Source organism: Nicotiana tabacum, chromosome 11 (genome assembly GCF_000715075.1).
Source record: "Nicotiana tabacum cultivar K326 chromosome 11, ASM71507v2, whole genome shotgun sequence".
Classification (NCBI taxonomy): Eukaryota; Viridiplantae; Streptophyta; class Magnoliopsida; order Solanales; family Solanaceae; genus Nicotiana; species Nicotiana tabacum.
The window spans coordinates 119,413,557-119,485,645 of NC_134090.1; the positions used below are offsets into that span (position 1 = coordinate 119,413,557).

Genomic DNA, 72,089 nt, shown 5'->3' on the forward strand with positions numbered 1-72,089 from the left:
TGGTAAATTCTTATATATTCTAAAAAAAAGGCTTCATTATTCTAATAAATCCATTCATATTTAACAAGCTTTTCACTTGGTAAAGTACAGTATGAATTCGACTATTCTTCCAAGAAAAACAATACAAATATGATATATGATACCGTCATGCCATTTGCTTACCTCGCAGTTTTGTTATTGCAAGTTTCAGATGTATACATGTGTATTGTTTTGAATGGGTAAAGTGTTTATTCGATAAGCATACCGTGTCTAATGTGCTTGATGATTTGCTTAATGTATTGATTTTGTTACAAGGCACTCATCTTTCTCCTCAGAGGCATTTGGACTTATACTCTTTTGATCTTAGCATATATAAGATTTAAGACATTTGGAATATTGTTTCCCATAAAATTGTTGTAGAGTAGAGTTGAAGATTTGATGAGTCATGAATTTGCACTTTCACAGTCGAGGAAGGGAGTGTATGATGATAGTGTTTTGGCAGAGCCATTGGTTGTGGCACTTATTGATGGTATGAGAAAGTAAATAGTTTGTTTTAATATTTTGATCTTTAGTGCTTTATTGATCCTATATCCTATTTGAACACATCCCTGTGTTGATTAAAATAGGTGCTTGATCAAAGCTTTTCATAAGCTCTGACATTTATCTACTTCAATTTGAATTTTTTACTTATAAAAAAAAATTGATTTTTAGGTCACAGTTGAAGAGGGACGGAGCAAATTGCATGGGGCATTTACTCATATATTTTTTCGCTGGATGCTGCAGTTCAGTTGGTTCTAAAGTCTAATAAGGGTAGTAGAGTGTAACTTTCATTTTATTGTTCTGCTTCGTTTTAGTGATATTTTTCCTGATAATTTATCAAAATTTTGGACCTACTTATATCAAACTTTGTATGTACCATCTACAACAATACCATATGATAGACCCCATGGTCATGTACATTGTCTAGGAAGAGCTGAAATCAAATAACAGCGTCTCCGTGACTTCTTGGATGTTAATGAGAAAGCTGTAAGTCCTCTTCCTTTCACTTTCTTCATAATTATAAAAAATATAGCTATGGTATATTATTTTTCTTCTAAGCTATGGTTAGAGAATTCCGTCAATTCTCTAACAAATCATCAGCATTTGACTTGAGAAATATGGAAGAATGGGGATGTGCTTTTCATCTTAGAAGATAATTTATTATCAGTTAACTTACTCTTGCAAACATAAGTTGAAGTTTTTCTTTAAGAGAGATTTCCTGATGAAATATCTATTTACTGATTAATCACACGATCTCCACTATATACATGATATTGTCATTTAAGTTCCTCTTTCCCTCTACTAGATTTTCTGGTATTATGAGCTACTATTCCAATTATATGCACTGGTCACCTCTACTGGCGGCTTAAGAGAAAGGTCGAAAAGAAAAGCAAAAGGAGTGTATCGGTCCTTGGTATGATTGTGAGTATTGGTTTTGGAACATATGCTTTGCTGTTTTGCGTTGCTATAAGCAATAGGCAGCTGGTAAAAACTATTGGTTTCAGTACTCATTGGCCTTTGGCAGAACAAATCAGACGATGTTTTATGATAAAGTACCACAATAAGTATTTTGTATCATTATAATTAACAGCAAATGCACCACTTCTCAATTATTTTGCCTTATACATGAAATCTCCTTGTATGTTTTGTGCAGCTTTGGAAGTGGACATTTCATGCTAATTTAATCCAGAGTAAAATTTTTTGTTTGTGAGACCTAACGGTTTCTTCTTGCGAAGACGATCAGCCTCCTAGAATCAGTGGAGAGCTAGAAAGAAATATAATTTTATATGCAAATTCAATGAGATGTTATCTTTCAGGTTAGTCATTGCTAAATTATCTCTTATATGAAGATTTTTTTTTCCTTCTAAACTCTGCAACAACCACTTCAAAACAGAAGAAACTCTGTAGACAGTACTAAAAGGCAACTGCATTTCAGGGTTATCTCTAAAAATTCTCTGCCTTCTCTCTAGGAAGAGAAGGAATAGTATTTTCGTCACCATTTTCCGGCCATAATTTCGGCATCCGGTGGCGGATTGTCGCAAACTTGGTGTCAAAAAAAGCATCTTCTTTTTGCGCATAAACCCCAATTGTTTTCATACTCAAATTTGTAACCAATTGGTAATGATCTTAAATTTCATTTTGCGGTTACTGTAGCAACCATGCATTCTTCATTAATTTCTTCTGATTCTTCACGTTAATGGAGTGTTGAAGAGTTTCATGTCTGCTGCGTCCTCTCCCCAGCCTTTGGCTGTGGGAGAGCCATCTATTAAACCAACATATGCTGCTCAGATCCAAACCAAATCACCAACACAAATTGCAACAAAAACAGTGTTGAAATCGATTCAATATGTACATGGCGAACCAACTGTTTGTTTTACCATGGAAGAAAGACGTGAATTTGCAATGGAGGAGGGGTTACACCAATCTGTTGTTTTTAAACTATCTTCAGGTGCACCAGATCTCAAAGAGCTAAGAAATTTATTGCCCAAACATCTAGGAACAAAAGGTCGATGCCTCGTAGGTTCACTCGCACCAAGGCAAATTTTGTTAAGGTTCGATCAAAATGAAGATTATGTACAGGCCTTAGCTCGTGCAGTAAATTACCTATCATGGAATGGCAAAGAACACCAGTACAGAGTCTTTCCATGGACAAATGGATTTAATCCAAACGAAGAAACTACAATGGCAGTAGTTTGGATTTCGTTGCCGAATCTGTCGCCGGAGTTATTTGCTATGCGTTCGTTGCTATCAATTGCTTCTGCTGCTGGAAAACCTATAGCCATTGATAAAGCAACACAAATTAAATCCAAACCAAGCACAGCGAGGGTGAAGGTAATTTTGGACCTGATGAACAAGCATCCCAAGCGAGTGAGAATCCAAAGTTTGGATAAAAATTCTGGAAAAATTGTTGAAGTTTTTCAGGAAATTGTGTATGATAATCTACCTTTGTATTGTAATTGCTGTAAACATCAGGGCCACGATGAGAAAACATGTCGATATATATCGAAAAGGGCACACCAAAATGATGAGATTGAAGATGTAGAAGTTTTTCAAGAACCAATTGATCAAGGTCCTGTAGAACAATATCAAGAGGATTTAAGGCAATTGTTGAATGCAAGAAAGATGCAACTGTAGACATGTAATTTTTGACCCTCCCCAAGATTTTTTTATATATTAGAGTAAAATATTTAATTTAGGCATAATATATATATTTTAAGTAATTTTAACTCTTTTACTTTATTTTATTACAAGAAAACAAAAATCACAAAAAATAGGTTCATTAATGTTTTGTAGTCATTTTTAATCTAAAAAAAACTTTAAAAAATATATACAACGATAGTATAGTATTTTTATTTTAATATGATATTTGAAAATACCTAAAATAGATTTGTTTTAATGGTTAGTTTTATTTTAGTAATTATTTGAATAGTAGGATTAATTAATAAATGTGCCCGTATTTTTAATCTCGTTCGCAGCGAAAGAATAGAGCCTGGGCTCGAGCAACACATCTTTAGGCCTAATTTTGGACATAGCCCACTGTCACACCTCTTTTTTCCTACACCCGAAGGTATATAAGAGAGTTTTTCCAATTAAAGTGACATTATTCGAAATGAGATTCGTTTATTTAAATTCATAGTCGCCATTTGGGATAATTTATGGTGTCCTAAGTCACCGGTTCGAATCCCAAATCGAGGAAAAGATTGACTCTGTATTGTAGCCTGCGAACCAGAAATCCGGGTAAGGAATTCTGTTAACCCGGGAGAAGGTGTTAGGCACTCCCGAATTCCGTGGTTCTAGCACGGTCGCTTAACCATTTATACTTGGCTTAAATTATTTAATTATGTATTTAGAAACTACATGCATTTTTACCTTTACAGCTTTTAATTACATGATTTACTCGTACTTAAAGAATTATCGAGTTACGCATACGTATACTCGTGTGGTTTGGCGTGTCAAGAGTCATGTCACGCGTACGTGTACACAATTCACAACACTTAATTTATTTAAGAAAAAAAACTTAGTCAAAGTCGCGCGGACGCGGACCTTAATTTATTTTTGAAATTCGTAATTATGTCACGCGAACATGTCCACAATCACGATAATATTTTAAACGGCCCTAAAGGTTTCTCTAGGAATATTTATTATTTTACCTCTACATTATGAAATTAACACAAGAGCCATTTGTTACTAAGTGTCTAACTATGGCTTGCCTCAAATTTCCATTTTTTAAGACCCTAATTATTTAACACTAAAGTACTTGAGAAGTCCCTTCCAAACAACAAGGCTTTATTAAACCATTTTATTAGCGGAAGGGCCTGAATATTTTGGCAACGCTTGCTGCAAGCAAGGACTTCAGGATCGAATCCCTAAAGCCATACCTACCAGTGATCTCTCATAATCTTTTTAACCGTTGAGGAGGGGAGAAAAATGAGTCGGGGCATGAATAAGAACTTTATATATATCAATCAACAATAATCCCCTTTTAAACTAAGGCATAAACTATATGGAAACATCAATTGGTTACAGTTAAGACCAGACAATCTATACATATATAGCCAAAATTTCAGCAGAAGTTATTGTTGTATACAATCTATACATTGAGCACAGTTGGACAACTTAACACATGAATCATAACAAGAAAACAAAAGTATAAACAGTAGAAGCTAATAGAATTTAACATTCAAACAAGATTCTTATTCAAATTCCAATTCGAACATCCAAATCTGTATACAAATTCAATCTGGTTCCAACTTGTGGCACTTCATTTGTTAGCAAAGGGTATGAAGGAATACCTGAAAATGAAAGTCAAAAGGGGGTGAGATCAGAAGTAAAAACAACAGCAATCACTAGCAACAACAAAACAGTCCCAGTTTTAATCCAGCTACTAACCCCAGATAGTTCAATGAAACAGTATATGGAAGATGGTTTCAGCCAATTCGAAATTGAAAACCAGAAAATAGAAATCAATGAAACAGTAAATTCCGGTTTTTTTTCCAGTATTTTCAGAATGTTTTCTTGTCTCCTTCTCTCAGAATCTCTTCCAAGTTTTCTTAGCTCTCTGCCCCTGTATATTCAGTGTATCCAGAGTGTATATCGAGTGTATACCGCTCTCTCCGCCCCCCTCTTTTTTTCTTCTCCTTCCGAATTCCCCTCTTATAGGCACTCAATCAATGCCATCCTCATTACTAGTATCCCTTACTTTATTTTAATTATCCCCACTAACTTATTTTCTCCAAATTAATCAATTAGTGTCATTCTCATTATCATTTTCAGCTTTTTATTTCTTAATTGTCCACTTAAACTAGCTAGTGTAATTCTAACCCTACCACTATTGAGAAGCTTCTCAATTAGATGAATACCCTTTTTGTTAAACAATCCTCAATATTACCCTTAAGTTTTTGTTTTTAACAATCTCTTAAGTTCTGAATTATCACAAATAATGCAATACTAAATTAAAAGAAAATCACACAATTTGACTAAAATACAAAATATGTTATTTTTTGCGAATTTTCATTTTTGTAAAATACCTAATTATTAATTAATTCCAAAAATGTAAAAAATCAAATCTTAAATGCAAATGCTATATTTTTTGTATTTTTAATGCATTAATAAAATTAAACATGCACACAAACATATGCAAACAATCAGAAAAATCACGCAATAATTCCTAAAAATAACAAATAATCAAAACCAAAACCTAATTTTTGGGGAATTATTTTGGAGTAATTCGTATGAGGCAAAAATCACGTGCTCACACCCACAATTGCCAAACCCATAATTTCTAGGCTCATACCCCTTAACATAAAACCCTACCACTAACCTAGACCTATGTATATAAACAAGCTAACACCTAAAGAATGAGGGAAGGGAGGAGCACAAAAAAGGAACGAGAACGAAACAAAAAAAGCAAAAGGCAAAACCTGCGTGGGAACGAAAGAACTGGAGGCTAAAAAAACGAAAAGCAAGCAGCAGCTGCTAAGGCTGCGAACAAACGAGTGACCCCACCCCCTTCACGTTTTCTTCTCCAGACCCCCCTGTGAGGTCATCTTCTTCACATCCCCACTCAAACAACCCCTGAACATCTTCTTCTTCATTCTAAGAATAGAAGCAGCACTTCCACCTTCAACCAAGCCGACGAACCAGCCCCACCAGCCACGTCGCCAGTTCGCCGGAAAACAGCGACGAACCAGACCGGCCGGTTTATCACCGGAAACCAGTTCCCCCGTCGTTGTCTCTCACCTAACAACGACCTTACGCACACACACTCAAAAACGGGCAGAAACAGAGTGAGAAATTTCGAGGATAACAGTCATCCGCTTCAGTTATCGCTGAAGAGTCGAAGTTTCGGTCTGTCGAGATCCGTTCGTGAATCCTATTGGAATTTTCATTTGCCTTTGGATCTTCCCAGCTATAAACTTTCAAAGTCAGATCCTTCTTAAGGTTCATCTCTTAATTTACATCACTATTTTATCATATATGCCATGAATGAGTCTCTGTATTTCATTTTTGAACGTTCTGTGTTGTTGGCATTGAACATTGCTTGAAGAATATTAGCATATTGACTTCATTTTAGTGTGATTAATTATTCATATGATATTATTAATTAGATGGCTAATGTGATAATTGGAATTTAAGTGAGTAAGAGTGGAAGGCAGAGAATTTTTAAACTTTGGCATCTTGAATTTTAAGCATTTGCTTTATTTGTTCTTTAATGGGGGCACACGTCAATCTAGTTGGCATAAGGTGCCAAAATATGGGAGATGGAACATTGCAATTTCTGCTGCTTTTTTGTTCAAAATTGAATAAGTTAAATAATTCATGAACACCGCTAGTATACTTCTAGGTACGCTTTTAATCTATAATTGTGGTGGTGTACACGTTCGTGTGATATGATTACGATTTTTTTGTTTAAAAAAAAAATCGAAGTATGCGTTCGCGCAACTTTGACTAAACTTTCTTAATAATAATAAAGCGTTATTAATTGTGGACACATTCGCGTGACATGATTTTTGACGCGCCAAAAAAAAAAATGGGTACACGTACGCGTGACTCATTTCAAGATAATCTTCTTAATTAAAAAGCGGTGAAAAGTAAGTGCACATAGGTTCTAAGTTCAGTAATTAAACAATTTAGTTAAGCCAAGTATAATCAAAGCGACCGTGCTAGAACCAGGGAACTCGGGAATGCCTAACACCTTCTCCCGGGTTAACAGAATTCCTTACCCGAATTTCTGGTTTGCGGACTGTTAAATAGAGTCAATCTTTCCTCGATTCGGGATTCTAAACCGGTGACTTGGGACACCATAAATCTCTCAAGTGGTGACTCTGAATTTTAATAAATAAATCTCGTTTCGATTGTCCTTTAAATGGAAAAACTCCTTTATTTATACCCTTTCCCCGTGGGTGTAAGTGAAAAAGGAGGTGTGACAGCTCTAGCAACTCTGCTGGGGACAAAAGAACCCAGAACTTCTGGTTCATGGTTCAAGAATTCGAGCTTGGATGAATTGTTATATTTGGCTTTATTTATTATCTGATTTTTACATGTTTGGGCTTAATGTACTAAACGTTGCTTTTTACCGCTTTAATATTATCTGAACTGTATATATAAACTGCTACGAAACCCTTCTTCTTTTTGAGTCTTCTGAATTTATGGTGCACATGTACGCGTGACCCACTTTTTTGTTAGAAGTCATACCTAATAGAACGAGGTTGGGTCAAGTAACTAGGCCGGGTAGACTTTCGTGCTCCCGGTACGTTGCCCTCGCTTCGGCTCGAGCTGTCCGCTCGGGTAAGCCAGATCTAGAACAATAAACCCAGGTTTTGAACCCAGTATAACAAAACCTCATGTCAGATCCCTAGTAGGAACGCTTGTTTGCATCACGTACATTTGACTTTGGGGGACTCAACACAGGGGTTGGATCCGTCTAGGACAGGTGCACCCAAAATAACAGACCATCTTGATGCATCCTATGTGCTACATGTTGCATTTATTCAAGGGTAAAAAGGTCATTTGGCGGACCAATGATAGTTGAGGGTAAATGAAAAATGAAAAAAAAGAAAGAAAAGAGAGAATGAAGTGTGGAGATAAAGCGAGTGGGGCCCAATTATGTTGTTAAAAAAAGAGCTTGAAATTTTAGGGGAAAAAAGATTTTGCAATTTTTCATCGTTTTCCAAAAATCAAAAAATCAAAAAAAAAAAAAAGAGAAAAAGAAAATCCAAAAAGATTTTGCATGTTTCATCATTTTTCAAGAAAAAGCAAAAAATAAATATGTTATCTCTAAATTTATTGTTTTTTTTAATTATCGCCCGTATCCAATCTGCCCAAACTACGCATACCTGATTCTCGTCTTTCGGTGCGTGATACGTAGGAAACCCACATAGGGTCCAGTATTCCTAGTAAATCTTAGTTCTTGGCTTTGCGGGGTCATAGCCAAATTTTTCACTTCTAGCCACCTTTTGGTCAAATAAGTCATTTTGCAAAAATAGCCTCAATCATGTCTTGCATGTGTCCAGTAGGGAGTGTTATTGTCTCACATAGTGTTGGTTTAAAGTTTTCTCATACAGGTGTGGATTTATTTACCGGAGTTTGAGAATGACAGATACCCCAGGACCACCGCATTCAGGAGTTGTTTAAGGACATTTTTATATTTGTTATTTTTATTTTATTTTTATGTTTTTTATGTCGTCTTTTACTTTCTAGTTTCGTACAGTAATGTCAAGTATTTTGTTATTGTATTTTCTGCTTTATATTTGAAAAATGTGTTGTAACTCAAAAATCCAAAAAAAAAAGAGATAATGCATTTTATATTTCCGTTATAAATTTTCTTTAGAATACTAATTCTAGAAATGAAAATTTTTTGAGGTTGTTTTTTCTTTAGGCAATTAATATCTAGGACTTAAAATGAATTATTTTTATGTTCCCTTTAGTACTTTTATTTTTGTACTTCTTTAAAAGCTTTCTTTAAGGTGTTAATTCCAAAATCCAAAAAGATTTTCTTTTGAGGTATTTCTTTGGGAAATTAGTGGGAAAAAAATTCTTTTTATTTTCATTAGAACTTTAGGATACTGTACATAGAAAAAAGCATACTTTATCTTTTGTTTATCATTAGAATTTTTCCTTTAGGCAATCAAAATTGAAATCCAGAAACATTCTGTTTTATTTTTTTCATTGCTTGCTACGAAATCTTGCGTCAGGATATCAAATGAAGATTCAAAATATTTTTCTGTGGTTTATTCAGATTTTCTTCATAAAAAAAATTAAAAAAGGGGTTTTCTCTTCTAGGATTTTCCTTAATAGAGTATTTGTTTCAAAAAAAAAAAAGAAAAAAACATGCTCATTAAGCTTGAGTTTAGAATAGGTTATAGAGCATTCAGTCAAGAAGATTCAAAAAAAAGACTTGCTTCTTTTATTTCTCTTTTCTCATCGGATTAGTCACTAAGGTAAATAGAAAAAAAAAAAAGAAGAAGAAGAAAATGAAAAAAGAAAACGTTAGTTTGTTTACTTTATTCCCGATCTCCAGAACTACGCAAAGATCTGATTCATGCGGCGTCATGATACGTAGGCAACCTACATAGGGTTCGATCGAATCATTTTTTTTATTTATTAAAAGAATATGAAAAAAAAGAAAAAAAGAGAAAGAAGAAAAAGAGATGAAATTATGGGATGTGAGAAATAAGAGAAAAAAAAAGAGTGATGATTAAAAAAAAAAAGAGAAAGAAAAATGAGCAAGCCAAGAAGTGTTAAAAAGAAAATAGAAGATTCAAATGGATAAATTGGGATGACGCCAAGTGACCTTGTGACCCTCGAAGTCATTCTTGGACCGTTAATTATTGCTAGGCACATGGCACAAAATGTGATATTTTTAGCTGTTAAATGCTCTAACGCTAACATGATGACCTCATTTTGTTCCTTTTGTTCTCCTCATTATAGCAGAAGGTTGGTTGGCTTGTGGTTCTTAAGATAATTCATCCATTCAACACAAGGCCAAAGGGCAAGGTAACCATGACTAGCAAAAACTTGGGCTCAAGAGTTGTTGGCCTGTCAAGGGAGTTTGTGGAGTCGGAGTCTGAATTGAAAGAGGAGTTCCAAAGGGTGAAACAACAGATGACAGAAATGTATCAGTCTTGGATCAGGGGGCATCCTCCTCCTTCATTCCCCGCTAACTACACTGAAAACCCTGCAACTATCCCACCGCCATCCCAAATCTAGATTCTCACTGCTGCTGATATCACCCCACAACCTTTTCACACTCTACCCGCCAAAATCACCTCATATCCCGCTCCTTTGGCCAATCATGCTCTTGTAGTTCCTCCCCCAGCTACTTTTCCTCGATCTTCTAACGAGGTTGTGTTCAAAGTCCCTGATGCCCAACACTATGCACCAGAACCAACTTTCAAAGTCTCAGATTCATACTCTCCCGCTCCTCATTTTGAGCCTCCCGGTGAAACTAAAAAGCCTGCTAAGACAGTGGAGCAAGATGAGATATCCAGGAAGGTGAAAATCTTAGAGCAGTCTTTAAGAAACATGCAAGGGATAATGAGCCAGATGAGCGTGGCTTACAAAGACTTGTGCTTGTTTCCTGATGTCCAACTGTCTGATGGGTTTAAGATACCAAAGTTCGATTTATATGATGGACATGGAGATACCGTGGCCCATTTGAGAGGCTACTGCAGTAAGATGAGAGGCGTCGGTGGGAAAGACAAATTATTGATGGCGTATTTTAGTCAAAATCTGAGTGGGGCAGCTCTGGAGTGGTACACCTGCCAAGATGCTAGCAGGTGGTACACGTGGGATGATATGGCTCAGGCCTTTGCCAGGCACTTTCAGTACAATATAGAAATTGTCCCAGATTGCATGTCCCTCGCCAGGATGGAAAAGAAACCTAATGAAAGCTTTAGGGAATACGGGTTCAGATGGAGAGAGCAAGCTGCCAGAGTCCATCCTCCCATGGAAGAAAAAGAGATGGTCGAGTACTTTCTTCAAGATCAAGAACCAACTTACTTTGGGCATTTGATCACGACTGTAGGTAGGCCTTTTAATGATGTGGTAAAAATGGAAGAAATGGTAGAAGACGGGTTGAAGTCTAGCAAGATCATGAGTTATTCTACTTTAAAAGCCACAACACAAGCAATTCAGAACGACACAGGAAGTTTGCTGGGTCAGAAGGAACACGATGATGTTGCTATGGTTGTTTCAGAGTCACGACATGGACCAAAGGGCCCGCCTCCCCAATTTACCCAGCCTCAACTCCAACCCCAAACCTGTCCCCGAGCTCCACGTAATCCACCTTAGTATTATCCTCCGAACAATGTCTGGTCATATGTCCAACCACTAGGTCATTCCCTATGGCGAGCGCCAGCACCGCATAATACATTCTTGCCTTCACAACATTTTCGAGCACCCAACAACCCTAGAAAACAGGGGCAGGGAAGGGAACAAAGGCAAAGAAATAGTTTCACGCCAATTCGGGAATCCTACACAAGCTTGTTTGAAAAGTTAAAGCATGCTGGCCTGATTGAGCCACTCCTCGGCTATACTCCAGACCCATATGCAAAAGGCTTTGATCCTACTGTACGATTCATGTACCACTCTAATGTCCAAGGGCATAGCATTGAAGATTGTCGTTCTTTGAAAAGGGAAATAGAAAGAATGATTCAAGAAGAGGTAATTGTGATCAATGACAATGACAGGGAGCATGCAAATCCTCTTCGGAACTTGCGGACTGAAGTTAGTGATATTGAAGTTGTTAATGATTTTGGCAATATTGATGTGGAACCCAGTGGCTAGGATGTTGTGCTTGGTAATTGGAAAGACACTTCATCTCTTGGCTACCTGGAGAGGAGTCTTGGTGGTTTATTTTGTTGTCATTTCTGTCGTCCGGGTTATTTTCAAGGTTGTAATCCGGATATTGTCTTGTGATTCAAATCCTTCTATACTTTTATTTTGCCTAGTTTATTTTTTGTAGTAACTCGTTTAGTGTTGTCTAGGTTTGTTCCAGGGTTGTAACCCAGTTTAGTTTGCTTGTTTTGTTGTTCAAACCCTTTCATGTCTAATGCAATTTCCTGTTTTCTGTTATTTTTAGTCATTTTTGTTTAGTTCTCTTTTCCTTTTATAGTCCTTTTCCTGTTGACTCTAGTGACATGACATGCATGCGTAATTCTCAGTCTGGTCTTAAAAAGTTAGTTTAGTCATGAAGCAACGAAACAATGTTGAAGATGTAGGTATATTGGAGGGAAATAAGTGAAGGCATTTTGAGATCACTTCAAGCCCAAATTGTGTGAAACTAGGGCAGGTGGAACATAAAAACACACTATTGAAATGCATCATGCTGCATCGGGTGAAGATAATGGCAAGTTTGCCCCAAATTTGTAGGGGGTCGTTCGTGGTAATGAGAGTGAGGGTGTTGTCCAATGGTGCTTGGTAATTAACAGATGTAGAAGGCGAATGTGTGGATATGGTGTTCAAGTCTTGTACAATCAAAAGATGTTACAAATGTTTTCCTTGGTCTGCTTAATTGTGTAGTTTGCACTTGGCATGTTTTGGAGATTGGAATGATGAAGACATTTTGTTCTGCTATCTAAATACTTTATCCTTCGTTACCCCTTTGAGCCTCATTTATTTTCTTTCATACCCCTCTTTTGGAATCAGTAGCAAAGATCAGAAACGCAAGCATGAAAGATAAGTAAAGGAAAAGAGAGAAAAGAAAAGATGAAAATTGAAAAAAAAAGAGGAAAAAGGAAAAAGAAAAAAGAAAACAACAAAACAACAAGAAGAGAAAAAGAGTAAAGAAAAGAAAGGAAAAAAAAAAGAGAAAAAAAGAGAAAAAGAAGAAAGAGAGAAAGGTACAAAAATGAAGCAATTCCTATGTCATGAACTACGTTTGACCTGATCCCTTTTAAGGATACGTAGGCAGCCTCACGGTTCGGTCCCATAAAAATAAAAATCCAAAAGTCCCCAAGCAAGAAACTGGGGCAGAAGTTGTGGTCGTTGCAAGAAATCTGATTCCGGAAGTTGTAATTTTGAACCCATGTGAATTGTTTTGAGCCTTTGATATCCTTTCTTTTTAACCCTATCCAAAAGCCCACGTTACGGTCCAAAGAAAGACCTTCCGATCAGTCTTCGAGAGATGTCAAGTCAAGCAAGGAGAGGTAATTCATATCAGGGGCAACACTTTGGTCCAAGCAGAAAATAATGAAATGAGAGAGTCTTATTGGTGAAAACCTTCACGGGCACCGTAAGGCGACGAGAGCTGAGAGAAGTAAAAAATGAGAGTCTTATTGGTAAAAACCCTCGCGGGCACCGTAAGGCGACAGTAATTTGAGAGAAATCGGAGCATTGAAGCCCAGTTTCACGGTTTAGGGATATAATAGTAGTTGAACATCAGACTTGCTCAACAGAATAAGCCACAAGTGCATGTCATGGTCATTAGAGTGGGTATCCACATTTGATAGGTTTCTACTTTGTAGTTTTCTTGTTAGGAATCACCTCTTTCCTCTGTCCTTTACTCCGTTCCTTTTGTCTTGTTTACTTCCTCTTACTGAGTCTATTTGGTTAGAACAAGTGAGAAATGACTTCAAAATTTTCTACCAACTTTCCAATTGTACAAAACGGAATTTGGCTAGCATATCAAAGTGGCATAAGTTAGGAAAGAACAACGTGCGCACTGAGTTGTTAACAATCAACATGCTTTGGGATTCATGTGAAATACAAAGGTTTGGTATATATCAATTCATGAACAATGCAACAGATAGTGGATGTTGGGTGAACGGAGAAGAGGTATTTTCTGTGATAAGGGTGACAAAGAAATTGGTTAGTCAATAAGTGAGCAATGTCTTTCAAGGTGAAATCAAAGTTATCATGGCAAGTGAAGGATCAGCCGCCGCAAAGTCAAGGCTACAAACCAACCACCATGTTTAAACTCACAAGTTTTCTTTGTCTGAGATAGGGACGGAAGCTGTGTTCATATCAAAGCTTGGAAGGTTGAAATTTTCAGGTGTAATGCCCCAATTCTACTTACGCAAAGGCTATTGAGAAGATCACACATCACCACTAGGAAAAGCATTTCCTAGTCTGGGTTTTCAAGTTATATTTTGTTGTAGGAGATGCACTTCCTAAATTGAGATTTTACCACTAGGAGACGCACTTCCTAAATTGAGATTTTACCACTAGGAGGCGCACTTCCTATTTGGTTCATTTAAGTTCATTCCTAGGAGATGCACTTCCTAGCTTGAGTAATTGAGATTTCACCCCTAGGAGACGCACTTCCTAGTCTGGTATTTCAAGTTATATTTTTGTTTTAGGAGACGTACTTCCTAAATAGAAATTTCACCCTTAGGAGATGCACTTCCTAGTCTGGGTAGTTCAGGTTATATTTTTGTTTTAGGAGATGCACTTCCTAAATTGAGATTTCACCCTTAGGAAACGCACTTCCTAGTCTGGGTAGTTCAGGTTATATTTTTGTTTTAGGAGACGCGCTTCCTAAATTGAGATTTCACCCCCTAGGAGACGCACTTCCTAGGCTGGGTAGTTCAGGTTGTATTGTTGTATTAGGAGACGCGCTTCCTAAATTGAGATTTTTACCACTAGGAGACGCACTTCCTATTTGGTTCATTTAAGTTCATTCCTAGGAGATGCACTTCCTAGCTTGAGTAATTGAGATTTCACCCCTAGGAGAAGCACTTCCTAGTCTTGGTATTTCAAGTTATATTTATTTTTAAGGAGACGCACTTCCTAAGTTGAGATTTCACCCCTAGGAGACGCACTTCCTAGTCTTGGTATTTCAAGTTATATTTTATTTTAGGAGACGCACCTCCTAAATTGAGATTTCACCCGTAGGAGACGCACTTCCTAGTTTGGTTCATTCAGGTTTTATTTTTAGCAGACGCATTTGCTAGTCAAAGTTTTGGGTTTTACTCATAGGAGACGCACATCCTGGTCTAGTCATTACTTTACTCTAACCATTGCATCAATAGTATAAGTGGGTTACAATATTGCTAACAATTCACAAATCGCCCAATTACCAAATTGGGGCAGAAAATTTTCTTTGTTTTTGTCTATTTTGTTGAAATCAGGTACCCGCTTGGAGAACAGGGAGAAGACATTCAAGTTCAGCAATCAGGAGCTCGCCTGGAGAGCAGGGAATACTTTCAAGTTCAGCAATCAGGAGCCCGCCTGGAGAGTAGGGAATACTTTCAAGTTCAGCAATCAGGAGCCCGCCTGGAGAGCATGGAATATATTCAAGTTCAACAATCAGGAGCCCGCCTGGAGAGCAGGGAATACTTTCAAGTTTAGTAGTCAGGAGCCCGCCTGGAGAACAAGGGAGTACAATTTAAGTTTTAGATTTCAAATTCTTTGTTTTATCTATTTTTGAAGTCAGGAGCCCACCTGGATAGCATGGGAATACATTCAAGTTCAGCAGTCAGGAGCCCGCCTGAAGAGCAGGGAATACATTTCAAGTCAGCAGTCAGGAGCCCACCTGGAGAACAAGGGAGTACAATTCAAGTTTTAGTTTTCAAATTCTTAGTAATATTTGGTAACATGATCCATTTTACACTTACATCTATGCCCAGCCACCAAACTGGGGCAGAAAATTTTCTTTGTTTTGTCTATTTTGAAGTCAGGAGCCCGTCTGGAGAGCAGGGAATACATTTCAAGTTAGCAGTCAGGGAGCCCCGCCTGGAGAATAGGGTCAGTTTTTACTTGAGTCAAGCTTAGTTTATAGTTTTCCTAGTCTATTCTTTAGTTTAATTTCATCATTGCATCAATAGTACAAGTGGTTTACAATTTTGCTAACAACTCACAAATTTTCCTAGTGCAAACTGGGGCAGAAAATTTCTTTGTTTTGTCTATTTTGTTGTAATCAGGTGCCCACTTGGAGAACAAGGGGAGACAACTCAAGTTTCTAGGGAAAACAGTGTCGAAGGAAGACAACTCGAGTTTCAAGGGAAAGCAGTTTCGAAGGAAGACAGTTCAAGTTTCAGGGAAAAATGGTTCAAGGTGCAAGGGAAAACAGTGACAAGTAACAAGAGAAGACGGTTCAAGTTTAGCAATCAGCCGCCCACCTGGAAGAAAGGGAATTCAATTTAGAATGCAATTCAGGTCAGTAACAAAAGAAGCTCGCGTCAAGAATGCGAGTCAGCAGTCCTAGATGATCAACAGAAGTTAGTCAATAAAGGAAAAGAGAGAAAGGCAACAAGTTAATCCAAATGCAGAAATTGATGAAGGATGTGAGTTGTTCAAGACATGGCCGAGGTCACAAGCACTACATGTCCGGTCTTGGTCCGAAAATCTAAAGAAGAACAAGCTAGCACCTGCAACTGGCAAGCGTTAAGGTTCAAATCTAAAGTCTGCATGAAGAACCACTCAAGACTCAAGATCAAGCTTCAGAAGACTTATAGATAGGAATCTTGTAACTCGTAGTTAATAGGCTTGGCTAGTCTGTTTCATGATTTGATTTTGATGTAATAGCAGGACTACGGACCGGAACCTCGGCGGAACGGCACCTCGACCGGATCTCCACCTCAACATACTCCGTCATCTCACTCATTTTTGAACTACACGTGGCATGATTCCTTTATAGCCAAGGATATGTAGGCAGCCCAGATACCAGGGCTCGGTCACATTCCCCCCTCTCTTAGTATTAGTCTCTCCAAATAAGGGTCGGGTCAAAAACTTGTCTAGTCAGTCTTTGTTTGAAAACTTTATACGTTTCCAGTCAAAGAGGGGCAGCTGTAGACATGTGATTTTTGATCCTCCCCAAGATTTTTTTATATATTAGAGTAAAATATTTAACTTAGGCATAATATAGATATTTTAAGTAATTTTAACTCTTTTACTTTATTTTATTACAAGAAAACAAAAATCATAAAAAATAGGTTCATTAATGTTTAGTAGTCATTTTTAATCTAAAAAAAAACTTAAAAAATATATACAACGATAGTATTGTATTTTTATTTTAATATGATATTTGAAAATACCAAAAATAGATTTGTTTTAATGGTTAGTTTTATTTTAGTAATTATTTGAATAGTAGGATTAATTAATAAATGAGCTCGTATTTTTAATCTCGTTCGCAGTGAAAGAATAGAGCTTGGGCTCGAGCAACCCATCTTTACGCCTAATTTTGGACATAGCCCACAATTGCCAAGCCCATAATTCCTAGGCCCATACCCCTTAACCTAAAACCCTACCACTAACCTAGACCTATGTATATAAACAAGCTTTACCTAAAGAATGAGGGAAGGGAGGAGCACAAAAAAGGAACGAGAACGAAACAAAAAAAAAGCAAAAGGCAAAACCTGCGTGGGAACGAAAGAACTGGAGGAGGCTAAAAAAAACGAAAACCAAGCAGCAGCTGCTAAGGCTGCGCACAAATGAGTGACCCCCACCCCCTTCACATTTTCTTCTCCAGACCCCCCTATGAGGTCATCTTCTTCACACCCCCCACCCAAACAACCCCGGAACATCTTCTTCTTCATTTTAAGAACAGAAGCAGCGCTTTCACCTTCAACCAAGCCGACGAACCAGCCCCGCCAGCCACGTCGCCAGTCCGTCGGAAAACAGCGACGAACCAGACCGAACGGATTATCACCGAAAACCAGTTCCCCCGTCGCTGTCTCTCACCTAACAACGACCTTACGCACACACACTCAAAAACGGGCAGAAACAGAGTGAGAAATTTCGAGGATAACAGTCATCCGCTTCAGTTATCGCTGAAGAGTCGAAGTTTCGGTCTGTTGAGATCCGTTCGTGAATCCTATTCACTGCCCGGTCTTCGTTTCTTCAGTCGTGTTTGAGGATTAGTCGAGGTCCGAGTTTTGTCCGACGAGGCTTCTAGTTCATCAAGGTCTGATTTGGAATTTTCATTTGCCTTTGGATCTCCCCAGCTGTAAACTTTCAAAGTCAGATCCTTCTTAAGGTTCATCTCTTAATTTACATCACTATTTTATTATATATGCCATGAATGAGTCTTTGTATTTCATTTTTGAACATTCTGTGTTATTGGCATTGAACATTGCTTGAAGAATCTTAGCATATTGACTTTATTTTAGTGTGATTAATTATTCATATGATATTATTAATTAGATGGCTAATGTGATAATTGGAATTTAAGTGAGTAAGAGTGGAAGGCAGAGAATTTTTAAACTTTGGCATCTTGAATTTTAAGCATTTGCTTTATTTGTTCTTTAATGGGGGCACACGTCAGTCTAGTTGGCATAAGGTGACAAAATATGGGAGATGGAACATTGCAATTTCTGCTGCTTTTTTGTTCAAAATTGAATAAGTTAAATAATTCATGAACACCGCTAGTATACTTCTAGGTACGCTTTTAATCTATTATTGTGGTGGTGTACACGTTCGCGTGATATGATCACGATTTTTTTTTTTAAAACAAAACAAAATCGAAGTATGTGTTCGCGCAACTTTGACTAAACTTTCTTAATAATAATAAAGCGTTATTAATTGTGGACACGTTCGCGTGACATGATTTTTGACGCGCCAAAACAAATGGGTACACATACGCGTGACTCATTTCAAGATAATCTTCTTAATTAAAAAGCGGTGAAAAGTAAGTGCACATAGGTTCTAAGTTCAGTAATTAAAAAATTTAGTTAAGCCAAGTATAATCAAAGCGACCCTGCTAGAACCACGGAACTCGGGAATGTCTAACACCTTCTCCTAGGTTAACAGAATTTCTTACCCGGATTTCTGGTTCGCGGACTATTAAATAGAGTCAATCTTTCCTCGATTCGGGATTCTAAACCGGTGACTTGGGGCACCATAAATCTCCCAAGTGGCGACTCTGAATTTTAATAAATAAATCCCATTTCGATTGTCCTTTAAAATGATGTTGGATGCCAACCCTATGTTCAAGCAACCGTTGGTAACCTTGAACACATCAATGTATGATATTCCCTCTCAATCATGTAAGTCAATTGGTGAGCATGGGGGTGAATCTGGGCAACTATCAATCTCCACTGGCAATAACAAAGGAATAATTCAAGCAAAGGTGAGGGAGATGGTTATTAACTCGAAACTATGGAACGACCTACGAGAGTATGATAATGAGGAGGGCTGGAGTGACGGAATTGCTGGTTTTTCATCTGAAGAAGATGACCAAGAGAATGACCAGGATAGTGCAGGAGAGGACATTGATGCTCCAGTCAAGCCAAAGTTTCAGGGGAAATCGGCAGCACCCAAGAACAATTTGAATTGTCATGCACTTGCGGCACCTGCAGCAAGTCCCAACAGCAAGTTGAACCATAATGCTCCAGCTTTTGTTCCAAGAATTTCTGCAAATGCAGAAGCAAAAAATTTGGGTCAAAAGGCAACATGAGATAATGTGCAATAACAACAATGCTCAGGCGAAAATTCTGCTGGTGATCGAAAAGCAACAGTAGTGCCAAAATCTGGGCAGAATCAAATTGTAACAACTGAGCCACTCATTTCATTGGAGGAGAGGAAACTTTTGGATGCAATGGTAAGCTCTACTCCTCTAAAATCCTTAAATCCTGCTACGCTTAGCACTGGTCCTGTAAGTAAGAGCAAGAAAAAAAATGCAAAACATAGGACAACAACAAAGTAAGACAATCGTGACAACGACACAAGGAGGAGATGCCTTAGTGACACTCGATATCGTTCAAAGTTCTCCACAACCTGTTAATTTGGGGAGTGAATTTTTTGAACAAGGAGAAGAAGAAGCAATGTTACAAGAATGTCGTGCATAGGCATCAAGAAAAGGGGATCTATCACCAAGGCATAGCGGCAAAGGTAAAAAGACTCATACAAGGAAAAATAGTTGGGACGACAAGGTTAGTGATTTTTTAAATGTTAGGCGACCTCCAATGAGAAATGCCAAACAAAAGCAGGTCGCCCCAACTACATCAACAAGGTCCAATCGTTCTAAAAAGAAATCATGAATTTTGAATACTTCTTGAAGAATTGGGAGTGTGATGAAAAAGAATTACAAATTGAAGAAATTACAAGTTTGGACAAGAAGGAACAACATTTTAATTCCTTTATCATTTTATTCTACTATTATGTTAGTATTCTGATTTGTAATATCATCACAGAATATGTTATAAACTCTGTGGTGATCACTGAATATTTGATTGTAGCTAGTTCTTTCTTTTTACATGCTTGCTAGTGAGGCTATTTTATGCCTCAATAGGATTAGTAAGGTAAGGTTTAGCCCGATTTGTGTTATATGAGTAACAATACCGGTGCTATTGTCCCCCCTTATTTCTACTTTTCCTAATTGTTGTATTTTCTTTTCTGTTATTAATAAAAAAACTAGTCCTAGGTGTTTGCCTAGCGGATTGCCAAAAAAAAAAAACCACTTCAAAACTAAATAATTAATTAACTATCGGAATCACCAATAAACAAGCAACAACCGCTTCAAAATCAAAATGTTGGGCATGTGCTGGCACATGCCATCCCCCATCTAGTATAATAGTATAGGATAAAATTGTACACTCGTTTCAGCCCGAATCTTTCATTTCTAAACGGGATTGTGTGTCCAACGACCGAGACGAAATTTGGTGGCGTTTGGCTTTCTTTGTGTTCAACGACCGAGACGAAATATAGGATATAAAAGAACCAATTTCACTTTCTTTGTGTACCAATTTCACTTTCTTTGTGTTCTACTACTTCTTTCAGACTTTAATTTGTGTGTTGCTGACGAGTTTCATGTTAGGTTTTCTTACCTTTTTGAGCTATGCAACCCTTTTTGTCTTTTACCATGTACCTACATAATTCTCATACGACCATCAGTCACCTACCTTGTATACGGGTAAAACCAAAGTTAAGGAGCACTCTGATTTTTCGGCGAGAGAAACGAAGTGAGGACGTAACTACAAGGAATCAAAATCAAAGCTGGGAACCTCCTATATCAAAGCTTAAACAAAGCACCTACCCTCAGAGCCATTGAGACTAGGCTCCCGGACCCGATTTCGAATAACGATGCCAAATATCTGCATACGAATTAACAATGGGTCGTGATATTCGTACCCGACCAGATATCACGGCGTGAATCTCGACCCATATCAGCAGTTAATCAGTGATTAGCGAAAAGAAAGATTTTTACCTTTCTTAGTATTGTACTTAGGGTAAAACTCCCCTACTATATAAAGAAAAAGTTTATTATTCAATACACATGTTGTAACATGCATACCAAGGCAACTCATATGTTTTCACTATTTCTAAAGTTGAACAAAGCTTTTACCTTTGTTCATATGTATCATAAGTGTTGGCTCCGAACCGAAGGCAGGCTACTTATTAAGCTTTTAACCGAGCCAAGATTCAGTATCATCACTGGTTCGACTATTTAACCGAGCCAAGATTCAGGCTACTTATTAAGCTTTTAACCGAGCCAAGATTCAGTATCACTCTAGTTGTGGTGATGAGCCCCGTGACCGAGCCGGTCGTAGATACCATGGTGATAACGATAATGGAGAAGACAGTGAGGAGGGGCATTCTCTACATAGAAGACGACGACCTTCCTCGACTCAACAAAATGCTTAATCAATTAAACCAATTCGCTCGTATCTAGCTACAAGTTACTTAATTACATCAATAAACGCTAAATGAATCAATCCCAATGCATGAAAATGAATTTTTCAAAGTTTTACCCAAAAAATCAAAAATCGCCCCCGGGCCCACATGGTCAAAACCCGAGGTTTGAACCAAAACCCGATTACCCATTCCCCCACGAACCCAAATATATAATATGTTTTGAAATCGGACCTCAACTCGAGGTCCCAATCCCCAATTTTTGAAAAAACCTAGGTTCTATCCAAAATACCCAATTTCCTCCATGAAAATCATTGATTTTGATTTGAAATCATGTTAAAAGATGTTAATGATTGAAGGAAACAAATTTAGTGTTAATTATATCTATTATTTTTTTTGACGGTGACATCTTTAGTGTTAATTATATCTATTATTTTTTTTTACGGTGAAATAAATCTATTATTATCACCATGGTGACTTCTTTTATTTGTTTATCTAACATCAACTTGTATTGAAACTGTTCACATATCCTTAAAATCACATATAAATTCAATTGTTATTCATTTTTTTAGAGTAAATAGTTTGGCGCCCACCGTGGGGCTAAGGATAATAGTGGTAGTTTGATACAAATTTCTATAACGCACTATATTTTATACATGTTCTTGGGATTTTAATTTCAGATCTACCTAAAGATGTTCTGCTCACTTCAACGTTGATGTTGAGTCTGGCCATCATGGTGAAAACAACAATATAGCACCTAGCAACAAGGTGCCTCCTCTGATCCTAACGGGGTCCCAGTTGCAGACTCAATCGATGCCAACTCGCATGTGGCCATTGACGCCAACCTGCCGACCGACCCTAAGAACTAGGGCTGCTTAACGGGCGGATTGGGCAGATTATTTACTCTTAACGGTTTGGCTTACCGGTTATCTGCTTTTAAATGTATTAATCCACTAGCCATCCAATAAGATATCGGGCGGATTGGTATCGGTTTAGTTCTTATCGGGCAGTTTATCGGCCTAGCATACAAATTCAGAAAACGAAATTACACCGGACATACATGTCTGTTAAAAAAGCAGAACACATCATTTGAGATGAAAAGGCTGCTGCTCATTTCTCAACAAGACCAAATTGCTCCTTAAGCCTTTGAACTTTCACATGAATCCAATACCAGTTGTTGGTTTATCAGCCGTGTTGACATAACTCTGCATTCCCTAAATATACAAACTATTTTACTACTTTATGAGCAAGATAGATAACTCAACTAAAAATATGAAGGAGAAAACACTGGAGATATGACATGCTAGAGGATCAAAATATGGTACTTCAATTAAATGATAACCAAACAGAAGTTTCAGTATCAATGATGCATATAGCATATTACAACGTCCTTACTGATAACAAAACAAACATTTCAGTCAATGACACATTTAGGACATATAATGAAGTCTTTCGTAACCAAATTTCAGCATCAACTATAACTGAAGCTTTTCTGGCCAAATAAACTTAGGGAGCCTGGGTAGAAAACAACCAATAAACCCGAAATGAAACGCGAAATTGTCAAAAGAAGTGTCCAATTTCTGTACTCATATGTACTGCAGCAATTAAAGTCGCAGTCTCACTTCACAGTCTCACCTGCAACCAGTATACGTAAACAAGCAAGGATAATCACTAATCAGCATTGATAATAAATACAAAGAAAAAGCCACTCCAAAAGGCAAAAACATTTTTAATCAAATACACTGAAATAACTCAAAGCAACTTAAAACAAAGGCAAATTCTGTGTTAATCCTTACTATCAAAGAATCAAGTTGTAATGGACCGCAAAGCATCCCATGTTGTCAGAAAGATCTCCTCTTCTTTCATTTCGTGAAACAATCAATGGCACTTCTTATTTCAACAACTTTTGGAACAGAAACCCCATGAAATAATCGAACAAATGTGTCAAACTGAATCTAAAATCAACTAATCAATACTCAGATATCCAAAATTTCTGTAAACCAACAAATCGTTTGGCAACAAATTAATAACGAATACCAAGCACCTAAGACAAATCAAATTCGGGAACAAGTTAAAACACTGAATTCGATCGATCATTGAAACTTACCTTTTGTGGAAACAAATCCATTGCTAGTTCAGTATTGCGAGTGTAAAAAAAAAGTAGGACCTTTTCAAATAAACAGGAAGGACCTTTTCTGAATTCGACTATCTTTTTGCTTGCTTGTGGAAACTTTTGCAAGTAAAATCACACTCAACAAGAAAAGAAACTTACCATCTGCTGACTGTGGCAAGAGGGAGAGGCGAGACGGGGCGAGGTGGCTGGTGAAAGTCGACGAGGACTGGTGGCTGCTGGTTTAGGGCCTTAGGCGTTAGTGACGGGTTTCTGTGATTCTGTCTTTACTCTTTTTGATTATTTAGGAATTAGGTTTAGGCGTTGCGTTAGTCTTAGAGACACAGAGTACTGGAACTCTCTGGAAGTGGAAGGGTCAAGAGTTTTTGTCTTTTTTATATTTAATATATATATGGATAAAAATAAATTTATATATATATATATATATATATTCTTAATGGGTTAACGGGTTAACGGATTATCCGTTAAGAAAATTAAATAATCCTCCCCCAAAGCTATAAGCCGTTAATAAAAAAAATTCAATCTGTTCCCCGTTCGTTAAGTCGTTAACATGATACCAGTAAGCTATTAAGCTTCGGTTCGGTTTGGTTTTCGATTTCGGATCGGCTTTAAACACCCCTACTAAGAACAGTGTTCACGGAGTAGCCCGACCAATGACTCAAGGTACGCCCGAAGGTAAAGTCTACGGGATCAATCTGCGGGTGATCTTCAAAATGTTACAAGCCCAACAGGAAAACGATAGCACAGTTGCAGAACCAAAGTCGCGCCCCTAGCAGAGTTGAGCCCGAACAATCCTGGGAAAACACCTAAAGGAATTAGCAAGTCACAAAAAGGCCGGACGAAACTGATCCCGGGACTAACCCCGGACGAAATTAATAAAGATGCTTGAGGAACTGACAAAGCGGGTGGAATCGGGAGAAAAGAAGATTGTGGCCAATGACAATAAAGTGGAGATCTATAACTCCAGAGTTGATCAAATCCCGGGAGCGCCCTCGATATTGAAAGTCCTGGACTCTAAGAAAATTGTCCAAAAGCCTTTCCCTCCGAGCGCGGCACCGAAGCCAATATGACAAAACCGAGTCGGTTTTGCTGAAAAAGTTCGGAGAAACTCTGTCAAAAGGAGCAATGATGTGCTATCACAACTTGCCCCCAAATTCTATTGATTCATTAGTTATGCTTGCAGATGCCTTTGTAAAAGCACACGTCGGGGCCATCAAGGTCAAGACCAGAAAAGCAGGCCTTTTCAAAGTAAATAAAGAGATATCGAACTTCTCAGGGAATTCGTATCGAGGTTCCAAATGGATGGACCTGCCTCTGATTGAGGATGATTGGGCCGTTAAGATATTCACTCAAGGACTCAAACCCTAAAGCTCCTTAGCTTCACAACATTTGAAACAGAATTTGATAGAGTACCCAATGGTAACTTAGGTCAACGTCCATAATAGGTACCAACCGAAAATCAGAGTCAAAGATGATTAGCTCGGGTCCGCCTCCCAGTCTGTTTATCCAATCAGAACTAATTACATGTCTAAGAGAGTCGTCGATCATGAACCAAGACAGAACAGAGACCGGTATCAACCATTTAGTAGAGCAGAAGAGGTAACGGATCTAGGCGTAGCCCTGTGAGAAACGAAAAAAGGAACAATCGAAGCCATAGTGGTCGGGGACTCATGAGAAAAAACGGTTTCAACAGGCCACTCAAGGCTAGGGAGGCACCGAGGTTATCAGAATACAACTTTAGTGTCGATGCTACCAGCATCGTATCTGCCATCGGGCACATCAAAGATACCTAATTGCCTCGGCCATTGCGGTCTGACCCTACCCAAAGAGACCCTAACTTGATGTGTAAGTATCATGGCACTCACAGCCATAGAACCGAGGACTGCCGACAGTTAAGGGAAGAAGTTCCCCAGTTATTCAATAACGGGCATCTCCGGGAATTTATGAGTGATCGAGCCAAAAATCACTTCAGGAATAGGGACTCCAACAAACAGACCGAGCAAGAAGAACCTCAACACGTCATCAACATGATCATTGGAGGAGTCGATGTCCCCCAAGGACCAATGCTAAATCACACTAAGATGTCCATCAAGAGGGAAAAACGAACCCTAGATTATATCCCGAAGGGAACCATTTTATTCAACAATGAGGACGTCGAAGGTATCGTGCAACCACATAATGGTGCATTGGTAATATTTGTACTTATAAATAAATATCGAGTTAAGCGTGCGTTGATTGATCTAGGTAGCTCATCCAACATCATCAAATCGAGGGCCGTAGAGCAGTTGGGTCTACAAGACCAAATAGTGCCAGCAATCCGGGTTTTAAAGGGATTCAACATGGCATACAAAACTACCAAAGGAGAAATAACCCTGCTAGTAAATGCCACCGAGACAATTCCGGATACTAAATTCTACGTGATTGAGGGGGGCATGAGGTATAACGCCTTATTCGGAAGGCCTTGGATTCACAACATGAGGGTAGTTCCCTCAACACTACACCAGGCACTAAATTTCCCCACTCCGGGAGGAATAAAAATGGTCTATGGAGAGCATCCGGCCTCAAAAGAAATGTTCGCAGTCGATGAAGTGATCCTGATTTTGCACTCTCGACATTAAAGAACATGAAGCTGGTCATTAGGAAAGAAACCAAATAGCAATCATCGATACAGGTCCCGACCGAACTAGAGAAACAAGGAGCAAGCGAGGATGATGATTACGGAGTATCTAGGTCGTTCATCGCCCCTGATGATTCTGATGCCATCAAATCAACGGTCGAGGAGCTAGAGCAATTCACATTGATAGAACACTTTCCCGATGGGAAGCTATACCTGGGAACGGGGGCAACTCCCGAACTCAGGAAAAAAATCATTAAATTCCTAATATCTAACATAGATTGTTTCGCTTGGTCCCATCTTGATATGACCGGGATCCCGCCAGAGATAACCACTCACAAGCTAAGTTTGGACCCGAAGTTCCACCCGATTAAACAGAAGAGGAGACCTCAGTTTGAAGTCAAGCATGCATTCATCAAAGACGAGGTATCTAAACTCCTTAAAATAGGTTCCATTTGGGAAGTTAAGTACCTGGATTGGTTAGCTGACGTAGTGGTACTACCTAAAAAGAGAAATAAGTTAAGAATGTGCGTAGATTACAAAGACTTGAACAAGGCATGCCTGAAAGACTCTTTTCCTTTGCCTTACATCGATCGCATGATCGATGCGATGGCTGGGCACGAGATATACAGTTTTCTCAATGCCTATTCCGGGTACAACCAAATCTAAATGGACCCTCACGATCAAGAAAAAACTTCCTTTATAATGCCGGTGCCACCTATCAATGCCTAGTAAACCGGATATTCGGAGGATGAATAGGAAAATCAATGGAGGTTTATATTGACGACATGCTAGTTAATTCCCTGCGAGTAGAGGACCATTTGAAATATTTGCAGGAAACCTTCGACATATTGAGGAGATACAATATGAAGCTCAACCCAGAAAAATGCGTATTTGGGGTCAGATCCAGAAAATTCCTCGGGTTCATGGTATCCAACCGAGGGATCAAGATTAATCCTGATTAAATTAAATCCATAGAAAACATCACCGCGGTGGATACTGTTAAGGCCGTTCAGAGGCTAACCGGGCGTATAGCCGCCCTAGGCCGATTCATATTGAGGTCCTTAGACAAAAGCCATCGATTCTTCTCACTATTGAAGAAGAAGAATAACTTCTCTTGGACCCCAGAGTGCCAGCAAGCCTTGGGAGAACTCAAATGGTACCTTTCGAATCCACCCCTACTCCATACTTCGAAAGCGGATGGACTATTGTACCTTTATTTGGCGGTATCCGAAGTGGCGATAAGTGGAGTCCTAGTCCAAGAAGAGGAATGTACACAATTTCCTACTTATTTTGTTAGTAAAAATCCAGGCGAGGCCGAAACAGGGTATCCTCACCTGAAAAAAGTGGCGCTCGCTTTGCTAAGCACCTCTAGAAAGTTGAAACTGTACTTTCAATGCCACCCTATATGTGTCGTAACCTCTTACCCACTAAGGAACATTATGCATAAACCTGAACTCTAGGGTCGATTGGCCAAATGGGCCGTAGAAATTAGCGGGTACGATATCGAATATCGATACTGAACCGCCATCAAATCAAAAAATTTGGCAAACTTCGTGGCTGACTTTATGTCGTCCTTGATACCCGAAGTCAAAAAGGAATTTTTGTTAACCTCGGGGACTTCCTTGAGGATCTGGACCCTCTTTACAGACGGTGCTTCGAACACAAATGGGTCCGGACTCTGCATCGTATTGAAGCCGCCTATGGGAAATATAGTTAGGCTGTCTATTCGAACTGTAAAATTGACTAACAATGAGGTCAAGTACGAGGCCATGATTGTAGGTCTCGAAATTGCTAAAAGCCTTGGGGCTGAGGTGGTCGAAGCTAAGTGCGATTTCCTCCTTGTGGTAAATCAAGTTAATGGGACATTCGAAGTAAAAGAGGAACGAATGTGAAGGTATTAAGACAAATTGCTGGTAACGCTGCATCAATTCAAGGAATGGACCCTTCTACACGTGCCTCGAGATCAAAATGGCTAGGCCGATGCTCTGCTAACTTGGGGTCATCGGTTGATGACGATGAATTCAGCTTAGGAACAATCGTACAACTCATGAAATCGATAGTGGATGAAGGCCATGCCACGATAAACTCAACGAGTTTAACTTGGGATTGGAGGAACAAATACATAGATTATTTGAAAACTAGGAAGTTTCCCTCGGATCCTAAAGAATCAAGAGTTCTACGCACGAAGGCGGCCAGCTGTCCGAAAGGACTTTGTTCAGCAGAACATTCGATGTCCCGCTCACCATATGCCTGGGGCAAGGATATACCATATATGTCTTGAGAGAAGTTCATGAAGGCACATGAAGGAACCATTTGGGGGCGGAATCTTTGGTTCGAAAGATAATCAGGGCCGGCTACTACTAGATCGACATGGAGAAAGATGCAAAGGACTTTGTACGAAGATCTGACGGCTGTCAGAGACACGCACCAATGATCCATCAACCCGGAGAGCTATTACATTCGGTTTTGTCCCCATGGCCGTTCATGAAGTAGGGAATGGACATCGTCGGTCCCCTACCATGGGCACCTGGTAAGGCCCAGTTCATACAATTTATGATCGATTATTTTTCTATATGGGTCGAAGCTCAAGCATTCGAGAAAGTCTGGGAGAAAGAAGTCATTGACTTCATTTGGGACCACATAATATGCCAGTTCGGGATACCGGCCGAGATAGTGTGTGATAATGGGAAGCAATTCATCGACATCAAGGTAAACAGGCTTTTCGAATATCACAAGATCAAAAGGATCTTATCAACACCCTACCACCCTAGTGGGAACGGACAAGCGGAATCGACATAAAAGACCATACTTCAAAACCTTAAGAAAAGACTGGGTGATGCCAAATGGAAATAGAAGGAAATGCTGCTCAAAGTCTTGTGGGCATACCATACAACCTCAAAATCTAGTACCGGGGCCACTCCATTTTCATTGGTCTACGGTGCCAAAGCTTTAATACCGATCAAAGTGGGAGAATCAAGCCTCAAGTTCCAATATGCGACTGAAGAATCAAACGGTGAAGCCATGAGCACGAGCCTGGAACTACTGGATGAAAGGTACGAGGCCGCCCTAGTCCGGTTGGCCACACAGAAATAGTGGATAGAAAGGTATTACAAGCGAAGAGCCAACCTCCGACACTTCAAGATCGGGGACTAGGTGTTAAGAAAAGTAACAATACACACCCGGAACCCGAACGAGGGGAAGCTAGGGACAAATTGGGAGGGACTGTATCGAGTCATCGGGATTACCGGCAAAGGATCGTATAAACTTGAAGCAGGAAATGGTGCACAACTACCGAAATGGAACGTGACGCACTTAAAGTGGTACTACTGCTGAGCTACGATCTCATTTACCTTTTAATAATATTATGAATTGGGCTAACACTTGCAGGCAACAGTCAAAGGAGAATGTGAACATTAGGTTTGAAAGCATGCATTGCACACTTTTTTTCTTGAACTGGTTTTGTCCCAAATGGGTTTGTTGGCAAGGTTTATAACGAGGCAACGACAAATCGTGCTAACTTATATTCAAAGATCGGTTTTAAATCAGATTTAATGGTCGCATCAACAAATATCCAAGTCCTCTCAAGATTGACCTCGAGTACTGGGGGCCATTACCCTCGGGTTGGACTTCTTACCAAGGAAAGAAGGAAACTTTGTACTTGAATAGATTAGGCTTGGTGGTTAGGATTTATTGTAAGGGCCAAACAGACAAGTAAATCGTGCCCATGTAGGCCACCTTATCCATAATACAAGATTTTACACTCTTTCGATCATGTGCTTTACACACAAATATAAAAGAAAGCTTCTACCTTGCTATTACCTATTTTTGCTTCTTCAAGCATCAAGCCAAAGGGCTATCCCTATTCGGGGACAATCGACCCCAAGGGCTACCCCCGTCCCGGGACTGTCATCCCAAATAAGTTCGGAAAACTCGGGCTATCAAATCCGGGAAGCACAAAACCTATTAGGTAGTGCCTATACCCAAAAGGCTACAACCACAGTAAAAATGGCTCAGAGACGTCCAAAGCTAGTAATAAAAACATAAGTCCTTCAGAAAAATTCAAAACTTGCTAAAGGGTTACCCTCAGCAAAAGCATCGGCTAAAATACTGTAATATCTTGTAACTCTATAGGATCACTCAAGCATCTTGCGAAAACTTTCGGTCACTTTGAGTTTTTAAATCCTTGAGCAAATAAAGTTGCATCGAAGTCAGGTCCTGTTCGGACCTCCGAAAAGCAAACGACCAATTACCACACTTGATTCTATGCTAAGGCATTATAAATATTTGCAAGAACAGAAAAGATGCTAAAAAAAGTGAAGACTCGAAATTGCCAAAGAGAGTAATTTTATATATTCTGGAATGTCTTTACAAAGGCCCAACAAAAAGGGCCTCAAAATAAACAGAAAATATACACAACACAAAAAAAATTCTAAGGAATGCCTGATTTTCGTCGGGGCTCGGTTCGGCATCAAAACCGTTGGAGCCTTTGGATTCCTCAGAGCCCTCGGAGTCCTCTGCACCCTCGAGCTCAGAAAGTTTCTTTGCCTCAGCCTTAAGCGTCCTTGCCTCCTCGATCTCCACTGACATATCGAAACCTCGGGCATGGATTTCTTCGAGGGTCTCCCTCCGAGACAGCCGCCTCATATATTCGGCATTAGTATTCAGGCGGGCCTCGACTGCTTCAACATCGGCCATGTACTGGGCTACCATCTCTTCGGCATTGGAAAAGGTTGTGTCCTACTTGGACTTTATTGCTTCGTATTCCATACCGAAGGCATCCCGTACTGCTAGGGCCGAGCTTAGTTGTGCTCGGAGTTCGTCGTTAAGCTGGGATCGCTTGTCGGCTTTCTCCTTCGCCACTTGAAGTTGAACCTCTCTGATGCCAGCTGTGCCTGGGTGGTTTCCTTTTCCGAAGCCAGCCGGTCTATTCTGCTTTTCCAACCATCAGCCATAGCTTGGACCTTGTTCATTTCAATTCGGAGTTGGGCGATCAGGTCGATCTTTTCCTAGAACTACGAGGTTTGGTCGTTAGTCGCCATGACTAGTTCCTCATTTCTAACTTCAAAGGCCTTTGCCTTTTTGACCAGGTCGACATGTTCCTGACTCAGGGTCGAAGCCTTCTTCTGATCCCTATCTAGCTTGGCCTTGGTACTTCATCATGAGAGCTTTTGCCTTCAAAGGCCTTTGCCTTTTTGAGCCTGCTCCTTGAGCTCGAGCTCGAGCAGATTGACTTCGACCCAGCACCAGAGGAAGCTCTCATGATGAAGTACCAAGACCTGCGAAATAATGAAAGAAGTGAGAGACATCAAAACCTTAGTGAAATTCAAAAAGGATGCATTACCCGGTCCAATGCCTCATTGAAAAGGCACGACACATTCACCTCGTTCATTTTTGCCTGGTCCTTCTCGATCACCGGGCATCAGAGGTATCTAGTTATATCCACAGGGGCAGATAGAACCCGAGCATCATCTGGGACAGTAAGAATAATCGATCTCTTGCAACCGTGGTCCACATTCAGAGCGGGAAATTGATTAACCAATTTTGGGCTCGAACTCAGCCCCCTAGCTTCCAAATATATATCCTTCTTCGAGACTTCCAGGTCACCCAGTCCAGAAAAATCTTCCAACGTGGACGAGTTCACACCATCAAAAAAGGAATGAAGGGGATCATCTGCGCCATGGATCCCTTCATTGGACTTCCCCTTTCCTGCTTGGGCGTCCTCGAGCATGGACGCGATGTAGGAGGGCATCCTCGCGATTTCTATTACACCGGGCATTTCCTTCGGAGCGGAGTCAGCGTCCCAGGGGGTCTCGGCCCCCGTCTCCATACTAGTTTCCCGAGTTTGAGGGAGGTCGGCCTCACGAATCTCCCCCTCGGCTGACGCCTGCTCCTCGGGAGGGGTCAATCCATGGGCAACAAAAATATCGTCTTCTTTATATAAAGGGGAAATTTATTATTCAATACACACGTTGTAACATGCATACCAAGGAAACTCACATCTCTTTTCTCTGTTCTAAAGTTGAACAATGTTTTTATTTGTTCATAAGTTCTTCATAAGCGATGGCTCCGAATAGAAGGCAGGCTACTTGTTAAGGTTTTAACCGAGCCCGAATTCAGTATCATCACCGCTTCGACTGTTTATTCTAATTTTATTTTTTTATCTAACATCATTAATCACTTGTATTGAAACTGTCCACATATCCTTAAAACCGCGTATAAATTGAATTGTTATCTTTTTTTAAGGGTAAACATACCTCTTTCTTTCCAAGAAATCGTCCACAGTTAAAACATCACCATTAATTAATTCAGTTAAAGTTCTTTCCGGATATTATTTCACGTTGGGTGAACTATTGTGTTCCCAAACTAAAGCCATGATAAATGTGATTCTCGTGCATCAAACAACATTACAGAGGAGGAAACAAATTATTAGAGCAGACAATGAAAACAAGTAACACCAATTCACATAACTGTTTTTCTGTTTCTGGATATATCAAGTTTTATGCACGAGCACCACTTTATATGACTTCCATTTCAAAAAACACTCATAAATCATCTCTTTTTACCAGGACCAGCCAGAAAATTTGGTTGACTATGATTATATGCCTGCAAATGCTCAACTACTACAATAAAACTACAGCTGTTAAAGAGTTTACTGGGAACAAAGTCCGACCATCTTTATCAAGAATATGATTATATGAATATCAGCTTGAAGCACATACTTCCCTTAATGGGTAACTATTAGTGCTAACAATGCTGTTAAAGCTGCTGGTCGTTAAGTCGCTGACGAAACAACAAAAGGTACATCATATGTTCAATTTATGTGATACAAAATAATCAAGAAAAGCTTCCTCTATTAAAAGAGGTGGAAATTCGAACCATGTTATACAATGATCAATGTTTAGTAAAAATTTTACGATGTAAAATGTAGCAGTATTTGCATTACATCCAACAACGTTGACTATCTTAGATGAAGTTGTCAAGTTACTAGTAGGCATTGGGCATGTAGAGCTGGCAGTTACCGCAGCACAAATCATTTTGTACGTGCCACCCATGGCAACACAATTACAAGGGAAATAGTAGTTGTAGAATACTTGATTGTCTTAATCATTTTGTACGCGCCACCCATGGCAACACAATTACAAGGGAAATAGTAGTTGTAGAATACTTGATTGTCTTTTTACTGGTCTTGCTTGATAGTATATCTTACAAAATGGTAAAAAGGGTAATTGAATGGAATTGATATTAGAAAGAAAAAAAAAACTCTGTTTTTGTCTATTAATCAATCAATAAACTGTGCTTCAATATTAGTTGAAGCTGGTCATATGGATCCCCAGTATTCTTGACAAAGTAATGTAACTGTTTTTCCAGCAACTCCCCTAGTGCACAATATGGTAAACCAAATCTAACCAGTCAACCACGTCATCAATTTATATGTTTGACACCACATTATGGAAAAGATAAGTAAGCAAAACCAATATGGCTACCGGTTGGGATATGAGGGACCAAATTGTACACAATAGAAGTGAAGGGGAGTTGTTTAGAGTTAATGAATATTAGTTAGTTAATAGTTGTTGTTTGACAGCTGTAAATTTGATGTTAATTAGTTAGTGGAGTCCGGGGCATTAGCACTATATAGTGCAGCCTTGTATTGATCGACAAATGCAGAAGAATACAATTCTGATTTCTCCTCTTCCTCACTTCATTTCTTCTGTTCTCTAGAGCTTGAATCGAACATGGTATCAGAGCGGGCACTGTAAATCGATCAATCTTCGGTGAGATCCAAGATTTCTGAGCTTCATTTCTTAACCAGCTATGGCGGAGAGTGAAGTCAATTCCTTAGATCATAATCATCCATTATTTCTGGAAGCTTCAGATGCACCGAGTTAGTTTTAATTCCGCTCAAGCTCACAGGCCCAGAAAACTATGCATTGTGGAGTAGAGCGATGAAATTAGCACTCCAGGGAAAGAGCAAGCTGGGATTTGTGGATGGATCATGTGTGAAAGGCATGTATAAAGGTGAGTTGACAGAACGATGGAAGAAATGTAATGCAATTGTTCTTTTATGGATTGGTAGTACTGTCTCTAATGAATTGATTCCTAGCATCGTATATGCATCGAATGCAAGAAAGGTTTGGGCTGATTTTCAGGAGAGATATGATAGACCAAATCTATCTAGGATCTATCATCTATTGACTGCTATTGCAACTCTGAGTCAAGGGACTGATTCAGTTACTATCTACTATTCTAAAATGAAAGATTTGTGGGATGAATTGGATGTAATTGCACCTTTAGCATCATGTGACTGTGAAGAATCTAGGCCATCTGTAGAGTTATTGATAAACATACGATTACTGCAATTTCTCATTGGGTTGAATGAAAGCTATGGGAATATTAGGAGCAATGTTTTAGCTAAGAGGCATGTAATCACTGTGAATGAGGCTTATGCAATAGTCACATAAGAGGAAAGCCAAAGAACCATGGGGGTAATAGACATATTGAAAGATCCACTCACAATGATGGCAGGAAAGAGTCATGAGTTCAGACAAAAGAGGCCAGGATTAGTCTGTAATTACTGTGGTTATAAAGGACATCTCAAGAAAAATTATTACAAGATAGTAGGATATCTACCAGATTTCAAAAGAAAGAAGAAAGGCCAACACACAGGATGAAGGAGCTATGTAAACAATGCAACCACCAATTAGATGAAGCAGGAGGTTATGATGCCAACTCAAGGAAATTTCTTTACTGAGGAACAGTATAAACAAATAGTGAATTTATTGCAAAAAACAAACACAAGTGACTGTTCTACAAATATTGCAGGTATTATTGCTTTAATGGCAAATGTAGCTGCTAATGATCATATTTGGATAGTTGACTTAGGTGCAACACATCATATAAAATATTGCAAGAATGCTCTAAGTAATCTTAAAAGAGCAGACAATATAACAGATGGAGTTCAATTACCAACTGGCAATAAGGCAGACATAACACATACAGGAGATGCAGTAGTGTTAGGAGACAAAACTATTGAAGGAGTTCTATATGTGCCAGATTTTAAATTCAATCTATTATCAGTATCTAAACTTACCAAGCAATTGTGTTGCTCAGTAGGCTTTTTCCCTGATTTCTGCATATTTCAGGTGCTCTACAATGGCAAGGTGATGGGGATTGGTAAAGAATAAATGGATTGTACCTGATAAAAAAGAACCTACCAGTAACAACAACAAGCTTCTTAAAGGAATATGGAGATACAAAATTGTGGCATTTGAGACTAGGCCATGCATCAGCAAAATCTATGGAACATATTTTAGCATTGAGGAATAAGATACACACCGGGGTGCAGGACAATTGTGAAGTATGTCCTTTGGCAAAGCAGTGTAGATTATAATTTCCTATTAGTAGTACTAGATCAAGTGGTTATTTCCAGCTTGTTCACATGGATATTTGGGGACCTCATAAGGTACCTACATATGACAGAAAACTCTATTTTGTTACAATTGTAGATGACTATAGCATATTTACTTGGGTATGCTTAATACAATCTAAGTGTGAAGTAGTTGTTGCAATAAAGAACTTCCTAGCAATGATAAAGACTCGATTTGAAATCACTGTGAAGGTTGTTATATCAGATAATGGTACTAAATTCTTCAATTCTCAATGCAACACTTTATTTGCTTCTCTTGGAATAATACATCAGAGTAGTTGTCCATACACCCCAGAACAAAATGGAGTGGTTGAACGAAAGCACAAACATATCTTGGAGGTAGTAAGAGCCCTAAATTTCAAAGTGCAGTTCCTAGAAGATTCTGGAGTGATTGTGTAAGGACTGCAGTATATTTGATAAACAAGTTGCCTACTAGTGTGTTACAAGGTAAATCACCTTATGAGTTATTATATGAAAAACCAGTGAAGGTTGATCACTTAAGGGTATTTGGTTGTTTGTGCTATACAAGTAACCTACCTAAGAGTGATAAATTTACAGTCAGGGCAAGAAAGGTTGTTCTTATTGGATATTCAGAAACTCAAAGGGTTATAAGCTATATGATCTTGAGAATAGGAGCATATTTGTTAGCAGGGATGTGGTGTTCAAAGAGGAGATATTTCCTTTTAGCAATACTACATGCCCAGATGATGCAGATGATCTTTTTACTTCTCAAAATTTATTGGAGGCAGAAGAGATGCAACAATCACATCCAACTATGACTCCATCTACATCTCAGAACATACAACCACAAATTGAAGACACTGCTACAACAGCAGGAGAAATCACAAATGATGCAAGAGTTCTAGACAATGTCATATCAGATGGAGAACATGAGAATGCTCAAGTGAATGGCAATTTTATTGATGGCCAAGCAGCTGAGCCAACAGAAGCCCAACAACATTCTTCAGAACCAACAGAATTTGAACAAGTAGTTGAGGCAATAGAAGCTCAGGAGCACTCTTTGGAACCAACAGAGGAAACAAGTGTACATCCTTAACAAGCATCTGCAGATGTGGGAACTAGGAAGTATGGTCGACAAGGAAAGCCTTCCATTTGGCTTAAAGATTACATCACTACTATTAGAACACACACTAACAATTCCTACTCAATTTCTAATGCCATCTCCGATGATAATCTATCCCCTGCATATCAGCCCTATCTTAGTGTTTTTTTAGTCTTAACTGAGACACAGTCTTTCAAGGAAGCTGCACATGATACAAGGTGGATAGAAGCTATGAACCAAGAGATCAAAGCACTTGAAGACAATCATACCTGGGAGGTGGTGGACTTGCCAGAAGGTAAGAAGCCAATTGGTTCTAAGTGGGTATTCAAAATCAAATACAAGTCAAATGGTGAAGTTGAGAGGTTCAAGGCACAACTGGTTGCAAAAGGATACACTCAACAAGAAGGGCTAGACTATCATGAGACATTTTCCCCATTTGCAAAAATGGTAACTATGAGAACTGTCCTTAGCATAGTAACCTCAAAGAGGTGGATCCTATATCAAATGGATGTCAACAATGCATTCCTACCAGGTGATTTATATCAAGAGGTGTACATGCTCTTGCCACAAGGTTTCCAAAGCCAGGGGGAGAATAAAGTTTGCAGACTAGTGAAATCACTCTATGGCTTGAAACAGGCTTCGAGACAATGGAACATTAAGCTCATAAATGCCTTAGTAGGAGCAAGATACCAATAGAGTGCATATGATCCCTCTTTGTTTACTAAGCAGTCAGGACAATACATTGTTATCATCTTGGTGTATGTTGATGATCTTTTAATCACAAGCAGTAATATGCCCTTAATAGAAGAGGCCGTAAGTACTTTGCATACCAAATTCAAAGTCAAAGATTTGGGGGAGCTTAGATATTTCTTAGGTATAGAAGTAATGAGGTCAGATTAGGGCCTACTGCTAAACCAAAGAAAATATGCATTGGAATTGATTTCTACCATAGAATTAGCTGCAGCTAAATCTGCTTCTACTCATATTGAGACAAATCAGAAATTGACTACCACAGAGTATGACAAACATGTAAGACACAATGGAGATAGAGAATTGCAGGATATAGCAAGTTACTAGAGGTTAGCAGGAAAACTACTCTATTTGACCATCACACGTCCTGACATTTATTTTGCTGTGCAAGTGTTAAGTCAGTTCATGCAACATCCAAAGCAATCTCACATGGATGTTGCACTTAGAGTAGTCAGGTACATCAAAGGCTCACGTAGACTTGGTATATTCCTAAAGAAGGGTCCTATATCACATCTCACTGCCTACTGTGATTCTGATTGCTACCTAAATACACGAAGATCAATTACTGGATATGTTATAAAACTGGGGGAGTCTTTGCTATCATGGAAGTCCAAGAAAAAGCAGACAATAAGTCGTAGCTGTGACGACCCAAAGGGGCATCACCTGTTTCTAATTGAAATCTGTCTCTGAGGCCCTGAAAACCTCATTTAGAGTCACCTCGATTTGTGTGCGCAGTCCGAGCGCGTAGCCGGAAAGCTTAAACGTGAAATCTTGTGAAAATTTATAAGTTTTTACCTCAAAATGAATAAGTTTGACTCCGGTCAACATTTTGGGTAAACGGACCTGGACCTGTGATTTGACGGTCTCGGAGGGTCCGTAGGAAAATATGGGACATGGGCGTATGCCCGGAATCGAATTTCGAGGTCCCCAGCCCGAGCTATGAATTTTTAAGTGAAATTGTTCTCTGAAAATGTTTAAAGAAAATGGAAATGAAATCTGATTAGAAAGCAATGGTATCGGGCCCGTATTTTGGTTCCGGCGCACGGTACGAGTCTTATATATGTTTTGAATCACTTCTGTAAAGTTTGGTAAAAAAACGGACGTCGTTTAACGTGATCCGGACCCAAATTGGAAAAATTGATGTTTAAAAGGAAATTTGAGAAGTTTCACGGATCTTGAGGCTCAATTCGATGTTCATGATGTTATATTGGTGATATGATCACACAAATATGTTCGTAGGGTATTTTTTAGGTAGTGTGCATGCTTGGTTTAGAGTTTCGAGGGCTCGGGTGAGTTTCTAGTAGGTTCCGGGATGCCTTAGGCTTTAAAAGATCAGATGTTGCAGGTTCAGGAATTTTGACAGGTCTCTGAACCCTTTTGCGCGGCCCGCGAGGAAACGGATGCAGCCGCGGTCGCCTTTGTGCGGTCCGCGGTAGGTGCTGCGCGGCCGCGGTAGGTGCTGCGCGGCCGCGGTCGGCTTTGCGCGGTTCGCGGGGGGCATAGATCCGCAGGCCTTCAGGAAGCCTGTGCGGCCGCGGTCCTTCTTGCGCGGTCCGCGGTGGGAACTTCATAGGGGTATAAATACACGTGAATTTCAGTTATTTTACACTTTTCAAAACCCCAAAACATAAGAGGCGATTTTCCAAACAACTTTTCTTCTCCGAAATGATTGGTAAGTGATTTCTAACTTATTTTCTTCACTTCTTAACATTCTTTTAACATGATTTCAACTTCAAATCAAAGATTTTCATGGGGAAATTGGGTGATGTGGGTAGAACCTAGGTTTTTCTAAAATTAGGGATTTGGACCTCAATTTGAGGTTCGATTTCAAAACAAACCATATATTTAAATTTGTGGGGGAATGGGTAATCGGGTTTTGGTCTGAACCTCGGGTTGCGACTACGTGGGCCCGAGGGTGAATTTTGACTTTTGGGTAAAACTTTGGAAAACTCATTTTCATGCATTGGGGTTGATTCATTTAGCATTTATTAATGTGATTAAGTAACTTATGACTAGATTCGAGCGGATTGGTGGTGGAATCAAGAGGTAAAGCTATAATTGAGACTTGAGTGGTGTTCAAGGCATCGAGGTAAGTGTTTGGTCTAACCCTAGCTTGAGGGATTAGGAGTTGAGTCATATTTGCTACTTGCTTCTTGTTGAGTATGATGTATAGGCATGGTGACGAGTATCTATACGTTGGTGTCAAGCATGGTTGTGGGTCTTAACTTGAAAGTTGTTGTGTTTTTTGAATGACACCTTGTATACTTTAATTAATGATCCTCTATGATTAAGTATTTCCATTAATTGAACTGAGTACTAGCAAACTGAGATTTGTTATAGTTGATTCTCCCTTGCCGGGATGACTACTTCGATATCCTTGTTCCCTTGCCGGGAAGTTATTATATTACTTATGTTCCCTTGCCGGGATTTCTTGTGATTGTGTGATGAAATGGGAGCGGGTAGTACGCCTACCACAAGATATGATGAAATGGGAGCGGGTGGTATGCCTACCAAAAGATTGATGAAATGGGAGCGGGTGGTACACCTACCACAAGATTGATGAAATGGGAGCGGGTGGTACGCCTACCACAAGATTGATGAAATGGGAGCGGGTGGTATGCCTACCACAAGATATTATGAAATGGGAGCGGGTGGTATGCCTACCACAAGATATCATGAAATGGGAGCGGGTGGTACGCCTACCACGAGATATGAGGAAATTTACGGTAGTAAGTGTCACACCTACTTTTTACCTACACCCCCCGGAAGAGGAGTATAAAGGAGTTTTTCCAATTAAAGGACAATCGAAACGGGATTTATTCATTTACCAATTCAGAGTCGCCACTTGGGAGATTTATGGTGTCCCAAGTCACCGGTTGGATCCCGAATCGAGGAAAATATGACTCTATTTAACAGTCCGCAAACCAGAAATCCGAGTAAGGAATTCTGTTAACCCGGGAGAAGGTGTTAGGCATTCCCGGGTTCCGTGGTTTTAGAACGGTCGCTTAACTGTTGTAGCTTATTTATCTGATTAATTTTAATACATGATAGACCTATGTGCCGATTTTAACTTTTAACTGCTTTTATTTAATATTTAAAGAAAGTTGAACGTCATTTAAACCGTGTCTTTGGATCGCGTCACATGAAATGCACCTGCAATCCTGAACACATTTTGTTAAACGTTTTGAGATTTGATTTGGGTCAAATAAAATGCACACCCGAGTTTAAGAAGGTAATGTTAATTAATATACGTGCCTAAAGAGACTAACGCGTTATTATATTTTTGGGAAATGCTGTGAAATTCGCTAAACGGTCCGTCCCGAAATCTAAGTATTTTAATACAACCATTTACCGAGGGCCCCGCAATTTATGTATTTTGATTGGGCGAGGCTCATCTCATTTTTTTTTAAAAGGGCAAACCTGAAGCGACTGCGATTTCATATTTTATTTGTCTCTACAAAAACTATTCTAATTAATTAATAGAGGCTTAGGAGTTACTACATTTCCAGATAAAGACCGAACTTAAAAATCCATGACTTCAAAGAGGCTTCAGCATTTGGGCTTTATTAATGACCCCACGCCATTTACTTGTGATTGCATAAAAGAGGGACTATCCAGATATGGGCCGCATTCAGCGAGAAACAAGTCCACATTTAATGAACCAACAGGTTGTCCCGTTCAGCTTATCAATGAATCCAAATTATTACTAGTCTCCTAACACGATTTGCATGTACTTGTGAGTCCCGTAGATGTGTCCATGAATCAAGCAATTGCTTTGTTTGTTTATTTTATAATTATTCCACTTAACCAATCAGATCTACTCATACATTCTTAATAGTGACAATTAACAGGGGAAATCTGGCAACGAAAACTATACCTACATAGGAAATTTAGCTAACACCTTGTGCAATTGAAATTTCATGCTCACTTTTGAACCTGAATTTAACTAAAACTGAAATGACGTATATTCACACAGCCCACCAGTTGAGATTAACAATTCGAAACTCAACTAGCACACAAAGAGTGCGTATTGCAGATTTTGAATTAGTTCTTAAGCGCCGAAACTTTAAACAATAAACTACAATAAGCATAGTTCAGTCCCTCACGGATTAACAGTCCAAATTGATCCTAAGCAGTCCCAATCATGCAGTCCAATACACATAACTAACAGAACTCAAATTACATAAACCTATCATGTATTATTCAAATCCATTTGACTGTCCAGCACTTCACAGGCAGAAGCATTTTCACGTCGTGCCAATTTCAAAGCTACATCAATTAGGATTCAAGCGTGTACCTGGAATTTCGGAATTAAGAAGAAGCAGAGTCAGTTAGAAACAAACACCACGAGCAGAAATCAATCAGCCAGAACTTAGCTCAATAACCACGAAGAATTTTGAAATCAAGCCACACCCAAGCAAACCACCACAAGTTACTTAAACACACTCGAATGTAGTTGCAACTATACCAGAAGCTACAGAACCTTTCAGCAATCGAAAATAAATGACCAGCAATCACCCAGAATAACCTCAAACACCTTTGATGCTACAAACACTCAGGTACAGAACAGAAATGAAGAACACAAAAGCAGAATCTGAAAATTGACTGAAATAGGCTATGAAACAGTGAAATTTTTTTTTGTTTGTTTTCTATTTTTGATGTTTTTGTATTTTTGTATATTTGAATTCAAATGCTAATCTGAAATTTAGAGAAAGGGAGAGAGCTTTTTGGTGGGAATTTTTATCGCCGAACCCCAGAAGACCTTCTAAAGGCATGAGAATGCTAATTTATAGGCAATACAAGAGTGAATAATCAAATTTTTTGGTTTTCTTTTTAGTCCCTCTTCATTTTCAGTTTGATCCTCTTATTTCTGACTTGTTACTCAAGTAAGGGCACTTATTTGGCTGAAATCTACACTAAAGCACTATTCTAGAAGGCCCTAGGGTGTTCTTCTACCCATACAATACCTATACTACCCTTGCCTTTGTTTTGAAATTACTATTCTTAATAAAACTACCATTTTCCATGCCTAAACTACCCTTATTTTCTCCCTGAAATTACTACCCAACCAAATCCCCTTTTACCTAAGTTAAAATCTAACTAAGGTTAATTCAACTAACTACTCAGTTATACCCAAACCTCAAGCCTAATTAAACTGCCAATGAATACTGAAAATCAATTATACTAAGCTTAAACTAACAAAAGCATTAATTCAATTTAAACGAGAATCAAACTAAGATTAAACTACAAAAAATAATTCGAAGGGGGTACTGGATTTAAAACAGCCCTAAATGAAGAGTGCAATGAGTGAAAGAAATAGACAAACCAAAAGTGAAATCAGAGGACTTACCCAATTAGACCCGGACCCTACTGCCTTCTCAATTTCGACCACGACGTGATATCAATCTACCATTCCTGTTATGAATGGTTAAATAACATCAAGTCGTAGTAAAATCGTGCCCAAATCGGAGAAGAAGATGACCTTGACCGAATTTCAGATTTAAAATCTTACATTCGAGAGGTTTGGGGAACCTTTGGAGGAAATGGAATGTGGACTAGTGATGTAGGGATAGAGGAGAGTCGACAGTGTTAATTTGGTGATGTTTGGGTGGTGGCGCCGCTGTGTATGGTGGTGGCGGCCTCCAGGGTTTGGTAGACTTGAGGCGTTCCAGGGGTATTCGAGAGAAACTAACGGGAGATATGGAATGGGGAGGTGAAGGGGAGAAAGTGGTGTAACTTTGAGCGTCATTGGTCACCGGTCGCCGCTGTGAGGCAATTTCCGGCGGCGGAGCCGGCGAGGCTATAGAGATACAAGGAAGATGATAGTTTTGTCTCAAATGTTTGTAAAGAATTATTACAATTTTAAGTAATTCAAATGGACTGATTTGGACCGTTGGATGAGCTCAATTGAACGGCCCGGATTTAACTACACCAAACGGCGTCGTTTGGTCACAGAAGGGGGCAGGTCGGGTTTAGGGCATTGGGCTGGGTCGGTTTGGGTATGGATTTTAAAGGTTATTTGTTTGGGCTTACCCATTTGGCCCAAATACAGGTCTCTTAAGACCAACCCTCTTCTATTTATTTTCTTTTTCAATCGTTTCTTTTATTTCTTTTCCTTTGTTTTTGCATTTTGTATTTTTGTATTATTTTTTCTGATTTTATAAAGATGCAAAAATTAAAGCAAAGACCTAATAAAATTCAAAGTTAAACTAATTAACTCCTAAAATTGTTTAAAAACTATTCCATGACGAGTTCACAATTTAAAATGCAAAAGTGAACTGTTTTTGTTATTTTCTTCACGTTTTGTTCTAAAACAAATTAACCCCTAATTAATTCTAAAATATGAAATTAGATCCTAAATGCAGATGTATTTTTTTTGTATTGTTCATATGAATAAAAATGCACAGACAAAATGCAACAATTACCAAAAAAAATAACACCAAAATTCACAAAAATTCTAAAATAATAAAGAAATCATTTTGTTTGGAATTTTTGGGAATAATTCATATATAGGGCAAAAATCACGTGTTCACAGCTGCCCATCTTTGCTTGGAAACATGAAAAGTTTTCGGGCAAAGATAAGTGAGAAAATATAAGCGATTTTTGCCCGTTTGAATATTCCGTGTGAAGCATTTTTGAAAGAGTTGACTGCACCATGCTTCGAAGGTTGCCTACATATCCTGGGCTAAACAGGAATCAGGTCAGTGTAGTTCAGGAGCTGTGATTTCACTGCGATTACTGCTGCTACTACTTGTTGACCTCCCTTATTACACCATGTCAAAATAAAAGAAGCTAAACTTAAGCTATGATCTATGAATTACAAGAAATCCTATCTAAGTTCTTCAAACTTGTTCTTGTACTTCCTCGTTGCCTTGTTGTCTTGTGTTTTCTTGGTAAAATCCCTTGTTACCATTGCAAACTACAAACTGAGGTGTTGTTCCTTTCTTCAAATTGTTGAACTTGAATGTATTCCCCTGTTGTATGGGTGGGCTCCCGACTTCAAAGCTCGAAATGGATTCTCCTATTCTCTGGGCGGACTTCTGACTCTGTTCTCCAGGCGCGCTCCTGACTTCTGAACTTGAACTGTATTTCCATGCTATCCAGGCGGGCTCCTGACTTCTGAACATGAAATGTATTCCATGCTTTCCAGGCGGGCTCCTGACTGCTGCATTTGAAAGTATTCCCTGCTTTCCAGGCGGGCTCCTGACTGCTGCATTTGAAAGTATTCCCTGCTTTCCAAACGGGCTCCTGACTGCTGCATTTGAAAGTATTCCCTGCTCTCCAGGAGGGCTCCTGACTTCAAAATAGTCAAAACAAAGAATTTGAAAGCTAAAACTTAAATTGTACTCCCTTGTTCTTCAGGCGGGATCCTGACTACTGTGTTAGAATGTATTCCCTGCTCTTCAGGCGGGCTCCTGACTACTGCATTTGAAAGTATTCCCTGCTCTCCAGGCGGGCTCCTGACTTCACAAAAATAGACAAAACAAAGACAATTTTTCTGCCCCAGTTTGGTAACTGTTTGGTGACTGCCTTTCTCCATAGAGAGTTCCTCTAAAACAAACGAACTTTTCTGCCCCTGTTTTAATCAAAGAAAATTTGTCAGTTCAAAAATGGTGGTTAGTTGGTGGCATTCTTGTTGGAGATCTTTCTGCTGCATTGTTTTGTTCCGACTGGCTTCCCGAACTGGCCCTGAACCACTTTGACTTTCCGACTGACCTTCGAACCCCCTGACCTTTGACGAATCGAGTGTTCCATACTCATGCTGTTGTTTTGCTTCTGACCCCTTTATCCGAACCTTTGCGTCTCCCATGACATTACCAAACCATTCCACTGATGAAACTTCCGGTGATTCCTTGTAACCCTCCCCCTCACATCACGTTATCCTTAGTACGCTCTGACCACGCTGTGCTTTGCAAATGTGGAAGCTGGTAGTGAGCTTTGACTTGCTTTGAACAAGACTGACATTAAAACATCTTAGACAAATGAACCCAAAAGAAAATGAAATGCAATGACTTTGCGGGTTAAGGATAAGAAGAATCCAAAACCAGATGACTGCTACAAAAGGAAAAGGGAAAGAAACTTATCTGACCGGAAAAGTTGGTACTAATGGTCATGACATGCATTTCGGACTAATCGGCCCAATCTGTCCAACTACCCAGCTCTTGGTCGCCACACTTTGTTGCCCCAGAATTTCCATCACTTGATTACTTTACCCAAACCTTTAACCCTGTTCATCCTGCGGTGCCTTGAAAGATTTTTACCAGTATCCCTCTTTCATTCATTCATCTCTCAACTCCCTTTCTCCTTACGGTGCCCGTGAGGGTTTTCACCAATAAGACTCTCATTTTAATTTCTCTCCTTGCTTGTACTAGAGTGTTGCCCCTGACGGGAATTACTTTTACCTGCTTGACTTGGCATACTCCAAAGACTGATCAGAAGGTCTTTCTTTGGACCGTAATGTGGGCTTTGGACGGGGTTAGAAAGAAAGGGTATGAAAGGCTCAAAACAATTTCAAAATGGGTTAAAATTACAACTTTCGGAATCCAATTTCTTTCACAACAACCACAACTTCTGCCCCACTTTCTTGCTCGGGGACTTTTGGATTTTTATCTTAGTATGACTGAACCTCAGCGAGGCTACCTACGTACCCTTGCAGGATCAAGTCAAACGTAGTTCACGTCATAGAGACTACGTTGTTGTGTTCATTTTCTTTCTTCTTTTCACTTTCAATTTTCTTCTTCTTTTCTTTTCCTTTTTTTCTTCCTTTCTTTTCACTTTTCTTTATTTTTCTTTTTCTTTTTCTTTTCATTTTCTTTTCTTCCGCCCTCGCGTTTCTTAATGGTGTCATTGATTCCGAAAGAGGAATATGAAAGAGAATAAGTAAGGCTCAAAGGGGATGACAAGGGGTAAAAGTGTTTAGATAGTAGAACAAAACGCCTTCGTCATTTCAATCTTTAAAATATGCCAAATACAAACAAGTACAATCAAAATAAAGAAATCATACATAGTATCTCTTGACCGCATCAGAATTGATGGCCATTTCTACACATTTTCCTTCCACATCTATCAGATATAATGCACCATTAGACAACACTCTGGTTACGACAAATGGTCCCTGCCAATTTGGAGAGAACTTTCCTTTTGCTTCGGCCCAATGAGGCAAAATACGTCTCAACACTAACTGTCCTACCTCAAACTTCCTCGGACATACTTTCTTGTTGTACGCTCTTGCCATTCTTTGCTGGTACAGCTGACTATGACACACTGATGCCAATCTCTTCTCGTCAATCAAACTCAACTGCTCAAGGCGGGTTTTCACCCATTCATCATCATCGATCTCAGCCTCCGAAATGATTCGAAGAGACGGGATTTCCACTTCTGCGGGTATCACTGCTTCCATACCATACACCAAAGAGTAAGGAGTCGCCCCCACCGAAGTTCGAACAGTGGTGCGGTATCCCAACAATGCAAAAGACAACTTTTCATGCCACTGTCTAGATCCTTCCACCATTTTCCAGAGTATTTTCTTTATATTCTTATTGGCCGCCTCAACCGCACCATTTGCCTTAGGGCGGTATAGAGTAGAATGACGATGAGTAATCTTAAACTGCTCACATGTCTCCTTCATCAAATGACTGTTGAGATTAGCTCCATTGTCTGTAATGATCACTTTGGGAACCGACAAATAATGTTCGAATGCACAAAGTCCACTACAACTTTCTTGGTCACGGACTTGAATGTTTTAGCCTCTACCCACTTGGTAAAATAATCTATAGCCACCAAAATGAACCAGTGCGCATTTGACGTTGTTGGCTCAATTGGCCCAATAACATCCATGCCCCATGCAACAAAAGGCCATGGTGCGGACATCGTGTGTAACTCCGAGGGTGGAGAATGAATCAAATCTCCATGCACCTGACACTGATGACATTTGCGTACATAGCTGATGCAATCCCACTCCATCGTAAGCCAATAATAACCTACTCGGAGAATCTTCTTTGCTAAAACATACCCGCTCATATGAGGTCCACAAACTCCGGCATGTACCTCAGTCATGATAGATGTGGCCTGTCTCGCATTAATGCATCTCAACAACCCGAGGTCTGGAGTTCTTTTGTACAACACTCCTCCGCTAAGGAAAAACCCACTTGCCAACCGTCGAATTGTTCGTTTCTGATCACCTGTGGCCTGTATCGGATACACACCCATCCTGATATATTCCTTGATGTCATGCAACCACGGCTCACCGTCAAGTTCCTCTTCCACCACATTACAATAAGCGTGCTAATCGCGGACCTGAATCTGCAAAGGGTCTATGTAAGCCTTATCCGGATGGTGTAACATTGACGCCAGAGTAGCCAATGCATCGGCCACTTCATTATGAATCCTTGGAATGTGCTTGAACTCTATTGACTGAAACCGCTGACAAACCTCATGCAAACATTGTCAGTATGGTATAAGCTTTAAGTCTCATGTTTCCCATTTTCCTTGAATTTGGTATATCAGTAGGTCCAAGTTACCCATGACTAAGACTTCCTAGACACCCATATCTACAGATAATCTCAACCCCAAGATACATGCCTCATATTCTGCCATGTTGTTCGTACAATAGAAACAAAGCTGAGCTGTAACAGGGTAATGTTGCCCTGTTTCAGAAATAAGTATCGCTCATATTCCCACGCCTTTCATGTTTGCAGCCCCATCAAAGAAAAGTTTCCATCCTGGCTTCTCAACTTATTCCAACTCTTCAACATGCATCACCTCTTCCTCAGGGAAATAAGTCTTCAAAGGTTCATAATCTTCATCAACCGGATTCTCGGCCAGATGGTCCGCCAAGGCCTGTGCTTTTATCGCAGTCCGAGTCACGTAGACAATGTCAAACTCTGTAAGCAGGATCTGCCACTTTGCAAGCCTCCCTGTGGGCATAGGCTTCTGAAAGATATACTTTAATGGATCCAAACGATATATGAGGTAAGTAGTATAAGATGACAAATAGTGTTTCAGCTTTTGTGCCACCCAAGTTAGGGCGCAACACGTCCTTTCAAGATGAGTATACTTAACCTCGTAGAGTGTGAACTTCTTGCTGAGGTAATAGATGGACTGCTCCTTCCTTCCAGTGATATCATGTTGACCCAATACACAACCGAACGAATTGTCTAATACCGTTAAATATAGAATCAAAGGTCGCCCTGGTTCTGGCGGAACCAACACGGGTGGATTTGACAAATACCCCTTTATCTTATCAAATGCCTCCTGACATTCATTTGTCCATTTGACCGCAACGTCTTTCTTTAATAGCTTAAAGATAGGCTCACAAGTTGTCGTGAGTTGGGCGATGAACCTGCTGATATAATTCAATCTCCCCAGCAAACTCATCACCTCGGTCTTGTTTCTCGGAGGTGGCAATTCATGGATGACCTTGATTTTTGATGGATCCAGTTCAATACCCCAGTGGCTGACTACGAACCCCAACAACTTTCTAGACGGCACCTCGAACGCGCATTTTGCAGGATTAAGCTTGAGATTGTACCTGTGAAGCCTTTGGAAGAACTTTCTCAGATCCCTGACATGGTCAGATTGCTGTCTAGACTTTACAATCACATCGTCTACATACACCTTGATTTCCTTGTGTATCATATCATGGAATATTGTTGTCATTGCCCTCATATAAGTTGCCCCAGCATTTTTCAAACCAAACGGCATGACCCGATAACAGTATGTTCCCCATGGCGTGATGAATGTCGTCTTTTCTGCATCTTCCTCGTCCATTAAAATCTGATGATAACCCGCGTAACAATCCACAAAAGAACCAATCTCATGTTTGGCACAATTATCAATCAATATGTGGATATTCGGCAGCGGAAAATTGTCTTTTAGACTTGCCTTGTTAAGATCCCGATAATCGACACACACCCTGGTCTTGCCATTTTTCTTCGGCACAGGCACAACATTAGCTAACCAGGTGGGATACCGTGTAACCCGAATGACCTTCACATCGAACTGCTTGGTAATCTCTTCTTTGATCTTTACACTTATGTCTGTTTTGAACTTTCTCAGCTTTTGCTTGATAGGAGGGAATGCTGGGTCAGTGGGCAATTTGTGAACCATTAAATCAGTACTTAGCCCCGGCATATCATCATACGACCATGCAAAAATATCTTTATACTCAAACAATGTTTTGATTATCTCCTCCTTGAGCTGTGGCTCCAGATGAATACTTATTTTAGGTTCACGGACATTGTCTTGGTCCCCTAGATTAACAACATAACTGAGTTAGATTGGCTTTTAAAACTAGGGCGAAGATTCCTCATGCATGTCATGTCATTGATATCAGCATAAAAAAACTGTACAGAAAAGAAAAGAAAAAATGGAAACAAAATTAGGAATTAAGAAAGAAAAGGAATTGCATTTCATTGAATGTAAAGATAACAGGGTTTTAACTCATCCAAACGGACGGAACATAGTAACTGAATTACAAATCGTAGAATAATCCAGGTGAACAAAAGGAAAACAAAACCCACTACCGCGACTCCCTCCGAGATGGAAGAGGAGTGGCTTCCCAGTTGTTGACCTTAGCACGTGGCCCGATGTACTGTATATTTGCTTTTCTCGACCTTTCCCCGGCCTTAACCATGTTCACCTCAGCAAATACCCTCTCAAGCCCTTTCTCCAAGTTCCCATCTGCACCAATCAGTGGACCAGACACGTTTGCCAATAATTGCTTCCCGATACTTGGCCTGACAAAGGACTTGGACAGACGTGGAATTGGTTTGGGAAGAACCCAGACTCTTTTCTTCATCTTGCGGGCTCGTCTCACATCTGCCGCCATAGGCTTGAACAATACCTTGCAAATCAGCACCCAACCCTTTGCCTGGTACAAACCCGTTTTTCAACATTTCAGAGGCTAACATGACAGTTGCAGTTGTTATTCTGGGGACCGGGACGCTTTTCCCTTCAGGAATTTCTACCGAGACTGTGTCAAAAACCTGGTAAATCCACGGCCCCTTATCATTATCAGTCTCTATGAAGGGTACGATGGCATCACTTACAGTGCTCATGTTGTCTTCCCCATGTACTACGATCTCTTGTCTATCCCACTCGAATTTGACCATCTGATGTAGTGTAGAAGGCACCGCTTTGGCAGCGTGGATCCATGGTCGCCCCAATAGAAGATTATAAGACACCGCCACGTCTAACACTTGAAACTCCATGGTGAACTCGACCGGACCAATTGTCAATTCAAGTATGATGTCACCCACTGTGTCTGTACCACCACTATCAAACCCCCGAACGCAGATGCTATTCTTATGAATTCTGTCATCATCAACCTTCAACTTGTTCAATATAGACAAAGGACAGATATTGGCACTGGACCCATTATCAATCAGTACTCAAGTGACTACCGAATCTTCACATTTCACGGTCAAATAAAGAGCTCTATTATGTTTTGTACCCTCCACGGGAAATTCATCATCAGAAAATGTCACTCTGTTTACCTAAAAAAATTTGTTCGCGATTTTCTCCAAATGATTCACTGAAATTTTATCGGAGACATGAGTTTCGTTCAATATCTTCATCAGATCCCGGCGATGTTCATCCGAGTGGATAAGCAATGAAAGCAACGAGATTTGGGCTGGTGTTTTCCTTAGCTGCTCAACAATAGAATAATCTTGCACTTTCATCTTTTTCAAAAACTCTTCTGCTTCTTCCTTCGTAATAGCTTTCTTAACTGGCACCGGATTTTCCTTGGGAGCCCTGGCTTTTCTCAACTCTTCGGGGGCAAAACAACGTCCCGAGCGAGTTAAACCTTGTGTTTCACAGACTTCCTCTTTGATTTCCTTCCCCTTGTAGGTCACAACTACCTGTTCATACTTCTACGGAACGGCTTTACTGTCAATTACTGGTAACTGGGTTACTGGCTTTATGACAACTGGTTCTATGTGGGCCCCCTTCACGACTACCGTAGGTGGGTTTGATACTCCCCGAACCACTACCTTGATCGGCTCTGGTTTCTTTGCAACAATGGACGATCCTTTACCCATCACCACAACTGGCTTGTTGTCTATACTTTTCAACTGAACTGCTGGTTTCACACTAGCTGACTTTTCATTCACTTTGGCTTCGCTAGAACAAATCATCATGACCGTCTGTGAGGGCTTCTTAAGCTCTGCTCCCTTATGTATCAGTTCAATCATGTTGGCCTCATGATGCACTGGCAACGGGTTCTGGTTGATATTTGGTGCCTCCGGGGCCTGAACCTCGATCCTGTTTGTGTCAATAAGCTTTTGTACGGCAGTTTTCAATCTCCAACATTTCTCAGTATTATGTCCGGGAGCCCCTGAACAATATTCACAGCTCACTAAATGGTCCAGATTCCTAGGAAGTGGATTTGGCATTTTGGGCTCAACCGGGTTCAACAGGCCTAACTGCCTCAGTTTGTGGAAAAAATTGGTACAGGATTCTCCCAGCGGAGTGAATGTTTTCTGTTTCTGTATTCTCTCGTTTCTGAAAGCTTGGTTCGGGCAGAAGCCGGATCCTGTCCTGTGAGACCTCAGGGTGGATATGTGTTTTGCGGAGCTGAGTATGTATTTTGGGGAGCCGGCACACACCATTGCGCGTGAGCCGGAGGCTGGGTATAAGTTTGGGCATGGTGGATGGAAAAGTGTGGCTCTGGTGGTGGATAATAGTGTTGAGGAGGGTCATATGGGGTATATGGATAATTTGGGTGGTGGGGTCTGGGTTGGTTGTAATAGGGTGAAGGGCTTCTAGACCTGGACCATGCTCCGGATTCGACAGTTGCAACCTCTTCTTTCTTCTTTTTCCCAAGCACACCCCCAGTGCCGTTTTGAATGGCTTGGGTGGTTGCTTTGATTGCTGAATAACTCATGATCTTATTGGATTTGAGTCCCTCCTCAACCATGCCTCCCATTTTCACGACTTCATTAAAGGACTTGCCCACTGCTGACACCAAATGACCAAAATAGGTGGGCTCCAAAGCTTGCAAGAAATAATCAACCATTTCACTCTCTTTCATCGGGGGGTCAACCCTCGCCGCTTTCTCTCTCCAACGGAACCCATATTCTCGAAAGCTCTCACCGGGCTTCTTCTCGATCTTTGTCAATGACAGTCGATCTAGGATGATTTCAAGATTATATTGAAACTGACAGGCGAAGGCTTGGGCCAAGTCATCCCAGGTGTACCACCTGCTATGGTCTTGTCTAGTGTACCATTCCAACGCCGATCCGCTCAAACTTTGGCTGAAATATGCCATCAGCAATTCATCTCTCCCTCATGCTCCTCTCATCTTGCTACAGAATCCCCTTAAATGTGCTACTGGGTCGCCATGCCCGTCGTACAAATCAAACATAGGCATCTTGAACCCGGCCGGTAACTGAACATCTGGGAACAGACATAAATCTTTATAGGCCACACTTACTTGGCCCTCTAACCCCCTCATGTCTCGGAATGATTGCTCCAGGCTTTTGACCTTTCTGATCATCTCCTCCTGCTCAGGGTTTTTGGGCAGCTTCTCGGTGCCTGCCGTGAGATCAAGATGAGGGGTATGAGAGTAGGGTTCTGGAACTTTGAAGGTAGGCTCAAGGGGATAATACTGGTTGTCGTGTGTCTGGAACAGAGGTTCACTGGGGGATCGGTGTAGGGTAGTAGGCGGAGGTGCCACAAAAATAGGAGTGATTGGTGGAGGAGGTTATGAGACTTGTTTGGATGGAGGAGCCTGTGATGTATGAGAAGTGGTGCCTTGGCATTGTTGGTAGAGGGGAAATGTTGGAGATGAATTCACAGTGGGTGGCTCTTGAGGCTGAGCCAATGGTGGGATATAAGCGGGGTTAGCGGGATAAACTGGCGGTGGATACCCCTTCACCCAGGCTTGGTACATTTTAGCCATTTGTTGCTTCAGCTTATACATTTCCTCCCTCATTGCATGAATGTCCATTTCTTCTACTTCTTTCGATGGGTCAGCAATACTCGTATCAGATTCCGGGCCAGTCATGTTCACTTTATCTTTAGACCGGGTGTTGTATGGATGGGTTGCCAGAATGCCAAACAACTAACCACCTACTTGAACTCAACATCAACAACAGCTTGGTCAATGGTTAGGGCATGAGAAGATTTTATAACCGCATGTTGGGGAATGAATGCACCTAAGCAATTTAACGGATTCTATTATGCATTTGCTCGACCGCTTGCGTCATCCCGGCTTGGTCATTTGCAACTTTCTTTCTTTTCTCTTTCTTTACTTTCTCTTTTCTTTCTCTATCCTCTCATCGCCATCGTTTCTTTCCTTTCATTTCTCTTATTTTCTTTTCTTTTTCTTTTTCTTTTTCTTTTTCTCTCTTGTTTTTCCCCTCTTTTCCTTCTCTTTTTTTTCTTCTTCTGGTTATGGTCGAATCCTATGGAGATTGCCTACGTATCATGACCCCGCATGAATCAGACCGAGCGTAGTTCTGGAAGATAAGTGCGAAAAGTAAAGAGACAATTTTTGGAAATTTTTGATTTTTCATTAATAAACAGTCTATTACAAACTAGACGCTTTCAGAAAGGAAAATAACAGACCCGAAACCAAACTAAATACAAACTCAAGAACTTCTGACAGACTCTGATGTGAAAGGAAAAACGAACTCTAATAGCCAACAGAATCTAAGGAAAAGGAAAATGTAGACTCGAACTACGAATACATTAAAGTTTTAAATTTGGGTGCCCGCGGGGCATCATTCGGCCTCGCCGCGGGCTTAGGTGTAAGGCCCCTTTCCAGCTGTTCCAATTCATACATGATTTTCTTCACAAATATCATCACTACAGAGAAGAAAGTAGTGCGGGTCATGTTTTCACACACCCAACATTTCCTGGTAATAGCATGAGCAATAGTCAAAATCTTGTCCCTGGTTCGGTCTTTCTCTAGGAGTAGGCATTCTATCTGATCCCCTCTAGCCTTCAAAACCCGAGAATCATGCAGATGTTGTTTTTGTAACTGCTGTATTTCATCTTCCATCAAGTCCATTAGATCATAGCAGTGTTCACTTTCGGTTTCAAAAGCCTTGGCTTGTTTAGCCGCCTCCCTTTCTAGGGTGGTCACCTTCCTTTGTAGACTGGCAATGGTCTTTTCATAATCTTTCCTCGCCTGCTGTAAGTACTGTCTGTGCTCTTTTGTCTTTTTGCCCATTGTGCCTAGAGTTGTGCTATGGTATCCTCAGATTTCTTCAAATCATCCCGGCACTCACTGATTTCCCTTTCCAACCCTTTTATTAACTGCTCATCTGACCGACTCCTTCGTTGGTTGTCAGCATTTATCCTCATTTGTCGGATTTGGGCTTTCAGCGCCTTATTTTCTTGGGCCAATTTGTTCTTTTCTCCCCGCTCGTCATCAACTTACAAACTATTTTCAAATTCCAGGTCTCTAATCTGTCGCTTCAGCTTGCCTATATATGCCCTGTAACCCTCTTCTTTTGCTAACCAACCCCATTGCTCTTGTGAATCATTAGTAAACTGTTGGACATGGGCTCTTTTGGCGGGCCTTTGGAGAATCTGGAACCTTTTCCCAAACCACGCATTATACTTCGGGTCCACCTCACCTTTAGCCAGATCTCAGACCATAGTCTTAGGCTCGACGAACCGGCATTCGTTCCATAATTTGCGAATTTTATCTTCCGGGAATGCGGCTCTCGGACTCAACTCAATGACGTGCTTGCTCAAGTATTCATCTTTGGGGACGACTTGAAACCTTCCCAGTTGGCGTAGTACCCGATGGGGAGCATACAGTTGGATACTCCGAACACCCATTAAAAGAATATGACACTCTCCCGCTGACATATATAGCACCTCGGTAACGGGCAACCAACCAAATGCCCATTCAATTTGATCGGCAGTCAATGACCTCAGTCGTATGAGCCAAGCTTCAGTACCTTCAGGAAATGCAATACCCCTTACCCGCTTTGCAAATTCTTCGATACAGCTTAACCCAGTCAGCCCATAGTTCATGTACCCCGCCCGGTGGCACAGATGTTCTTGCATCCACAACTAAAGTAATAAATTGTAACCTTGGAAAAACTTTCCTCCCTCCCTGCACACAGTCAATGCTCGATAAATTTCTGACAAAATCAGGCGGACTATAGTGCTATCTGCCCTTTTAATCTCAACATCAACCATCCCCATAAGACCTGCTTCTATTTTCTTATCTTCTCGTGGACAAATCACGATTCCCAAGAATGCCGATATGAACGCCAAGGTTCGTCTTGCTTCCCACTTACTTCTGTTTCCAGCATGGGTCAGTCCCAGATTTAGTTCTTCGAAACCTCGAGGATTACCATAACGCTAATACAGGAACTGAAGAGTGAAACATCCTCCCGACAAATCATCATTCTGAACACTCCAGCTGATGTTTAGCAAATCCAAAAATTTGTGCGGAGATACCGGTCTTGGTGACAACAAATATTGACCCTTCATATTTCCATTCAGACTCGCATAACCCGCGACTTCCTTCAGCGTGGGCGTAAGCTCAAAACCCCCAAAGTGAAAAACATTGCGGGTCGGGTCCCAAAATGGTATTAAGGCCTCGATGACATCCGACTTTGGCTTGACATTTAGTAGACCGACAAGACCTCCCAGGATTCTAGCCACTATTTCTTTGTTGCCTTTTCCCAGATCATTCCACCACATGTGGAGCTGGAAGGGGACCTCATTAAGTACGGTGAAAGATTCGCCTGCCTTTGTGCTCATCCTGCACATTTATTAAGGTGATTAAGAAAAAGGTAAATTTATTTGATTCAAAACAAGACTACTATTTTTATTTTTTTCAAACTAAAATGAAGGACCCGGTTTTTCAAACATGGCCTTTCAGCACTTCGGAGACGAGGATTTTAAGGCTGTGTGGATTAACCGATCGAAATCTTAAAAATGACCAAAGGTGGCTATTTATGCAAAATCGGCCTTCCGACGTCCCTTTTGGGGACATTCGGCTATTTTTGACAAAACCGGCATCACCCGACTTATTTATGACGACAATTAAAATTTGACATTTTTGGCTATTTGTGCAAAAGGGAAGGTTGGACCCGATGAGGGTTGCTTACGTATCTCACATCCGGTGAGAATCAAACTTGCATAGTTCAGGCGGAGAAACTAGCTATTTTTTGAAAACAAGATTTCATTTTTATAACAAACAAACAAACTATTTTTCTCCTCCATTTTTGAAGACAAGACAAACTAAAATAAAATATTCTTTCAGCATATTTGCTTTTTGAGTAAAACAAACAATTAGAAACATAAAATATTTTCTTTTTATTTTTCTCAAAAGTTTGGCAGAGTTTCGACAGTACTTGGCATTGGTTTTATTCTAAAAATAGGTAATTAACTCTCTACACTGCTTTTCCTCTCTCTCTTTATTTTCTCAAATTTCTGATATTCCCGAGATTCAGAAGTCGGTCAGCATGCAAGCCCGAACAAATAAATGCATAGAAAATAAGCAGGATGCATCAGGATGGTCTTTTTCATTTCAGGTTGCTTGTTCTAGACGGACCCAACCCCTGTGTTGAGTCCCCTAAGTCGAATGCACATGATACAAATAAGCGTTCCTACTAGGGATCCGGCATGAAGTTGAGTTATTCTAGGTTCAGAACCTGGGTGTTTGCTCTAGACCTGGCTTACCCGAGCGGACAGCTCGAGCCGAGGGGGGGCAGCGTACCGGGAATACAGAAGTTTCGCCGGCTTTGCAACTTGTCCGAACCTCGTTCTAAATTTGGGATATGACTCTAATAGAAAAGAAGTCACACGAAGTGCACACTTCTTCATGATTTAGAAGACTCAGAGAGAAGAGGGATTTCGCAACAGTTTATATACAGTTCACGGAATATCAAAGCGGTAAAAGCAATCAATTAGCACATTAGGCCCCAAATCATGTAACAAAATCAGATAATGGATAAAGCCAACTATAACAATTATTCTAAGATCGAATTCTTGAACCCTGAACCAGAGATTCTTGGTTTGATCCCCAGCAGAGTCGCCAGAGCTGTCACACCTCCTTTTTACCTACACCCCCAGGAAGAGGAGTATAAAGGAGTTTTTCCAATTAAAGGACAATCGAAACGAGATTTATTCATTTACCAATTCAGAGTCGCCACTTGGGAGATTTATGGTATCCCAAGTCACCGGTTGGATCCCGAATCGAGGAAAATATGACTCTGTTTAACAGTCCGCGAACCAGAAATCCGAGTAAGGAATTTTGTTAACCCGGGAGAAGGTGTTAGGCATTCCCGGGTTCCGTGGTTTTAGAACGGTCGCTTAACTGTTGCATTTAGCTTATTTATCTGATTAATTTTAATACATGATAGACCTATGTGCCGATTTTAACTTTTAACCGCTTTGATTTAATATTTAAAGAAAGTTGAACGTCGTTTAAACCGTGTCTTTGGATCGCGTCACATAAAATGCACCCGCAATCCTGAACACATTTAATTCAACATTTTGGGATTTTATTTGGGTCACATGAAATGCACACCCGAGTTTAAGAAGGTAATGTTAATTAATATACGTGCCTAAAGAGACTATCGCGTTATTATTTTTTTGGGAAATGCCGTGAAATTCGCTAAACGGCCCGTCGCGAAATCTAAGTATTTTAATACAACCATTTACCGAGGGCCCCGCAAATTATGTATTTTGTTTGGGCGAGGCTCATCTCATTTTTTTTTAAAAAAGGCAAACCTGAAGCGACTGCGATTTCCTATTTTATTTGTCTCTACAAAAACTATTCTAATTAATTAACAGAGGCTTAGGAGTTACTACATTTCCAGATAAAGACCGAACTTAAAAATCCATGACTTCAAAGAGGCTTCAGCATTTGGCCTTTATTAATGACCCCATGCCATTTACTTGTGATTGCATAAAAGAGGGACTATCCAGATATGGGCCGCATTCAGCGAGAAACAAGTCCACATTTAATGAACCAACAGGTTGTCCCGTTCAGCTTATCAATGAATCCAAATTATTACTAGTCTCCTAACACGATTTGCATGTACTTGTGAGTCCCGTAGATGTGTCCATGAATCAAGCAATTGCTTTGTTTGTTTATTTTATAATTATTCCACTTAACCAATCAGATCTACTCATACATTCTTAATAGTGACAATTAACAGGGGAAATCTGGCAACGAAAACTATACCTACATAGGAAATTTAGCTAACACCTTGTGCAATTGAAATTTCATGCTCACTTTTGAACCTGAATTTAACTAAAACTGAAATGACGTATATTCACACAGCCCACCAGTTGAGATTAACAATTCGAAACTCAACTAGCACACAAAGAGTGCGTATTGCAGATTTTGAATTAGTTCTTAAGTGCCGAAACTTTAAACAATAAACTACAATAAGCATAGTTCAGTCCCTCACGGATTAACAGTCCAAATTGATCCTAAGCAGTCCCAATCATGCAGTCCAATACACATAACTAACAGAACTCAAATTACATAAACCTATCATGTATTATTCAAATCCATTTGACTGTCCAGCACTTCACAGGCAGAAGCATTTTCACGTCGTGCCAATTTCAAAGCTACATCAATTAGGATTCAAGCGTGTACCTGGAATTTCGGAATTAAGAAGAAGCAGAGTCAGTTAGAAACAAACACCACGAGCAGAAATCAATCAGCCAGAACTTAGCTCAATAACCACGAAGAATTTTGAAATCAAGCCACACCCAAGCAAACCACCACAAGTTACTTAAACAAACTCGAATGTAGTTGCAACTATACCAGAAGCTACAGAACCTTTCAGCAATCGAAAATAAATGACCAGCAATCACCCAGAATAACCTTAAACACATTTGATGCTACAAACACTCAGGTACAGAACAGAAATGAAGAACACAAAAGCAGAATCTGAAAATTGACTGAAATAGGCTATGAAACAGTGAATTTTTTTTTTGGTTTTTTATTTTTGATGTTTTTGTATTTTTGTATATTTGAATTCAAATGCTAATCTAAAATTTAGAGAAAGGGAGAGAGCTTTTTGGTGGGAATTTTTTATCGCCGAACCCCAGAAGACCTTCTAAAGGCATGAGAATGCTAATTTATAGGCAATACGAGAGTGAATAATCAAATTTTTTGGTTTTCTTTTTAGTCCCTCTTCATTTTCAGTTTGATCCTCTTATTTCTAACTTGTTACTCAAGTAAAGGCACTTATTTTGCTGAAATCTACACTAAAGCACTATTCTAGAAGGCCCTAAGATGTTCTTCTACCCATACAATACCTATACTACCCTTGCCTTTGTTTTGAAATTACTATTCTTAATAAAATTACCCTTTTCTATGCCTAAACTACCCTTATTTTCTCCCTGAAATTACTGCCCAACCAAATCCCCTTTTACCTAAGTTAAAATCTAACTAAGGTTAATTCAACTAACTACTCAGCTATACCCAAACCTCAAGCCTAATTAAACTGCCAATGAATACTGAAAATCAATTATACTAAGCTTAAACTAACAAAAGCATTAATTCAATTTAAACGAGAATCAAACTAAGATTAAACTACAAAAAATAATTCAAATGGGGTACTGGATTTAAAACAGCCCTAAATGAAGAGTGCAATGAGTGAAAGAAATAGACAAACCAAAAGTGAAATCAGAGGACTTACCCAATTAGACCCGGACCCTACTGCCTTCTCAATTTCGACCACGACGTGATATCAATCAACCATTCCTGTCATGAATGGTTAAATAACATCAAGTCATAGCGAAATCGTGCCCAAATCGGAGAAGAAGATGACCTTGACCGAATTTCAAATTTAAAATCTTACATTCGAGAGGTTTGGGGAACCTTTGGAGGAAATGGAATGTGCATTAGTGATGTAGGGACAGAGAAGAGTCGACAGTGTTAATTTGGTGATGTTTGGGTGGCGGCGCCGCTGTGTATGGTGGTGGCGGCCTCCAGGGTTTGGTAGACTTGAGGCGTTCTAGGGGTATTCGAGAGAAACTAACAGGAGATATGAAATGGGGAGGTGAAGGGGAGGAAGTGGTGTAACTTTGAGCGTCATTGGTCGCCGGTCGCCGCCGTAAGGCGATTTCCGGCGGCAGAGCCGGCGAGGCTATAGAGATACAAGGAAGATGATAGTTTTGTCTCAAATGTTTGTAAAGAATTATTACAATTTTAAGTAATTCAAATGGACTGATTTGGACCGTTGGATGAGCTCAATTGAACGGCCTAGATTTAACTACGCCAAATGGCGTCGTTTGGTCACAGAAGGGGGCAGGCCGGGTTTAGGGCACTGGGCTGGGTCGGTTTGGGTATGGATTTTAAAGGTTATTTGTTTGGGCTTACCCATTTGGCCCAAATACAGGTCTCTTAAGACCAACCCTCTTCTATTTATTTTCTTTCTCAATTGTTTCTTTTATTTCTTTTCCTTTGTTTTTGCATTTTGTATTTTTGTATTATTTTTTCTGATTTTATAAAGATGCAAAAATTAAAACAAAGACCTAATATAATTCAAAGTTAAACTAATTAACTCCTAAAATTGTTTAAAAACTATTCCATGACGAATTCACAATTTAAAATGCAAAAGTGAACTATTTTTGTTATTTTCTTCACGTTTTGTTCTAAAACAAATTAACCCCTAATTAATTCTAAAATATGAAATTAGATCCTAAATGCAGATGTATTTTTTTTTGTATTTTTCATATGAATAAAAATGCACAGACAAAATGCAACAATTACCAAAAAAATAACACCAAAATTCACAAAAGTTGTAAAATAATAAAGAAATCATTTTGTTTGGAATTTTTGGGAATAATTCATATATAGGGCAAAAATCATGTGCTCACATCTACCACGAGATATGAGAAATGGGATCAGGTTGCACGCCTGCAACAAGAGGAGACTGAAAGTGAAAGTTGCCTTTATTTTCTTCATTTGTGATAGAAGTTATAGTGTTAGCTTCCTTATTATTCCCTGTTATTTCTTTTAACTGCTGTCACACCTCCTTTTCACCGCGCCCGCGGGGCGCGTGGGGAGTTTTCTCCAATTGAAGGACAGTCGAAACGGGATTTATTTAATTATTTAAGAGTAGCCACCTGGGAATTTTAAGGCGTCCCAAGTCACCAATTTTAATCCCTGAATCGAGGAGAATATGACTCTGTTTATTATTCTGCGAACCAGAAATCCTGAGTAAGGAATTCTGTTAATCCGGAAGAAGGTGTTAGGCATTTCCGAATTCTGTGGTTCTAGCACGGTCGCTTAACTGTTTTTATTATTGGCTAGATTATCTTGATTTTTATTAAATACTTTTTATTACGTGATTTTTCTACCGCTTTTACTTATTGTGGTTAAGAACCCTTCTTTGAATCGAATTACGCGTACGTATATTCGCATTATAAATTTAAAAAATTGCGGAATTGTGTCACGCGTACGTGTACACAATAATTTTTGATAATATTTATTGAGTAATCATTTTTCGAAATTATGTCGAATCAAGAATATTTGTTTTTCTGACTAAAGAACCGTACATCTCGGTTTTTTATGAAATTGATTTAACGTCTTTGTAAAAAAAATCCTTTTATTAAATATTCGTTCGAAATTGCGCGTACGCATAATCCGAATTTTTTGCTTTTAAAAATATAATCAGGGTACGCGAACGTATCCCTAATCGCGTGACATATTTGTAATGTTATTAAGGAATTTCCACAAAAATATTTGTTATATCACGAGAAATCTCGTTTTAAGATACTCTTTAATTTTTTGTAAAAGAATCCACAATTTATTAAATGTTGACCATTGATTATAATTTCCGAATATAAATTATATTCTTTCTAATTATTCAAATTCAAAGGACAGAATAAAAATATGATTGATACTATCTTATGACATATATATATATATATGCCAAAGAATAAATTGCATATGAAACTGAAAATAAATGATTCATGAAGGAAATATTTTCCGAGAATTTTTATTATTTATTTAATGCAAATTCTACTTCTAATTATCATTGATATGAAGTGTGGCAATATATGCTTATACATCTCTTTTCATTCTTATATGCTTGCTTTTAATCTAATAGGCCTAATTATTTGGTTAATTTATTTTAAGAAGGTAGATAGGCATTCGAGTTTATAGGAAAGGAATTATTATACAAGCCAATTCAATAAAATTACCTTATATGCAGCTTAGTTGTATGTTGTAAACCTTCATAATATTTTAAACATCGTAACAAACTATATCATGTCATCTTTCACCAAATTTTATACACACATCTATTATCTTATCGACATCATCATCTTAACATTATGTAACAATAAATATCACTACTATAGTTATCTTGGCCCCTCTACATCACTTCTTACTTAACCAACAACAAAATTTAAATAATGACCAACATTCATATCATATTCCCTACTTCGACAATTTAATATGATTAAACTAATGAGATAATGAGCTAATGTTATTACAAATCTTTAAAGTAGTTTCAAAGTAAGATAATTAGCTCATAGCTATCAAATTGAATTCACTACTAATTAACTAACATAAAATAAAAACGAAATTTAAATTGATGAACTTGGACCAATAAAAACAGAATTTCAATTCAATCTCCATTTATCCACCATATTGAATCTCTTTCCAACATAGAATTTAAAAGGATATATATATACCTAAAAATGAAGGTAGAAGAAGTAAGTTTCAGCAGTTGCAGCAGTAACAAATTCAGTAGAATATACTGATAACACAGTAAAATCTGAACAAGAATAGGATTCGAAGAGCCCAGATGCACAGTAAAGTACTTTTAAGAAACACTTCGGATTTTAACTGAACAGTGGAACCAAGTAAAGTTGAACAGATTCAACAAAAGAAACAATATTTCAGATTTCAATATCTTTTCAGTTTCAAATTTCCATTTTTTTTTTTGATTTTTCTGTTTTCTGCTGCTGTATATCTGTGTGTGTGTATGACTGTTCTTTTTGTTCCTTTTCTGTTTCTTCTTCCTCTCCTAAATTCTCTCAAACTAACCTTCTTCTGAAAACTGATTTCCCTCCCTCTGAAAAATGATTAAAACTCTCCTTCTGTCTGAAACTCCCTCTCAATTTTCCTAAAATTTCTTCAAAAAGAACTCTTAAACTTTCTTCCAGTTTTTCTGAAAATTCCTCAAAGACTCTCCTAAATTCTCTCTTCTTTAACTGTCTGTCCAGCTCCTGTATTTATACAGGGCTGGTCCTAGGCAATTTAAGTGCTTCTTGGACCCCCTTCTTCTTTTTTAAAAACAGAAAATCCCATTATGTAAAACCTTTTCCCTGATTTTCAGCAGCCCATTATCCCTTGTTCCCCATTAGTATCATTAACTAATAGCCACTAACATTACATTATAATATACTAGCACTAACACCCTGTTTTTTACTGTTTCATTCCCAGAAGTGCCCCTGAAATCTTGATGTTATTACTGAAAAATCAGAACCTATAGCAAAACAGATTCTAAAATCTGTACAAACTTAGTTATCTCCCTGATTTACAGCTAAAACCAATCCTATTAACCTCCTAACACAATTGCATTTGACCAACTTTTGCAAACTTGAATTCAAACTGGACATTACAGCAATATTATACTGAATTCAGAACTATCATCATAACAACATTACTGAAGTTATCATAACAATTCAGACTGGATTTAACATTGAACCAAAATCAGACACATACAGGATCATTGTCAATACTGACAATGCCCTTGACACTTTAATGTTCAGACAACATATATACAACACTTATTGACGGATTCATATAAACCAGGATGATTTAACTGATGATTATCTACAATATCTGTCAACAAACAGTACATATGATAGAAAACAGGTTGTTTCAATCAGTATTATTATGAATGAAAATTCATAATATAACTAATCGACGAACTAAATCGAGTCGATTACACACATTGTAACTAAGCACAATCAATCAGAAACAATTCACATTTAAAATTAGGTAGACGAGTAGGAGACAATATGATAATAACAGATTGAAAAATTATACAGACTAAAACAAACACAAAAATACATATATAATACACAATATAAATAGAAAAAATACCTTTGAATCTTCAATTTTATTCCGACTCGAACTCAACTTGGATTTCGGATTTTTGTTTGAAATCAAACTGACCTTAGTCGAAGTATTTTCCACTGAAAATACTTCGGCTAAGGTCGATTAAACCTCAATCTTCATTTAATATGCACAGAATCCGGAAGTTTGGTATTTTTAGGGTTCTTAAAAACTCGATTTGGGATTTAACCATTTCTGGTCAGATTCGAGAAGAACCAAACATGACACAATGGTGAGGGTAGCCTAGGGGTTATTTGGTGTTAATTTGAAACGGATCTGAGTTCGTCCTTGTTTGGTCCGAATCTTCAAAAGAAGATTCGAGAAGCTCGGGACTGATTCGAGCCAAACAACCAACAGATCCATACTCAGGATGACTAGGGGAAGCTATGGTGTTAACTAGGTGTTATTTGGTTTAGGTCTGAACTTGGCTCGAATCTTCAAACGAAGATTCGAGAACCTTCAGGAGGATTCGAGCCCAACGGCTAACATATTTGGATAGAGGAGGCTCAGGGGATTCTATGGTGTTATTTTGGTGACCGGCGGCGTTGATGCCGCCGGGTTTCAGGCGGTGGAATCCTAGGGCGGCTAGGGTTAGGAGTGGGGCTTAGGGGACGATGATGAACAGTGTAGGAGAGGGGGGGTGTTTAGTTAGGGGCCGGGTAAGGCTTGGGGACTTATATAGGGGTGGGGTGGACTGATGTTATCCGTCCGATCAAGTAAGATTAAGGGCCAGGATTAATCCACTAATCCGAACGACGTCGTTTGGTCTAAGTTCAGGGTCGGCCTGTATTGGGTCAAAGGGTCGGGTTACGGGTTTCGGGTAAGGGTAGAAGATCTCGTCCGTTGATTGGATTTGATCGAACGGTCCATGCTGAGCCATGACTAAACGCTGTCGTATTGACTCCTTTCGGACTGGACCGGACCTGGGCTAAAGGGGATTGGGCTGTGAAGGGAATTAATTCACTTGGGCCTGGATTTTAATCCAGGTCCAATTTTTTCACCATTACAAAATTTTTTATTTTTATTTATAAAAAATCTTAATAAAAATTATAAAACACTTTTTAACCTTACACAAAAATATTAATTACTTCATAACAATTATTTAACACATAGTCAAAACATCAATCACACAATGAAACATTTAAAATAAAACAAATGCATATTTTTGTGATTTTATTTTAAATTATCTCTTAAATGCATAATTAAATCCTATATTCATGCAAATATGTATTTTATTTTATTTTTGTTTAATTATGACAAAGCAAACATTTTACGGACATAAACAAATTTTTAACATCACGCAAATTCAGAAATTACACAGTAAAAGAAATTTATTTTGATTTATTTCGGAGTAGTTTTTTTCGTAAGGCAAAAATCACGTGCTCACAGCTGCCCCTCTTTGTGCGGAAACTCGAAGAGTTTTTCGTACAAAGATAAAGTGAGCGGACACGAGCGATTTCTGCCCGTTCGAATACTCCGTGGGAAGCATTTTTGGAAATATTTGACCGAACCTCTGCTTCAAAGGTTTCCTACATATCCTTGGCTATAAAGGAATCAGGTCAATGTAGTTCGGGAATTTTGGGTAGCTGGGACTACCGCGGGACTGTGATGTTACTGCTGCTTCGTGCTGCTTTTACTGCTTGCTGACCTCCTTATTACACCTTACTTTAAAGGAAATACAAAAATTTAAACTAGACTATGGTACATGAATTATAAAAATCTTATCTAGATCATGCCCTTGCGTTTCTTGTTGTCTTGATATCTTGGTGACTCTTGGGCATTTGGCTTATTCCGTATTCCTTTTGGAACTCTTGTAATTTCTTGCTGGGGATTCTGTTGGACTCCTCTGCTTTATTGATTCTAAGTGTGCTCCTTTCTCACATGAGTGTGCTTTTGGTTTCAACACTTCAATTGCATTCCCTCGTTCTTCAGGTGGGTGCCTTGACTGCTTCTTTTCTTCCTTCATCCTCATTCTCCATGTGGACGCCTGACTTCTTCTTTTTCTCATCCTCATTCTCCAGGTGGACGCCTGACTTCTTTAATTCTTCATCCTCATTCTCCAGGTGGACGCCTGACTTCTTTAATTTTCATCCTCATTCTCCAGGTGGACGCCTGACTTCTTTAATTTTCTCATCCTCATTCTTCAGGTGGACGCCTGACTTCTTCAATTCTTCATCCTCATTCTCCAGGTGGACGCCTGACTTCTTTAATTTTCATCCTCATTCTCCAGGTGGACGCCTGATTTATTTAATTCTCATCCTCATTTTCCAGGTGGACGCCTAATTTCTTTAATTCTCATCCTCATTCTCTAGGTGGACGCCTGATTTCTTTAATTTTCATCCTCATTCTCCAGGTGGACGCCTAACTTCTTTAATTCTCATCCTCATTCTCCAGGTGGACGCCTGATTTCTTTAATTCTCATCCTCATTCTCCAGGTGGACGCCTGACTTCTTCAATTCTCATCCTCATTCTCCAGGTGGACGCCTGACTTCTTCAATTCTCATCCTCATTCTCCAGGTGGACGCCTGACTTCTTTAATTCTTCATCCTCATTCTCCAGGTGGACGCCTGACTTCTTTAATTCTTCATCCTCATTCTCCAGGTGGACGCCTGACTTCTTTAATTTTCTCATCCTCATTCTTCAGGTGGACGCCTGACTTCTTCAATTCTTCATCCTCATTCTCCAGGTGGACGCCTGACTTCTTTAATTTTCATCCTCATTCTCCAGGTGGACGCCTGATTTCTTTAATTCTCATCCTCATTTTCCAGGTGGACGCCTGATTTCTTTAATTCTCATCCTCATTCTCCAGGTGGACGCCTGACTTCTTTAATTCTCATCCTCATTCTCCAGGTGGACGCCTGATTTCTTTAATTCTCATCCTCATTCTCCAGGTGGACGCCTGACTTCTTCAATTCTCATCCTCATTCTCCAGGTGGACGCCTGACTTCTTCAATTCTCATCCTCATTCTCCAGGTGGACGCCTGACTTCTTTAATTCTTCATCCTCATTCTCCAGGTGGACGCCTGACTTCTTCTTCTTTCATCCTCATTCTCCAGGTGGACGCCTGACTTCTTCTTTTCTCATCCTCATTCTCCAGGTGGACGCCTGACTTCTTCAATTTTCATCCTCATTCTCCAGGTGGACGCCTGACTTCTTCTTTTCTTTGTCCTCATTCTCCAGGTGGACGCCTGATTTCTTCTCTTCTCATCCTCATTTTCCAGGTGGACGCCTGACTTCTTTAATTCTCTGTCCTCATTCTCCAGGTGGACGCCTGACTTCTTCAATTTCTTTTGCCAGGTATTTCCTAACACAAATATTGTTTTTGCCCCTGTTTTAAATCAAAGAAAACTTCGTTAGTTTAAAGCAGGGTGGTTGGCTGTGGTATTCTTGCAGATGGTGATGTTTCTCTTCGTCTCTCTTTATTGCCTTGGAATGATTGAAAAGACTGTTTTGTCTTTGTAATTGATCCTTGACTATAGGATTCCCTTCTGTGTGTTTTCCTTCAAAACCTTTCAACTGTAATCATGTGCCTCTTTTGACTTTGCTGATCCACTTTTGATTTCATTTTTCTTACACCCGTATTTTATCTCCCACCTTTCGTGGCTGTATTTTGTAACCTTGAATCTTGGTAGTATATCTTGACATTCATTCTTATTTGTTTGGAATAAAACTTATCTCAAAGCTTGGAGAAAATAAGATTATTAGTAGCGAAATACGCTGATTTCGACAATTATAGAATGAAAAGAAAAATCCACTTTTTGGATGACTGTTGGAAAAAGAATAAAGGACTTATTTGATTGGAATTACTGGCACCAATGATCAAGGTATGCATTTCGGATTAATCAACCCAGTCTTTTAATCAATCTCCTTTCAATTGTCTCAAGGAATTTTCATCGATAAATTTGTCTCGTTTTTCACTTCTTCACTTCCTTTTCGCCTTATGGTGCCTGCGAAGGTTTTCACCAATAAGACTCTCTCATTTTGTTTTTTTCTCAACTTCCGTCGCCTTATGGTGCCCATGTGGGTTTTCACCTATAAGACTCTCTCATTTTACTTTTCTCTCAACTTCCGTCGCCTTATGGTGCCCTTGTGGGTTTTCACCTATAAGACTCTCTCATTTTTACTTTCTTTTCTTGTTTGTACCAGAGTGTTATGAACCATCTTCATTTGCTTGCCTCAGAATTTTTCTAAGATTGATCGAAAGGTTTTTTTGGTATGGGGTTAGAAATGAAAAAAGTATTAAAAGCTAAATAGCTTTGGTATGGGTTTAAAATTACAACTCTTGGAATCTTTTATTATTTCCAATACAATTCCTGCCCCAGTTTCTTGATTGGGGTCTCTTAATGTTTCTTTTCGTGCACATTGTGTATGTTGTGCATCCTATGACCGAGCCGTGAGGCGCCTACGTATCCTTCTTTGAGGAATCAGGTCAAACGTAGTTCACTACATAATGATGATGATTTTTTTTTTTTATGTAATACTTGATTTTTATTGATTCCAAGAGAGGGTAGGAAAGAAACAAGTTGGCTCAAAGGGGAAGCAAATGGTTTAGTGTTTGGATAGCAGAATAAATTGCCTTTGTCATTCCAATCTTCGAAATAATGCTAAATATAAACACTCAAAAAGTTATGCATAATATCTCTTTACTGCGTCAGAATTGATCGCCATATCTATGCATTTGCCTTCAATGTCTGTTAAGCATAGTGCACCATTTGATAATACTCTGGTCACAATGAATGGTCCTTGCCAATTCGGGGCAAATTTGCCTCTTGCTTCAACCTGATGTGGAAGAATACGCTTCAGCACATGCTGACCTACTTCAAACTTTCGGGGACGCACCTTTTTGTTGTATGCTCTTTCTATTCTTCTTTGATATAATTGACCATGACATACTGCGGTCAATCGTTTTTCGTCAATCAAGTTTAACTGTTCTAGACGGGTTTTGACCCATTCATCATCATCAATCTTTGCTTCGGCGATGATCCGAAGGGAAGGAATCTCAATTTCTGCAGGAATTACTGCTTCGGTGCCATATACCAACAAATAAGGAGTTGCTCCTACTGAAGTGCGAACAGTAGTGCGGTATCCCAATAATGCAAATGGTAATTTTTCATGCCATTGTTTTGAACCTTCTACCATTTTCCGAAGTATCTTCTTTATATTTTTGTTGGCTGCTTCTACTGCTCCATTCGCCTTGGGCCGATATGGGGTAGAGTTACGATGTGTAATCTTAAACTGTTGACATACTTCTTTCATTAAGTTGCTGTTGAGATTAGTACCGTTATCTGTGATGATCACCTTCGGGATTCCGAATCGACATATGATATTTGAGTGGACAAAATCGACCACAGCTTTCTTGGTCACTGATTTGAATGTCTTGGCCTCAACCCATTTGGTAAAATAATCAATAGCTACCAGAATAAACTTGTGCCCATTGGATGCTGCCGGCTCAATTGGTCCAATCACATCCATGCCCCAAGCAACGAATGGCCATGGTGTCGACATTGTGTGCAACTCGGATGGTGGAGAATGAATCAAATCTCCGTGTATTTGGCATTGATGACACTTGCGCACAAAACTGATACAATCTCGCTCCATGGTAAGCCAATAGTAACCAGCTCGGAGGATTTTCTTTGCCAACACATATCCACTCATGTGGGGTCCGCAAACTCCTGAATGTACTTCAGACATGACAGCTGTAGCTTGTCTGGCATCTATGCATCTTAATAATCCAAGATCTGGTGTTCTTTTATACAAAACTCCTCCGCTTAAAAAGAATCTATTTGCCAATCGCCTAATGGTCCTCTTTTGGTCTCCTGTGGCTTGTGCGGGATATATACCCATCCTAATATATTCCTTGATGTCGTGGAACCATGGTTCTCCATCAAATTCTTCTTCAACCATATTGCAATAAGCGTGCTGATTGTGGACTTGAATATGTATTGGATCCACATAAGCTTTGTCCGGATGGTGCAACATTGATGCCAGGGTAGCTAATGCGTCGGCAACCTCATTATGGATTCTTGGAATATGTTGGAATTCCACTGATTGAAACCGCTGACAAAGATCATGTACACATTGTCGGTATGGTATGAGCTTCAAATCTCGGGTTTCCCATTCTCCTTGAATTTGATGTACCAAAAGATCCGAATCTCCCATGACTAAGATTTCTCGGATACCCATGTCTGCAGCTAGCCTTAACCCCAAAATGCAAGTTTCATATTCAGCCATATTATTGGTGCAATAAAATCGCAATTGAGCCGTAACAGGATAGTGATGCCCTGTTTCAGAAATGATTACAGCTCCTATTCCGACTCCTTTCATGTTAGCAGCTCCATCAAAGAAAAGTTTCCAGCCAGGTCTTTCAATTTGCTCCACCTCGTCGATATGCATTGTTTCCTCATCAGGAAAATAAGTCTTCAACGGCTCATATTCCTCATCGACCGGGTTTTCGGCTAAATGATCGGCTAGTGCTTGAGCCTTCATTGCCGTTCGAGTCACATAGATGATGTCGAATTCTGTGAGCAATATCTGCCACTTTGCAAGTCTTCCTGTTGGCATAGGCTTTTGAAAAATGTATTTCAATGGATCCAACCTAGAAATGAGGTAAGTAGTGTAGGATGACAAATAGTGTTTCAATTTTTGAGCTACCCATGTTAGGGCACAACATGTCTTTTCCAGATGAGTATACTTAACCTCATAAGCTGTGAACTTCTTGCTAAGGTAGTAGATGGCCTGTTCTTTTCTGCCCGTGAGGTCATGTTGCCCCAATACACAACCAAATGAATTTTCTAAAACCGTTAAGTAAAGAATCAAAGGTCTTCCTGGCTCTGGTGGGACCAATACGGGTGGTTTCGACAAGTACCCTTTTATCTTATCGAAAGCTTTTTGACACTCATCAGTCCATTTGACCGCAGCATCCTTTTTCAACAATTTGAAAATTGGTTCACAAGTTGTTGTGAGCTGAGCAATAAACCTGCTGATATAATTTAACCTTCCCAACAAACTCATTACTTCAGTTTTGTTTCTTGGGGGTGGTAGTTCTTGGATGGCTTTGATATTTGATGGGTCTAGCTCGATGCCTCGTCGACTGACTATGAATCCCAGCAACTTTCCGGATGGAACTCCAAATGCACACTTGGCAGGGTTAAGCTTGAGGTTGTACCTGCGAAGTCTTAAGAAGAACTTCCTCAAATCCCCAATGTGGTCGGCCTGATGCTTTGATTTTATGATCACATCGTCCACGTATACCTCAATCTTCTTGTGTATCATATCATGAAACACTGTGGTCATTGCTCTCATATAGGTTGCTCCGGCGTTCTTTAAACCGAATGGCATTACCCGATAGCAATAAGTTCCCCATGGTGTGATGAATGCCGTCTTTTCTGCATCTTCTTCATCCATTAGAATTTGATGATATCCGGCATAACAATCCACGAAAGATCCTATATCATGCTTGGCACAATTGTCGATCAAAATATGGATATTGGGTAATGGGAA

General features: G+C 39.5%; 1 protein-coding gene and 2 long non-coding RNA genes across 3 annotated transcripts; 2 read left to right on the top strand and 1 right to left on the bottom strand.

Moving 5' to 3' along the window:
- Nucleotides 1-6,224: 6,224 nt before the first annotated feature.
- Nucleotides 6,225-8,753, top strand: LOC142166354 (uncharacterized). Its single transcript, XR_012696729.1, has 2 exons — nt 6,225-6,459; nt 8,570-8,753. It is a non-coding gene; the product is annotated as an uncharacterized LOC142166354 (long non-coding RNA).
- A 14,079-nt stretch (nt 8,754-22,832) lies between these two features.
- LOC107791912 (uncharacterized) lies at nt 22,833-24,000 on the bottom strand. Its single transcript, XR_001649370.2, has 2 exons — nt 23,325-24,000; nt 22,833-23,163 (listed from the first exon to the last, which is right to left on the bottom strand). It is a non-coding gene; the product is annotated as an uncharacterized LOC107791912 (long non-coding RNA).
- Nucleotides 24,001-34,219: 10,219 nt separating this feature from the next.
- LOC142165983 (uncharacterized) lies at nt 34,220-34,735 on the top strand. Its single transcript, XM_075224381.1, has one exon. The coding sequence runs from the start codon at nt 34,220-34,222 to the stop codon at nt 34,733-34,735; it is 516 nt and encodes a 171-aa protein (XP_075080482.1).
- The last annotated feature ends 37,354 nt before the right edge of the window (nt 34,736-72,089 follow it).

Bases quoted from the DNA above. Each gene is read 5' to 3' on its own strand.
- LOC142165983 (XM_075224381.1), top strand. From the start codon at position 34,220: ATGAAATTAGCACTCCAGGGAAAGAGCAAGCTGGGATTTGTGGATGGA.